The following is a 72089-nucleotide window of genomic DNA, read 5'->3' as shown; positions in this document are numbered from 1 at the left end:
AATTATACTTAAGACATTTTAATGGCGTACAGATACTTTATTGAGTATTTACTAACATGTAGTGCGGACGTGCAGTAGTCTATTGTTAGCGGCATCCGTCAAACTGGTTACGTATGCTTTTGAATCGACAATAAGTACTAAAAGTTATAGAAATAATATTGCATAGTTAGATTATAAATTATATAATTGTAGGTTTGTTTGTATTTGCCTCCATCAGAAAGCCTAACTTCAAACAGAAGTACAATGAGAAAATGACCTTGACGTTTTCGAGAGCGTTTGCTCGTATGCAAGTACGAGCAAACGTTATATATTATAATAGGTACCTACACCTCTAGACTTTTTTCTAATTGTTATAAAATTAATTTCAATTCCGAGACGATATTTTTTTAGCGAGAACATTTCCAGTAGAGTTATTATGCTCATACCAAGTTCAATATAATATTCTTAACTAAGTAAGTTTTTATTTTGGATACATACTGATCGACCACCATCACCGCACGTGACTGTAGATGACCTATAAGATCGCTGCTAACTAACCGACTGCACCGCTTATAGAACCGTGTAAAAACAGAACTTCACAGCAATTAAACTTCGGTAACAAATTAGGCTCTCATTCGCCTATCTCCAATCACTCACAAACTCACAACTACCCCAATAACTTCCAGGAAGCTATAAATTAATTTTTAATAGACATTTTTAAATATATTTGTATTATCATCATCCTGTGATAATAATATGGTCTTAAACGTTTCTATATTTTTATTGAAATCATTTACGTACTTGAGTTATTTTAGATTTTGAGCTGAACGATAAGCATATTGATTTTACAATGATACGTATATGTGTGTATGTGTGTGTATTTTTCTGTTATCACTTTTTTATTTTTGGCAGCAAAAATGATTCGATTCTCAACTATGAGGAAAATTTCTGGTAGTAAATTATTTCTAGTTGGTACTTTAGAGGTTAAAATTAAAAAATTACAGTTATTTATAGTTATCTAAAAAAAAAACAAAAAAAAAACGCAAATCCAGTTTTTGATAAAATCAATTTTGTTTGTTGGTTAAACTTATAAACAAATTGTTACTGTAGACACTTACAACTTTTAAAAAATGTTAATAGTATGATTTTCAAAGATTTCGATTACTGTTTTAGCTATATTAAACAATAAAAATAATAAACAACCTTTGTATGGTTTTTTTCTTATTATCAGTAAAAATATTTTTACTTTGTCAAATTATTTGAAAATTAAGTACGAGGTTTCTAATAAGCTACTATTAATAGAAATGAAAAAATATAAGATTAATTAATACTTGGTGATATAGGCTAATAAACTGTCTCCGCTCTGAATCGTTTTTCATATACAATGATATATCAGTAAATTTAAATTTAACACATCCATTACAGTGACCCACTTGACACATACTGTACAGCAGAGTGATATCCACTTGACCACTGTTTTTTCCATATATGTGTACTAATCGTTAATATTTTAAAGTTTATAACTATGTATTTAATTATGTAGTATGCTTATCCCAATTTGATTCTTAAATTATGTATTTATTCAAATACTGACTTCTGAAATGATTGCGTATGTTCAGTAACCATCATAGCTACTAAAATATGCATAATATTTTCAAATTCTTAGATTTTAATGACAATATAATAAGCTTATTTTCAAAAGAATACCTCTCTATTTTTTCTACTAATTATCAATCATTTGAATATTTAGAAAATATCGATATAAAAAATCAAATTTTGAACCTGCAATAATTTCTTATCTATTCTTTGCTTTTGTAAGAATCAAAAATAGCAAATAATAAATATTATTCACATTCAAAATGATGTTATAAATATGTATAATTTTAAAACATGTGTACTAATGTTTTACATAAAACATAATTAGAGTAGTATCATTTATTATATGTTTTATGTATAATACATTACTAATAACTCAAAAGTAATTGATTTTAAATTATAATTTCAATAAATGCATAAACGAAGAACTAAAATGGATTGAGCATGATTAAAAAATCACAAAAATTGAAAATCCCATACCAATATAATTTTTAATTCATAACTATTCAATTAAAATTTGTATAATAAAATTACTCAATAAAAATAAATTAAAAAAATACCATAATATATCATTAAATTACCAAAAATAATTTACATTCGTATATAGTTATATAAAACTAAAAATATTAAACTGTAACAGTTATAACTTGATAAAATTTGAATTAAATTAATAACATTGAAGGTTATGTTAAATAATTCAATTAATTATAATCGCGATTAGATGAAAACATTATGTGGGTGTATTGTTTACTTTTATCGATGACTGTGCACCCGAAAAAATCCTGAATATAACTATAATGAATAACAACCTTGTAGTAAAACATCAAATCTTAAACAAATATAAATAGCTGGCAGTTCCTGAGGTTGCAAAGTGGGTTTAAAATACTTATTAACAAAAATTAAATGTACGAACAACAATTAAAGAGACTTCAACTATATTACTCGTATAATTAGTAAATGAGAATAATATATCACCAAAATAATTAAATTAAATACTTAAATCTTAGTATAAAAATTGTACAAACTTAAAAAGCCAATAACAACGTAACAAAATTATGTATCAATTATAAAACAAATTTCAAAATGTCGATTTAATACGTTCTTAATTAAGATATATTTTACATATTATTATTACAAAATAGGTAACCAAAATCGATTTTATTAAAAATATCAAATTTTTGATATTCATCAATACTCACTTTTCTTTACGCAAGGGAATTTCTACTCTAATATAATCCCAATCTTGAGGTCTCTTTAATATACCAATGTATTTATCTTTAACCACTTTAATATGTATTTAAATATATATTTATAAATTTCAGATAATAAAATTATTATTAATATGACAATTTGTATTTATTTTTTTTAGTCATGTGATACGTTTTTCAACTATTTCCTATTTATGATAAAAACATGTGTAATAACGTAAAACTAAAATAAAATGTTAGGGAGTAAATATTAAAGTTCTTGAAAAAAAAATGGAAGTTAAGTAAAAACGAACATGTGTGTATATTAAATTTAAAGTGAGACAAATACAAGGGACACAAACCTTGAATAAATGTCCGGCATCTGTGAAACTTCCGTTATTTATTTTATGGAATAATTAAACAATATACAATCATGATATGTAAGCATACATATGTTAGGTTATACACATGTGTAATAACAATATAATATTGTGTATAAAAAATGTATATATACATATACATGTGTCTGTGTCTGTGTATGTGTAATAGCATTATAAATGTTTCCAAAAAAATTATACCTAACTTTTGTATTTAGAAAAACATTTTTTATAGTGTAAAAGCTGTAAAATTTCAAAATCACAAAAATATTATACGTTTCAGCCCTGTGAACAATACATTAACCAAGTATGCCCAAATGAACAATACTATAAGTATGGTTGTAATTAATTTATTTTATATCAACTGCCGTCAATATGCACACAATAACACTATTTTCAATGTACAATTTTAAATTGTAAAAGGTACCTAATATAAAGGTAGTGCGAGGTCATCTGCAACTTACAATACATATGCTCATAAGCTATTTTGACTATATACTTCCTTTCTCTTTGTAGAAACATTTTACTGATCCACTTATGCTCTCCGAGACGATTAATATCCAATGTACATATAAAAGATCTCTATTCATAAACAAAACTATTTACATTTTTATTTTTTTTATTTTATTTTTTAATATCAAAATAATTTTTTTTTAATAATTAAAACAATAAACTCTTGATATATCTATAAGTAATATTTTTATCAGTGATATAATATGATATTTTTGTAGATCCACGAATACATCTTCTATGCAGCAGTGGCATTGCCATAGTTAATAATAGTAACCAATTGCTCCGATCCAACAGCCGGCTGACAGTATTGCAAACTGGTACAATTATAAAATTCAGAATTATTAATAAACGGTTATATTTCATTTTTATTATTCATAGTGTAATGTTGTAAACAAATTCATTTTTATTATTCATTGTCATCACATTGCTTTTTACCATTACAAAATCAATATTGACCACCACTATCTTATCGACACCACTTTAACTCAATTCCATTTACCCTTGAAGCTGACATAGTTCATTTTTCGTTTGAATATAAAATACATTATTCACCTGATATTTTAAACATAAATATCAATATTATTTTAAGAAAATGATTTAATATCAGAATTTTAAAATGAAAGTAAAAATAAATGAAAAACAAGCAAATAAAAGGCTAGATAAAATGTTTACAACATTATTTAAAATATAGTAGGTACTTATCATATTTTACCAGCTTCTTTACTCAAGGAAGTAATATTAAGGAAACGTAACGCTTTAACACTCAATAGCTAGAAATTAACACTCATACACTGTACACACTTTTTAATCCAAACAGTATTTTATTCTCCTGTTAAGTTTTGTCAGAACGATTAACGTGTCTATATAATATATACACACACACACACACACATACATATAATATATATACATTGTATACTATTCATCATAGTTACTCGTGGACCATGGTTGACATTGTACTGCGAACAAAATATCGAAGATTAAAATTTAACCTTAAGTGTAAAAAAATAAATACACATTAATGTACAATGTGAAATGTAGCCGATTTGTTATGCGGTGACTTTTCAAACTGTAATAGAATAAAAGTTTAAATAGAATGAAAAATGCACAATCGACAGTTGAGACGGCCAATTATTTTCTTCGTATTTGTATTACACTTCAATAAATTTAGTGACGAATTATTGTTATCAACATAGAATATATAATATAATTTTTCTCTTTACATCACACAAACCATATGTCAATATGTATATTGACAGATGATCACAGGGACATGATCAATACAACTTTGTAAAACATTGTCCGTGTCAGTGATGGTAAAATATGAAAGTAATTATAATCCTTTTATAAAATAAGTTTAAAAAATGCTGAAGTTTTTAATTTAATGATAATATTTTTTCATCAAGATATCGGCTAACTAAAGAACGCCATTAATAACAAAATGTTTGGTAATGACCACAAGTCAATCTTAATAGTTTTTCCCATTTTGTTATTGATGCTCACTGCAATTGGATAATTATCGAAATGACTGTGGGAATACTAACTATTTAATACATCATATGTACAATAAGTATAGGTGTATTGCCTAGTGATACGTGTCCTTGAGTAATTTGAGTTATCATTGATGGTATAACCTATATATTTTTGTGAATTGTGCACGTTAACGTAATGTATTTATTTTATTTTAGTAGTATAAACGAACATGATGGATTTTTGAAAAACAAATTCATACTTTTACTTCAAATTAACAAATCATAATGTATACAATATTATATAATAATAATTTAAATAGTTAAACAGCTGAAAAGGGTGAAGTAAGAGATAATTATCAAAAGTCTATCTAGTTTTTTTAGATTTTTAGCGGAACAATAAATGTAAGCATTAATTTTACAATGATGTAAGGGTTTATTTATTATTTTTTTTTTGTGTGTTATCAGTCATCTCCTTTTAAAAAAGTAAAAATGCTTTGATTTTTCACTTCAATATATTTTCTGTTATGCATAGACAAAAGGTGATAAAAAATATTAGGAGAGGATCTAAAACTCCGATATACATTATAAAATAAAATAATACCGTTATCTAAATGAAAAATAAGACATTTATCTATTTAAAACTATAATTACAAACGTATATTATTTTTAGAGTGTATATTTAAGATATCATTTAAATTAATATATTGTCTGAAGTATGTTTTTGAATATTTAATATTGCCAGGGATAAAAAACGGTCTTGTGTCATAAAGTATATGAAGGGACTTAGTAACAGGTATTGCACTGGAAAACTTTTAAATTAATAACATAAAGTAAGGTAAATAATTTCATTTTACTATATAATAAACTATTTAAAAACTTAACACTTAACACACGTCTACGCTCAGTCAACGATCAATCATAAGCCTCTCAGTTACAAAACTATTATTGTTGAGTGATACATAAGAATATTTAGTGTGAATCTAGCGAATCATAAAAATGTACGTTGCTCAAGTATAGTGTCTCGTTATGTAAGCAATGAGGATCTCATTCGACAGAACCATACCTATTCAATAATACGAAACACTTTGACACTAATGTACAATATAGAACGCTGAGAGTAAATCAGCTTTTCTTTTTCAAATTCATATAACCGCAAGGCTAGATCATTGGACTTTGTAGTCGGATGGCGTGACTATTGGGGTTACTGTAATATTATATCCACAAGAGTTCTCACATCGATTTAATTATATTATGTGTCGTTCAATAATATAATAATTATTATAATCATAAATTATTTTACTAATAAAATTTTGATTGAACGACAATAAAATGCATAAAATATATAAATATATTTTAAGTATTCATACAATTTGTATAAGCAAGTACCTATGATTCTATGTGAAATTCTATCGTCGACAACAACGTTTATTGTCGAGACTTGAGTTATTCCAAGGAAAGATTATAATTTTGAAGTTCCACTAATGGTTTCCCAATAAATCCTTCTGCAATATAAATCTTTTGCACTAGTATTCGAATTGATAGCGGTACTTGGTAACACTTTAATACTGCGTATCGGAAACGCTGAATGTATTAAAAATGCTGTAATATTAAATTTTTTAAATAGACATTGTTTATTCGCGGGGTTCAGGTACAATTTGCTAAACTGTTTTTCTTTCTATTTTTTTTTTTTACAACTACTCAATATTTAATACCTATAAAGTTTGATGAGGTTTAACGTTAATACTGGTTTTGATCGGCATTGGAATTTATTGTATTCGAGCTCATCATTGCGGGATCCTTTTTATCTCTTTCATTAAAATTTCGTGTAAATATAGCAAAAATATTACGAACACGATATCGTGTTGACGTGCCGGAGAGCACGCGTCCGTGTTTCAAATGGTTTTTTTTTATTCTACTTCTGTCCGCCTATACTATGTCAGGGAAACCAGTTATAAAAATAACAGTAAACACAGACAGCAGATAAAACTACAATTCACCAAACGTCACTGACTATCAATATCAAAAACAATAAATCAATATTATATTAATATCATACATACAAACATAAACTATAATATAATAATATAGCCAAAAGGCCTATAACTGTCATCACACAAGTGAAAATTCTACTACATATTGATCGATAAAATATTTAATACGATTATAAGAAATAATTATCAACTATGTTTTGTATATTAATTTGCTATTAAAAATCAATATTGAACATCGAAAATAACTGTTCAGTCTATGAGCATTGTATCTAGATAATTTATAACTATAGTTATTACTGCATAATATATATCAGTGACGGATTAAGCAATTTTCCACTTACAAGCAGGACATATTATAAATACATTTTATTTTTCAAGTGCAGAAAATTTGCCGCTCCAATCAGGTGATTATTTTATCAATAGAGTAACCCGACGCTAATAAATATATAATTTTAAAAGACGTTAATGCACTCACGTGTTGATCCTCTCCCTCCATAAAGAGAGAGGATCGACGAGCTCCAAGCTTACTCCTGGTTTTCTTTTGATAATACATTTATTTAAATTCTAGTTCTTAATTTTATTATTTTTTTTTTTTTGCATACTTAAGGATTATAATTAGATTTTTTATACCATTTAACTATTTAAGGAGTGTCCTGTTGCAATGCAAACTTAATTTTTTCTTAACATAGACATTTCTCATAATCTCACTATTTGGAATGGTGTTAACCATTCATCATAATCGATAATATTACGTACCTAATTAAGAACTAAAAAAATAAAATTAAAGTTAATTCTCGAGCTCAAATTGGGTTAAATAAGGAGTATCTCTTATATTATATTCTCCATTTTGTCTTATTTCGAATAATTTTGTATTAATGACATCACTGTTGAATTAAATTTAAAAGAAGCAAAAATTGTGATATTAAAAATGTTAGTATACAAAGTGTATCAAAAGTATTCATCCGATGACAAATTTATATAGCTCGGCAATCGTTAGCCGCAGGTAAACGACCCATATGCTAATGGATAGATAAGAATTATTATATTGCATAGTATTATAGTATACAAAATATAATACCACCCATACCAACTGGTTAATGGTGTATAATATAATGACTGGAATGAACATTTGAAATATGCTCTAGAAATATACCAGACGTGTATTACGTGTTGCGGCACACGTACATTATACGTTAGTACGTCACATAACTATAAATCAGAATATATAAATATCAATTAGAGGATTTAATTATTTAAAAACCAGTTTACACCACATGTTAATCACATTAACATTTTCCAGGGTTCATATGTTTGTATAGATTTTTGATATAAACCCAGAATAATGGTAGACTAGTGGTTTTAAGAAAGAAAAACTCCATTTACAAGAACAATTTAACTTATAGAAAATACGTATTTAAAAAAGATCTTCTTTAAACCGTGAGAAATCTAATTTTTAGATAAATATTTAGAGGAAGATCTCCCCCCCTCTTTAGAATCATTCCTGTTCGAAGCTGTTCCGTCGTTTTTGTTCGGCCAGATTTATCGTGTTGATTTTATAATTCAACTGCGGTAAAAACAGCGATCACAATCTGTCAATCAAACAAATTTTACCAGTAAAACTTGAAAAAAATATATCCGTGGTAATTTTAAATATTGCTATATAGGTACAAAAAAGCTGTTAGTAAACTTTTAAAAGCAATACATTATATAAATCAGCTTGTATAATAGGTTAATTTTTAACAAGTGTTATAAACAAACATATTTTTATGCAAATTAAATAACTATTTATAAATCATAAACCCTTTAACCTTAACCCTATTTGTAGACCACAATTAAATTTTAAAACTATAATATTGAGACTCAAAATCATTTCAATCAAACATTTCAAAATATTTCACTCAACAAAATTGCTAATTCTCCAATTTGTATTTCTTATATTTTACTTTCCATATTAAAACAACTGAAAATGTAACACTAAAACGTTTTCTTTTTATAATAAATTTCATGACCAATTTGGAATTATTAAAAGCTACCAAAATCCACCTTAAAAAAAAAAAATGTAAAATTTCATACCACAGCTATTTCGGGAAAACACTGTCGTAAGATTAAGAGGAGATGGTGTCGCGACCTCCTTCATTGTTGTATATATGCGTAATTATGTTCATTTTGTAAATAACTATAAGATGACATCTTAAACCGTGCAAATTAGACCTGTTAAAAACAAATGACAGATAAATTATTATAATTAATGTGTATTGTATGTATAATATATGGTTTGTGCCTTAATTTAAAATTAAAAAATAAATGTCCAAACATAAACAAATATTTATGAATGTTGGATACGAAGTGTGTTTTCTAAAATGGCTGTTGTATAATATATGAGCCAATAATTCACGTAGTCCAACTGCAGATGAAAACATTGATGATTCTGATAATTTAGTATAATTATTTATAAAACCTATTATATCTATACATTGTACAGCGGTGTAGTCGTAAATATATATTATGCTAAATTATTAACTGTATGTGATATGGAGGCTCTGTCTCCCAGTCTCCACCGCCCATTCAAATCAACTAAAGATAAACAACAACTAAAAACTTATTATTTTGTTACAAGTTTTGAAATTTGTTATTTTTCTTGTTTATATAAAAATAATTTTTTATTTTTATTTCCAAAACAATGTTATTATAATACGTAACTATCAATGTATAATATTTTACAGTATTTTCCATAAACTCTATTTCTTCTTTTTTTCGGTCTGACGGTATTGACTCAGCTCTTCTAGATCTTGCATAATCATTTGATCTGTGGTTATTTGCTAACCAGCCTTTCATGTACGATTCAGAGTTCTGTTTATCAAGCGTTGGTCCATTTATATTTATGTTCGTTATATTATTTATAAAATTTTATTATTTACATCAAACTTTAAAATACTGTGATAAATTATTTATAACCATATATTTGAAAACTAATAAACTGGTAAATTATTTTTAGTTGTAGAAGCTAAAAGGAGGAGAGGATAAATTTATTTATTTTTTTTTGGATTTTTCGTTGATTTTTCGGGCCATCAATTATTGATTAGATTATCAAACTAGACAATTGATTATCCATATGGCTAGGGACTATACGACCGTTTTACCTCGTATTTACTTTTATTTTATCCCCATACGCAATATTATTTTATTTGGGGAGTTAGAATGCACCGTATACATACGTCTACTACCCTCTACTACACCACTGGTTATGTATAAATTCATAGACACTGGTACTATGTCGTCTATAAACGCATCATGTTTAGAGCACAATTAATATTCTCGTCAATGTTATGTACACTATTTTGTTACGATATGAAAAATCGATGTCCGTTTAAAAAGATAAATTATTGATTATACCTATTATACGATTACATTACATAATTACCTGTTTAATTAAAACTGTTTTTACTATACGTCTACAACTCGCGTTGACCACTAAAGCTAAAAATCGTATAATATGCTATAGTAAAATATAATGTCAAACAATAATCCATCACAATATATTTAGAGTGGTGGCCTAATATTTTTATTTTATTTTTATATTTTTTAATATTATTTTAAAAACGCCGTCTTATTATGCTAACATCGATAGTCTTCGGAATATTTTACTCTTCATAAAAAAATGCTTCACGTGAAAAATTGCATTTTTTATTCGTTTGGATTCGAACAGTTAGAGAACTATGATCTTTAAAGGCGCATAATATTAAATATATGAATAAGACATTAACAGTTTGACTAAAACTTTCGAATCTTTTGAAATATCCTTTTGAAAAATTTAATTTATGTAAACGATGCGAGACTTGCGGGATGCAGTTGCTTCGCGATACAATTATGTTTCCGCGTTCGGGGAGGCGCGAATCAGACTGTTTTGAAACGGCTGTGGTCTATAGTCTATACGGTAGTAAAATATCGACCATACGTCCATGCGTTATAATATCGCATACACATCTGTCCGCTTACCGACACCACATCATAATTTTATTATTACACTGTGCCCACAGCGGCCGAGCACAATGGTTTTTGGACTCCACGGGCAACCATACGCGTTACCTACTATATATACACTACATACCTCATCGTTCATTATGACGTATGTTATAGTAATATACCTATACATTATTATCAAGCGTATTTCGAGTGCGTTAAAATCGTGTGACGTGCTGTTTGTTATTCGTGTAATATACCGATCGTAAATGAGCAAACACCGTGTTTTCTCATAGTCATCGCCATCATCACAGTCCGCACATACGTTTTTCTATCAATATTGACAGATCACGTCGGCAAACGAAACGGCATTTCGATTTGTCTCGGGCCAAGGCCGAAACACAGTCCTCTAACGTGCTCGCATATGAAAATAATATAATGCTTTATACCAACACCCTCGTATTAAATGTATATCCCTCGTATAGTGATATAATAAACAATATGCCATCAAATATATATTATTTTTATTATTAGCTGCTGTAATACTTGTATTAAATATATTTTATGTTATTTGCTTTCGTTATTCTATTATTATGTAGTTTATATATTCATAAGTATATGAACATGTAATCATCTTTGTAACACCATATACTGATATACAGCATTCTACTAAAACTTAAAAGTATAAATTATGTTCAGTTCTCGAGCCACACGGGCGTTTAAATAAATAAATAAATATATATATGCATGATTATCGAATTGGTGGGGAGGGAGGCAAGTAGCTCATTGTGTATTCCGTGATCATATTATGACCAACTGAAAAACAGTACACTTCAGTTTTTTCAACATATTATTATACAATATATACTTTGTAGTTGTAGTTAATATAGCGTAGGTACGCCATACAGAAACATAGTTGACACGGTTCGAGAGCAAACATCATCACAGGCGTGATTTTTCGTTGACGACGTTTACGATTATGATTTTACCGTACCCAAAATAATATAATACATAGTTTTAGATTTTTATGATTGTGTAATTAATATTACGATTAAACATGTCTATGTACGAGTATATCGTATAGTGTTATGTTCTATAAATCGGAATAACGGTCGTTCGGCTAAAACGCCTAAGACAAACGATCCTGCAAACATCTTGACGATCTATCTATATATTATACTAAAATCGTGAGAGATTTTATGGCCACCGTGATCGATTGTCGATGTCAATCTATTACGGCTTTTTTTTTTTTTTTTTTGGTAGTCAATTCGTACAACCGTCAATTCTTATATGTCCGTGGTACGGTAAGAGATAGCTAGGCGCACAAAATATTAAATATTGCTATTGTTATAACTCAACGGTCGATAGCGAGTGGAACCAGGTGAATTTTTTTCTAACTATATGCTCGAAATATTTTAGTTATTACTAACACTTCAGCTCCTCTCGAGATGAACAGCATACTCTTAAATCTCAAATTGAAAAAGTTTTTTTTTAATACCTGCTTAAATGTAATGGATAATTCCACTTCAGAAAATTAAAATATACGCAGTTGTATTTTAAACCAAATTACGAATATATTATTATTTGAAGAGAAAAACACCTAAGCGTATTCTTACCTTCTTTTCTACCTTATTCAAACATCAGGTATAAATTTTAACCTAAACCGACAATCTGCATTCGTCTGTATAACCAATAACTAGGTAATAAGTAAAACAGAGTTTGACAAACGCTTTCTAACACAGCAAACAACAATGACGGTGCGTGACTTAAGTGTGGAGATCATCTACAATTATGTAATGATATTTTAAAAAACAAATTTTTATTGTTGTTAATATTTGTAAATCGGTAAAACTTAATACCAATACTTATTATACCAATATTCGAACAGAGAACTATAATGCCATTAAGACATCACACAACAGAATCCTTCGCACTGACCTTCCATTCAAATAGGATCTGTGATTTACATTAATTTGCTTAATGCCATAAATTATGTGTAAACATTGCTCCATTATACAAAAACGGTTATTTATTTTAGATAAATAGTTAAGTAACATTTTTAACCAGTTAAGTACCCTATGAATAAAATAAATGTTATTTATTTAAAAGCGAGTATGTGATAAAGGTACATGGATCAAATCATGATATATCGGTTTATAATAATATTGTGCTTACCAGTTTAAGACATTCTTTTTTTTAATATGCAGCACAGTTAGCTAATATTCATATTTTTGTAATTTTTTGAATATATTCAATCGCTTACTAATATTGACATTAGGTATTGAAAAATATATTGGCATAAGTAATTGAACAAATTCTAAAAAAGTATTTACTTAAACTATTGTTTCAAATGAGAATGAAATAAAAAGATTTTTCATCGCTCATTGGTAAAATCTTTTAGTATTACTCAATGTAAATATTATGTATGGCCGTATGGGTACATTTAAAATAAAATGATTCTACTGAAAAAAATAATTAATTTAAAAAGAACATGTAAGTACCTACTTAATTTAATTGTAACACTCTTCGATTTAATTAAAATTTGACAATGCAATATTATCAGAGAAGATGCATTACTGTAATAATTGAGTGTCATTGACATTAATTGACAAAATAAGGTAAGCAAAGTAAAAATTGACATTTTTATTGATTATTTTTGTAATAAGATGATAATAGTGAAAAATCATTCAAAAACGATAATTATAATAAGCTAGTAGATTATACTATTATACTTATGTATAATATTACTCTGTGATAATAACATAATATAGAATTATGGAGGAACAAGGGGTAAAACTGATATTGCTTGTCATTATTCGATGGATGAAAATTATGAATCTTAAATTTATATCGAGGTCCACCTTGATTTATATCATTCCTTATCACGAAACATGTTGTTAACATTGCTGACATCAACTGCAACGTTTTGGTTTGAATTATTATTTAATAACGAAAATGTTTGTGGTAATTAATAATTATTATTATGTTTATAAATTTAAGATTTAACTATTTAACTATACTACAGTCTACTCTACAAGTACCATACACGTCTAGTATGAATCTACAACTTGTAAAGATTGTTTTGCACTAACTAAACTGTCTAAACTATATTCATCTACAATATTGTGTCATCAATCAACAATCTCGTAAATAATATAATTTGGGGCAAAATCGATTGTTTATTATGTTAACAATGTCTTAAACTATATTATGGGCAATTTATAAAACCTTTTATACTATAATATTACAATACAATAATTATTTATAAATAGGTACTTGGCTTTGTAAGTTCTTTTGAAAAAAACTTGATATGTTTTTTTAATAATTATTTTTACAATTTCACCTAATCTATTATACGTTATGGCTTATACCGTGCATCAATAATTCCACATTACAAATCGATATTGCAAATAGATCGAGTACATCTTAAGATCCTGAATAATTGTAAAGATGTTCATTTTTCCAGTCGGTTTTGCTCCGTGTTTCTCAAACTACTATAACAATAATAATAAGAAATGCCAATTTAATAAATTATTTTCAAATATAATGATGATAGTTGGCAGTTGTATAACAGTTTATCTCGTAATTTCAGATTTCAATAACACTGAACTTGTTATTTATTTTTTTTTTTGATTACACAATAACTTCGGCATAGCTTATGTGGAAAATTATCCATTAGTAGCAAAAAAAATATTATTTCGCTTTAGTTATAAACTATCTACGCCAAAATAAGAAAGATACTATTTTGCAATCACACAATTGTACCAAATTTACACGTGTCGTACAGTAATTTTACATGATCATAAGAATAATAAATTAAATATTTATTTTTTAATGTATTATTTTTGATAATTATAGTAATATACAATTACATTACAGATTTTTAAAAAATTACAGTAAATTAATAGTTTTTTCTTTCTCGAACACATTTTTACTTTACACTATTTTTTTTTTCAAAAAGACCTAATCTTTATTAGTCTATATATAGTTAATTGTGACTAATTTTACATATTCATAATGTGTTAATTATTATTTTTATAGTTATCAATTGCTTTTAAAGTTTTTTTTAATATGATTTTAATTTGTGAATTTTTTGTTGACGCACTAAAATGAGCCTGAAAAGATTCACAGTTATTAGTGGTTCTAGATAAATTCGTATTATAACTATTATAATACTAATAATATATAAATTTAATTGATTATTATTATTACTATGAAAATTACTACACAACATATGTACATTTTGCATAAATGGGTGATCGAAAAAACGACCTTTCTTTGTTTTGGTGTAGATAGGTTATATCAAAACTAATTATTTTTTCTTTTTTGACGCAAATGGGCAATGCTCCTTATAAAACTAAATATTACATACGATTATATCACAGGTCAGATTAATTATGTGATTCCATTATTAACATATTTTGATTATATTACATTACATTATAGCACATTTAAATAAGTAAATTATGAACATAAATGTATTAAAGTATAACATATTAAAAAATATATGCATAATAGTATTTTCAAAAAAATCATTGAATTCCATTTATTGGGTGATCACCTTCTGACTGCTCTTTATAGTCCATTTGACTAAATTAATAACAATTTTTTAAACATGTAAGATCATTTCTTAAAAAAAAATATTATAAATAAAGCTAAATGATAATGATTTATTCTTAAATAATAAATACATTAATTTACAACATTTTTTTTTACAAATTAGCATATTTCGTCACGTTTTAATCCACATTTTAAGATTATTTCTGAATAATTTCAAAGCTCTTATTTAATATTCACATAAATCACGAGTAGATATTAATTTATAAGATAAGATATAATAATATTGTTATGAAATTCTTCAAAATGTCTGATAATTGAAATTCTGTTGTTGCAACGTAGTTTTAGAAAAGTCCAGAGATATTTTCATTTAATGATCTGGTACGACGATAGTGTCAAACACGTCCAATAATACACAAATAATTACAACGTCTGTGTATTTTTTTTATGTTATTCCTTGAATTTAAAAACTAAAAAAATGAAACAAACATATTACAAGGTAAATAAATAAATATTATAATTTTAAAATTATAAAAGCAATTATAAACAATAAAAGCATTAAATAGATTACAAATGAATATCAACAAAAATAATCATTTATTGGGTAGCCGGTAGGTATTTAATATAATTGTCGAACAGTTTTAATTTCCACAGTAATGTGTCTGAAAAATAAATGAATTGTAAGCTATCGTACTTCGTACAATCGTTTATAAAACGTTAAAATACCTAGGTTCTAAATGAAAATTCTAATCGATACTTCTACAATATAGCTATTCCTTATCAATTTTAGTGCTTAATCTATTTTACCGAGACTTTATACGTCACTACAACAAATCCATTTTTCTATTTTTTAATTATAGAATTCATAAAAAATACATTGTGCTGTCAAATCTATCAAATTATCAAAGCACAACATTCATACTATGCGTATGTGGTAAATGATTTTATAATAAAGTAATATAAAAATAGATATCACATATTTCATAAAAATAATGTGAGAATATACTTGAATAATAACTATAAAAATATCACAAATCACAAGTGTTTTTAATTATTTTTACTAACTCTATAATATACATTAGGTATATATTAGGAATAACTGATAAGTGCCGAATTACCTAGTGTTCAAATTCAAGAAAAAAGTCTGTGTATTTACATCTTAAGCTATTCCATAGCTAATATACCCATATTTTGGATTTTGAATTTAAAAAATTTATGATATCCAACATTATTACAGTATCGTGCATTAAACTATATTTTAAGATACGTATATGTCATGATTATTATGTACCTAATTTAATTTTGTATTTTATCGACTAAAACAACTGATAAGAATTAAACTTTATTTACTTTTTTTAAATTTATATTAGAAATTAGTTTTAAGGGCAGCTAATGAAGACTTTCTATTAACATTTACACAATCAATCGACTATCGTTGTCTAATTTCTGATTAAATAATAATTCACACTAATTCTATCACATATAATTTATTATTAATACATAATTTGGATTCCTAAAAAATAAAATAAAATAGGTTTGATTAATTATGATAGAAGTTACAACAAACATTTTGATAAGTCAATATTAACTGGTATATTTTAAAAGGAAAAAATCATGAAAATAAAATATTACGTTCAATTTGCCTGGAGTACACAACAGTCACAATTTTAAAGGGGTTACATATAGGCAATCTTTACAAAACTTTAAAGATAACGAAAAGGTTGAAAAACTAAAAAAAAAAACCGTTTTAGCATGTAAAAACTTTTAAGGAATCTTGTTCGAAAACGTGTTTTCGTTGACAAATATATATTTCATCGATTATAAATTTGTGGCATAAAAGGAAATATTACAGATCAATATATTTATAGATTTTTGTCCAAAAGTATAGAATAATCGTATATTGTAGTTTTCAAATGTATTTTTTTTTATGTGTAATATTCAATATCACATACTGTGGTACAAATAAAAATAGTTAATTTACGTTTAAAAAATCAAAACTATCTCGTTTTGTAAAATAATTGCCCGTTTCAACGTAATTATTTTGAAAAAATATTAATATACTTTTTACAAAACATGAGTTTAGTTAATTTATTTATATAATAAAAACCAAACAACATAATACTTCACGATCGTTGTATAAATCGCGATACGTTAGTTTAAGTACAACTCAATATCTGTGCACCACTGAAGAAGATCGATGAAGACGTGTATTAACACTATAATATATTATATTAAAAATATTATTATTATTATACTATTATACTGACTCGTTTACTAATGAGAAATTATTGTAATGACTGGTAACATTTATAACTAGTCAGCTCTGTGAACAAAACTCGCGAAGAGATAAGTATATAAGTGTTTCTTATTTTGAGTTATTTTTTTAATATTATGGTTTTATACTGTCTTTTGTGTTTCAGTAACTGTGAGATTATAAAAGCATAATAATATTATTATTAAAACAAACGCGTGTACGTTTTTGTATTTACAAAAAGATACGTTATAAAGAAAAACTAATTTAAAACACAACATAATACAATTATATACTAAAATATTATTTTTTCTCCTAACATAATGAATAGAGTACCTACACTAAATATTGTATTAGTTAACCTTGTAATAATATGCCCATAGACGGTATGAAAAACAAAATAATTTACCATAACATTACATTTTTGTTTATATATTATATTATAGACGAAACCAGACTGTGTGTAGTGAAATATCATACTGTTTTATTAATAGTATATCCTACCAACGTTAATGAGTACAAAAACAACATTTTTATACATCAACAATTATTTTATACCTATTTAATATTTTTGTTTTCAATCAAGGTCTTGAACACAATTCGTTAAATATGAGAATTTAACGGAGGACGTGCAAAATCGAACTGCATCTTAAATCGAAATAAATGATAGTACTGTTGACTCTGCAGCGCACATGTTAATACATATAAGTATAGTGGTATTTAATCACACTCGGCGACTATTGACAACTAATGAACAAAATAAACTATTAAATAATGATGTACCAAAATAGAAAACAAAATCGATTAGTGAACTAACACTAGTAACACTAATATTCAAACTAATGACTAATAATAGCATTATTAATACAAATACAACTCGAATAAAAAAATTGTGTAACAAATCATGGACAAATTTGTATATTAACGTCTTGAGTTTTTATTAAAAAGACCAACAAAAGTCCATGGAAACCATAACCATTTCTTGTTTATCGAACTTGAGTAACACTAAAATTTTAAATTATTTCTGATAAATTACACCACTATTTTCCAAAAAAAAAAAAAAATAATAATAATAATAATAAGCTAAACGACGGGAAACGATAGTTCAAAACTTTAAATATAATTTATGCCTTTCGAACACGCAGAGAAAGTAACTGTTGGCAAAAAGAACGCAAGCCAATGACGACTTTATAGTATTATACTCATTTAAAATAATTTCAAAAAATTAAGATTTAGTTTGTTATTTACTATTTATTATATACACGTACAATAATAATGACGTAGGTACATTAAATATTTATTTATTTATTTTGAACCATTTTCCCATCACTATATTGTATTTCCCATTATTTTAAAGTCTGTATTAACCATTGCCAGGGTGAATTGTTTATACTCTAACTTAAATTAATATTAATCATTTAATACTTACTTGAAATTATTTCGGAAATGACTTGATAAGATAGGTAGATAGGTTGATATTATGCTGATCAATAGTGACCCTAACTCTTTTAATAAAATCCAGTTTATTCCATCCCGTCATCCCATTTTCCCAAAGTAGGTCGTTATAAAATTGCATTAGCATTATTTTAATATTTTAAAATTTCACATAACAATAAATTCTCGTTGGATGTTACACGTACTTTTCGATTTTTGTTAAAATTTAAAATTGTTTAAGGCGTAATGCATACGGAACTTAACAAACACCAATGCATGATCATAAACGGCTATAATTTATATCTAACTATTCTTGTCGGAAATATAAAAATATTTTGTTCGATAGTATAATATATTAATATATTCTACAGAAATCATTGAAAAATAATAATAGTTGTATGAGATGTATAACATATTTATTGTACAACTGTACTTTTGTCAATTACTATTATTATATTTGTTTTTGCTAACGAGTAAAATATATGTCGATAAAATTTGCTACCTATGTGCCTATTTTAAAAACCAATACTGAATAACTGATTGTGACACAAAAATTTAAGATTTCTCTTGATGGATACGAAATTCCAATTTTATTCCTTTTTGTTGTTTTTAAGTCCCAAATTGATAGTATGTCTGTGGTGTTGTAGTCAATACTATGTAGGTATGTAGAACAAGACATCATAATGTTATGAAATACGAATACCACTATATTATAACAAGATCAGAATACATTCAAAATTATCGTGCAAATCTACATTATAATCCTCCAAATTAATAAACAATTTATTCTCTCCTGGTAAAAATGTCGTTTTGTAATGACTTCAAATGATATAAACATTAATTATAATTAGGGGACGGATTTAAATGCAAAATGAATTTTTCCGAAAACATGGCTTTTCAAGCACAAAGTTCATTTCATACATAATATATCAAGGAATTAAAAAATATAACTTTTATTTTGCATGTTTTGTCATTTTTAATACATTTATTATGTTTTTAAGTTATTTTTACGTAGGAATGGATAAAATTCGATAGAAATTAATCAGCACCTGATTATACAATGCTATTATGAAACACAAGGTAAAAGTAAAACGAATGAATCTACCTAAATTGTTAATTCATTTTTTAGAAAGTAAAAAGAAGATAGGAAAACTTACTAGAAGATGATGAAAATTATACGAATAATTAATACCTAAGAATAAAAAATTATATAATTAAACAAATTTTTTCAATGTTAAAAATAATTAAGAGCATATTTTAGTGCATTTTTTAAAAAAAAATTCTGTTACGAGCGCATCAAGTCGTGTTTTTCTCGTTTTTAAAGCATTTAAATCCGTTCCCTAATTATAAAATATATAGTTTTTCAAAATAACGATTTGAGATGGGCATCTTAATATCTTATATCGACAGAAGAAAAACCACTTTGTATAAACAGCGTATGTAGGTGCAATGTATAGCGATGAAATTATATCTATTCTCCATCGTAGATAGATGGGCTACTCTACCGAAAACTCTTTGGTGTACGATAAGCAATAATAATTGGTTTTACATCACAACGAGCGCGTTTCCCGGCTTTGTCCGTCAACTTGTTGTCAAGCGAACACGTGCGTGTATCGAATACGAAAAAAAAAAAAACCACCTACCTACCGTTGACCGCCGCTGTATGTTCAACACAATATGTTGGTCTGTGTACATATCGAGTATTAAAAATTTCACGGCGTGCACAGGCGGGCTATCCTAAAAACCGAAAACCCCTCGCGGCGTGACAATAGTGTTTAATAATAACGATGATGATATTATGGCAAATAGAAAAAAAAAAAACAAAAAAAAACGAAAATTCGACAACGTTTGTCACCTGTACCTACCTACGTGTGCGTCTACGGCGTAATATATATATATATATATATGCATACGTATTATACTACGCATTATAATATAATTCGCAAACAGATCATTGACCCCGACTCTATGTTATATAGTCACATACAGAGGCGCCTACATCATAATTCATAATATAAAATATGTGTTTCGCGCGCGCATTTGCGCACGTCGTCGGCTTTTTTTCGAATTTGAATCGTGTTTCGTTAATAGTTATACCGTATCGCTCAAAAACCTGATGCATAGTCTACTCGACCACCACCGCGGTGATCTGTACTGCACTATGATACATCATAGTTAATTTTTTCGTCGCTCAAAAATTTAATATACCCCAACTTTCAAAAAAATGTATCAATCTTGAAAATGTTTACGCTGTATACGACATTTATTTACCATCACGAGCAATGATTGCCTGCACTAGGAAAATTCATAATTCCTTGCGTGTCAGTCGTTTAAAAGAAAAACAACGTATTATGTGTACCTTAAATAACATTTACTGTAACGCACCAGTTGTCGAAATGAACAGTGTGCCAATTAATCGGAATATCTGTAAGCGTTATTAAAATATTTTTAAAACGTTGAATACGTTAGTCAAATACACACATTTTTTTGTAAATCCTACAATATAAAAAACGAGCCTTTGTCCTTTGAATAAAATTATTCATGTATTGCATTGAGAAAACTCCATATTAAAATATTCGCACGGAATCCCATGAATTATAGGGTTAATGACTTTCCAATCGATGAACAATATTATTATACAGTATACAATATCATATTATTATTAATTTCTACCATAAGTTTATACTCTATCGTTTAAGTCGATGTGCGGGTAACACAGTGTAATACCTTCAAACATTATACTGTAATACCTATTATTATGTTATAGTCGTAGTCGCACTGAAAAAAACATCATTGGTTGAATTTATTATGCGTATAGACAGAATGACCAAGGATACTCATCGTTGTTTTACTTCGATGATGTAATTATATAAATTCGAAAATTGGAATTTTTAAATATATGTACTTACTACCTAAACACCGTATTTTTAAATTTTTAGTTTTTTTTATTGATTGTTTTCTTTATTTTAAATAATTTTTCTGAAAATATTGACGTAACAAAATTAAAGTTCTAACGAGTAGTTTTTGAGTTATTTGACTTTGTATACTAAGTGTTATTATAGGATCATTTTAATGGTTTTAGACGACACGGAAGCTGAAATGAATTTAAAATATTATTATTTAATATTAATTCATCAAAATTTTTAATTTTTAAAAATTGTCCAAGTATAATAAAAACTAGATCCAATATTATATGGTATATTTTTTATTTTTGTAAAACTATTTATAAGGAATTAAGGACTGTTATCCCTAGTGTGAATATTTGAACAACTGAGAAACTTCGTTCAAGTCTCGAATTCGGTCGTATATCGACATTTTGAAAAAATATCAACTAAATGGGTAGTTTACAGTGAAAAAAGGCGTTCACAGATTAACGTATCACAGTAACCAACGTATAAAGTATCACAGATTCACAAGGGCTACAGGTCATTTCCATTAAATAGTACAAAAAATCTTAAGGATTTTAAAATATAGTCTTTAAAGTTATAAAATAATAAAAAATTCCAAAAATTAGAATTTAAATAAATCGGGGGTAAGCATGCTTGGTGAATCACCCTATATTCGTGTAAAGGACCACTCTAAGAGTAGACCTCACTACAGCGGCCCCGAACGCAAAATCTCGAATGACTAAACATGCAAAATGCATACTTATTATGGCGTGTTCTTATATTATTAAATATATTATTTATTATAATATGTATACACAGACCTAGTGTACATTTCACAAACAACAACAATCGTGATATTATGTGGTGAACATTTTTTTTGTTCTTGTCGTACCGGCACTTAAAAATGGTTTTTAATTTGTTGTTGACGGACGCGACGCGCAATGCGCATCACATAATATAATACATAACGGTAGTCTAAACGAAAACCAGCTAAATTTTATTTATCATATTCTTATATGTACGCGTTTATTGATAAATTGTTATATTCGAGTTTTTTTTTTTTTTTATTGTATACCTACTATGGTTTGGGATAGTGGTTATTTAACACCAAAAGGATGTCGCCGAGTTCACATTTTAAGACCGACTAAAATTCTTTTTTTCAGTTACATTAGTACTCCGTGCTGATTAAAAACCGTTCGTTTTGCGTTTGATCGTATGATATTCGTCCGGACGCCGTCTAGAGAATAATAATTACGTCAAATCACATGCTCACATAATATTGATAATGCATGCGACGTAATGTGATTAAACAACAATGTTATACTATGAGAAATTATAAAAACACATTTTCCGCGTATAAAAAAAGCAACGTCTGGTGCTATTTATATATTAATATTGTATTAACTATAGTCTATAAGTGCTTACAGGTACAATAGTCTGAAATGCGTTTATCGTGTAAACGTTTTCGTTGACGCATAGGTATTATTATACCTATGCAGTACAACAGATATTATTATGGTGTCGTGGTAATATAATATAATATGTAATCCATTAATATTGTATTAGTTTGTTATTTTACAGATTATAACTTAGAAAATAAAAGACTTGATAACAACCGGGTAAAATACGCATCATGGATATTAGGTGTGTTTTCATCCATTATTATTAATAAATAATAACAATATACATACATAATATATGATGTATGGTATCATTAGTATAACTCCTCGAGAGACTTATTACTTCAATGGCACTGGGTGCTCTTGCTTTACTGCGATTAAACACCACTGTAGGAGAATCCGCCGAGCCGTGACGTTCTTTTTTTCAAAACACTATAGTTTAAGACCGGGGGATCTTCTCTTTTTTCGTCATCTTCTTGAGCCGATGGAAACACCCGTCGCTGGCTTTCTGCGTTGAGTTGACATCGCGTTACCTTAATCGCCAAATTCCCTGATCAAAAAATACCCTAAAAACACATCTCTTGACCTCACAAATGCTCTTAAAAGGACATATCTATTTAAACGTTTGACGGTCGTCTTCGCGATTAGAGGACGCAAGCACTCGTCGACCTATTAAACAATAAAGTCCCTGCTAAAATTGCATTGTGTAGGAAGGAATTAAGTCAGTCAGGTCGATTGGCTCTTGCATTCGCATTAATTAATTATCTATAACTCATATTAATTACTATAATTATATCTTTCAAACCTATTATGCTCGACTTCTTATTATTTCTTAGTGCGCAAAGTTTAATAACTTATAAACTAGTCTTTGAATTTCGATTTGGGAATATCGTGTATCAAAAAATTCGTCTATTTAACAATTTACAATGAAAAAGGCGATTCTTTTTCGAAAAAAATAAGTTTGTCACATAATACGCCACTCTTTAGGCGATATAAAAATCTAAGTATATGAAAATATGGTCCTTATGAGTATAGGTTCTTAAAAAATTATAACTTGGATAAAGACATTATGACAGAGAGGTAATTGTAGAGATCGTGTATGCTTAGAAAGTCGCACTGCGTGTATCGTTATCATATTACATATTCAGGTACTACTATATAATGACTATTGAACTGTTTATATACATAATATGATGTACGTTTTAAAATAAAATATTTCTGTAGGTAACCTACCTAATTGGCTAATACATTATATTATGTACTAACATATAAATTATAGGTATCTACTATCTGGTATATCTATATAGTAACGTTTCCTTTTTTTTTTTCCGATCATGTGTAACGACTAACGAGTAAAAATATTTTTTGTTCAATACCATTGAATTCACGTTAAATAATTTCAATTATTATTATTGAGCATGATGGTTGTTATTGAAATTGCGTGATTTATTTTCTTTTACCTCTCATTAGTTATTTATTGCCGAGTAGGTTATATATTTATAGATTATGATATACCTGTAGACTGTAGAATTTCGTCGTATGCATACGGTAATACGGTAAACCTATATGCGTTATGCGAGGCCACGAAGACGAGTTTGAGGGAAAAACTGAATAAAATATTATCGATACATAATAATACTATCAATAGAACAACTCACAATTGCGCAATGTATAATTCATATCATTATATTGGTTCCGTTCTGATTACCCAGCCAATCGGTGTAAATTCAATAGTTGTTATGCCGTGTCACGATGCTTATTGCAATCAATTAAATTCGGTTTTGAGCGCAATACCACCCGACCGTGGGTCTGAAATATTATTTAGCGTAGCTACTTATTATTTTACTCAACACCGTGCCTATACTAAATCTAGCGTAAATTATTGCACGTTAATCGTGTTATATAGGAGTATAGGACATCCCTATAGCGCGTTGTCGCCCACTACGACGATTCAACCTACAAGGATATTTTCTAGGCCCACTTCGGCTCTCGTTAAACCGCAGGTGTTTGAGCATTCTTTACTATTATCTTACATTTATTTCTATCGTGCGTAGGCGTATATGGTTCGATGCATAAGAATCCTGAATAATAATTGATAGGCAATAGAAGCAGGGCCAGATTTGACGGAAAGCATTTAAGAACAACTCCTCTGTTCTTGTATAATTAGTTTAGGCGTTTCTTTACTGATGGATTTCAATAATTCAATATAGGTATTCAAATTATTTGAAAATATAGTATATTACGGTTGTAATGTAATAGAAAAAAAAACCAATAACTTTATTTATTTACAAATAAACAATATGAAGATGTGATTTTTAAAATATTTTATTATAACACGAAGACAATTTAAAGGTATATAAGGAAGAAATTACAGCGTAGTATTATGTGAATTATAAATAACAATCTTTAGCCACTATATAGTAAAAAATATATAGAGTTTATTAAGTCATAAATCAACGAAATCACTTTTATCGATATGGTTCACATTGAATTATTATTTCGGTCAAGTACAATAAAAATTAATAACACTACTCATTATAGCTCGTGAAAAACATTCATAGTTGAACATTATACTGATATAAATCAATACTATTTTATTTATTTTAGGGTCATAAAAATATAAACATTAACCCTTACATGTTTTTAAGTACCTTTATTCACCCATTCTACCTACTGAAGTTATTTATATTTACTAGAAAAGGAATACAATGTGCTTAAGTGTGTGCTTTACGTGACATATATGGTTATATTTTATAAATATGTATATTTTTGCATTTGTTCTTTTAAGTTTTGTGTAACACTCTGTATACTGAAATTACGCCATAGTTACAACTATAACTATACAATCGGTTTATAACGATTAATAACCTCATATTGTGTATGTGTTCAGCATTTTGAAATGAGCGGAAATGAATTTTGATATTGACGCGTAGATAAATATAATTTAATATATTTATCATTTAATGATTAAAATGACGTAAGAAAAAGCTAACGATTATAATGTAAATGTTACTGCGATTGATTTTTTTATCGTACGAGTAGGTATATGATACACACACACACATATAAATGATGATAAATAAAATATAATAACATAATGTTGTATACTTAGATATGGCTTTTGAAAAACTTTACTAGGTTGGTACATCGTACATGAGAGGTGTTGATTTCTTTAAAGAAAAACATGTATAATATTCGATGATCCATTGACTTGAATCATTAAAATTTAACCAATTACAACTAAAATATGTACTTTGACGTTTTACAAGAGAAACATAAATTAAGCATAGTTAAAAATCACTATATAAAAACAAAAATACGTACCTATTGTCAATAATAAAAATAATAGTAATAATTTAAATGAAATATTAGACGGTGCTTGGGGAAAATGTAGTGAAAAGGATTAAGTACTCAAGTAAAAAATGACTACTTACTTATATAGATATGTAGTGTTGTAGTAGTAGTATCTATAATTAAATGGTTAGATACATGCGTTAGGTGCAATCAAATTTTTAATCGGTTTACGCCGAGGAGGATGCAATCCATAGTGTGACTGCATAAATATTGTATTGAGATACATCGCACGATACGTGACTGCGCGAGAATGGCAATTATTGGTACCTAATCGATAAAATTATATTATTTTATAATATCATTGCAGAATCGCCCGAATAAAGCTATCGACCAAAACAGAATACACAAACATAAAAATGTATTTGGTTTTGCCGAGACGATTCGCGACTCTTACGGCGTAATCCACACGTTGCACCTTTTTGTTCCATATTCGTATTTTTTAAATAGTTTTATTATTTCTTAGAAAATTTTAAATCACCGTTTGTTCCGATGGAGGCCACCGGTCGTCCGTCACGCGACGTCATCATTATTAATTAGTTACGGAAATGCGAAGAGTTCAACGGTGTCCAAAGCGAAAACCTACTCCACGACCACCTTCCACTTGCAGAAGGTCATGCGTTTCCGCCGCTATGTCGCACGTGACTTTTTATATTGTAAGTTTAAAGTTCTATGTATATATATCGTATAGTAATTACTTGTATTTTGTGATATTTTAAAACACTATGGGCATGATGGTACAACTCGTATATAGTGATAAGGCTAAGAAGCCTGCAGAGATGCCAAATATTGGAATAGGTGGCAGGTACCTATACTTATATGAGAGATGGTTTCTGACTGTCTCGTAATAAGAAGTTATAGGGCTAGTTAGGTAAGGAAAGGAAAGGGGTTAAGACGCTTTAAGCCCTCATTCGTATACTAATAAAAATGAACCATGTTTCTAGAGTGAAACGCATTTAAGTGGCGTATTTACGGAGGGGGAACATTAGGGAAATATATCCCCCCCTTGACCCACCTTTTTTTAGCTATTTTTATATGATTACAATTTGTTTTTTCTATATTTATCACTATCAGTAAGCCATACAATTTTAACTGTATCTCCTCCCTTAAAGAAATCCTAAATACGCCACTGACGCACTTGTGTCAAATTTGTATATTACCTATGGTTTCCTAATGGGGTAGTTCATTTCGTTTCGTTAAAAAAAAAGTAAATTGTTATTCATTTCTGGCATTCAAGGCAACTATTAGTCATTGAATCAAAATCAAATGCGGCGTGTTTTCCGGTCTATTGTACTGGTTGTATACAAATATACAATATACATCATTTCCTCGATGGTTGTAATCCACAGCCTGCAAGAACATTTCTTTAGTAACATAATATACCTATGAGGTATTAAGGTATTAAGGTGGTACGCCTACTCGTGGATCAAATTAGGTGATTTGAAAAATAATAGACGAAACATATAAAATAAGTAGATAACTATTACGTTATAATATATATATATATATATATATATATATAAGTACCTAATAATATTAATATTTATATTGACGTGTTTAGAAAAAATATTTTTAATATAAATTCGCAAGTCACAGCCATGAGAATTCCACTCGGTGCGACGAATAATCGATCAGTCGGCATATTACATGTATAAATTTACTTATTCATTCGTCATACAAGACACATGCACTTTCGTATACTCGCATATATTATTTTTATTTTTTTGTGTACGATTAGTATGTATTTAAATTGTTTTGCAGAGAGTACATGTAAAAAGTAGGTACAAAAGCAGCTAGTGTATGCATGTACATTACCCGAGTAACGACATGAACACACTCGTGATTATACTGAATAAAGTAAAAATAGTATATTATTATAAAAAAACGTTTATTTTGTACATTAACCGCGTAATCAATACATTATCTACTGGCCAACTGCTGAGCGTGTAAACTAATTAGTGAAAATAATAAAAACTCAGTAATGTATTTAACGGGATCGAAATATCGTGATGTATTCGCAGAAATTAAAAATGTGATAATAACAAAGAAATCACATATTTCAAAGAGATCCGACGTTATTGCTAATGGTGAAAAAGACAATCAATTAATATTTCCAATGTCGGTGGGTACGTTTGTATAAATATTATTATGAACGACCACACTTATGACTTGCTATGATAATAATGATACAGTGTTTTATAACTCAAAATGTCACACAAATTCCAATCGTTTCGATAAGTGATTTAGCAACACTGCCAATACTATTAATTGTCTATTAGTTTTTTTTCGAATTTATACGATTTGGTTACTAGAATAACTGGCCAACTGGCTGTTATTTAATAAATAATATTTATTAACAGTCCATACACAATTAATCACATTAAAATTGTTTGGTTTATTTTTGATATCAATGACACTATCGGATTACGATTAGAGCAGGTGCCATCTGTATAGGTATTTACGACTTCGCGAGGAGCAAATGCCCGTACTCAGACTTCATGCTTTATCCACAACACACGGAGTAACGAGTACATAAGCTATAATGTGTACATTTTACTGCTTGTACAGATAAGGTTTACACTGTCCTAGTATATGATATGTACACACTACTACGCCGTCCCCTATTCGCCTGTCGCTACGACGGTTCGACGTGTTTCCTAAGGCGAAACCGTATGATGTTTATTCACGGGGACTCGGCCACCATCGCGCCGTGTGCAATATATCATCGCTAGAGATCAGAGTCACCTTATTAAAGTAAGTACTTAGGTGCTCGATTTTTGATATATTATGTCAACACACAGATACATCGTATACCCGTTGATAAAAAATAAATTCCGGAGACTGAGTATAATGTATATAAAGAATACGAGGGGGGTTGCCGGTCTCTGGGCGTGTCGTCGACGTGCCGTGTGAGCGTTTGACGATGGTCGTACCTACTGTTGGTTGGGGAGTCTTCTCCGCTGTCGTATTTTTGTTCGTGTCGCATACTTCCGTCATTGTACACACCACGATGACACGCGCTGGAAAACCTTAAGTCGGCAGTCGGCCCCGTTCGCCCATTCCTCAGACTTAGCACATTCAGTACATTAGTCGTACCCCACACCTGATGAGAGATGTAAGATGTCGATAGACGGCGAATCGTTGCTCTACCCGTAACACATTTATTGTACTATATCGGCGATTCTTAACGTTTTGTAGAACTCGGACCCCCGATGAAAGAGTTTCAGAAATCGCGGAACCCCTACCAATTTCTTATCGAATACATTTTTTTTTTTGGCAAAACATCTGATGTTATATCATAACCAAAATTATAATAATTATCTTATATTACAAATTATAGAAGTAGACATAACAAAACATAGACATTTATGATCATTTTTATTAAACTTAATTTTTCATAAGACTTTAATATAAATTATTTTATTTTTAATATTCTTAAAGCCCCTGTGGACCCCCGGGCGGCCGCGGACCACAGGTTAAGAACCGGTGTACCATATCTATTTGTATGGTTGTAAATATGGGTATACATATATAGATGTCTATAATTTTTTTATGAAATTTTAATATTTATTATAGGTACCGGTAGGTATACCATTCGATTAGTGTCCAATTAGTCAAATGCGTTTAACTTGTAAATGACACTAACACATCTGTACGTTGTTTGAATGTTAACTCCTTTCTGATTTTCCGCTAAATGTGACAATGAAATATAAGTAAGTGCATACTACGTACTACGCGAGTCACTCTTAAGGAATAATAAAGCAGTTTATTTATAAATACATATAGGTAGTTATACGGTATACTGTATACAGTGTAGGCACTATAGGCAATAGACATAAACGAAAATCGGGGTAGGTACTATTATTGAGCAAGAGGCTTGAACTGCTTAAAATTCAATATAAAAATACTTCTCGATTTGATCAAACCACCTTTATTTTAATTATACATCGTGAGATTACAGAATTCATTAGTTTTTTCTTATAGCGAGTGAAAATTCTGAAAATTTAAAACTATATTGTACTTAAAACTTCATTCCATTTCTAATTTTAACATCACATAAAGGTAAAGAAAAAATTGTGAATTTATATGATGTAATAAGCCCTTCCAAAATAGTACTTATAGCAATTTAAAAATATTATATCTTCACAATTTTATTTGATGAACGTTTTAAATTCAAATTGCCCGTCTCATTCACTTAGAATTATTTTTCATAAACCTAATAGAACGATCTATTAAATTTATTGTATTCAAACAAAACTAAACAGCAGAAGCAAACTCGTAGGTTTTTAATTTTTTATCATTTATCTTTAAATTAATGACAATCTGTTGCCGTTTGCACGAAGCACTTCAAAGAAAATAAACTATTTTCACTATCGTTTTGCTTTCGTCCAGCGAATAATTGTAACTTGACACAAGTACGTGTTGCGCCATCAATTACTATAGTATACTCTTTAAACGGCGTCGGCGTGCCTACGAATCAATAACTGGTATATACTAATGAAATGTACCTATCTACTGATAGCCTAATCAAGCTATTGTTTATTCATAGTACTCAAGTGATCTTTTTACCTTATTGGCTTTAGCCGATGTTTATAACATTTTTATTAGTTTATTACATTCTTTTGACTGAATGTTTAGATTTTATTCCAATAAACAAGTAGGTATACTCAAAAAAATATTTACAAATACGAATAACTAAGTCGTTCGACAAATAACAGTTGTACGCGTTATAAATAACGAACTGCCAGTCTGATGCACTTAATAGGCGAGGGGGAGGGGAGGCTTGCATTAAACGTTTTTACAGCAAATTATTTAACTTGTTTTCATATTAATGTAATTTTTTTTTTTCACAAGGTCACTTCAAGCAGGTAAGAGATAATTTTTCAATAACTTATTTATCGACCTGATTGAGTTTTTCAAAACAAAAACAAACGAAATGTAAAACACATTTTTAATGTTAACACTAATATTTTTATTAAGTAAATAAATATCAAAATAAATTGCACGTTTTGAACTTTTTAGGTAGGTGCAAATTCCCACCTTGTACTTGTAGGTTAGGTGGTCTATAGTTTTAGAGCTTAGTATTACAGACTAAAACTGATGATAGCATAAGATTATAAGATCAAATATGTTTACACTAAACTCTCAACAAAACATTTTAACTACTAAATTGACTATTTAATTCAACTATACAATCAATGAAGCTCAAACTACATTTTTATTTAATAGTATTTACTTTAGTATCGATTGAATCACTTAATTCCACTTCACTTTAATTATGATACTAAAAAATATCATGCCAATGTCAATAAAATATTAAAATGTATTAAAACTTTAATAATATGACTTTATGTACAATTCCAATAAGAAAAGGGTTAGAGCAATCGCATTTTTGGCCAATGTTTACGACTTACAAAAATATTAAGAACCAAATAGAATACCAAATGGTGATTTTATGGTCCACATTTCCAACCATTCATAAAATAATAAAAAATTTGATTTTATTATAATTTGAGAACAGTATAACAACATTGGTCATGCTAACCAATTTATTTAAATTTAATGTTCTATTGTAGTTTAAAATGTATAGCAGAATATTAGACAACTAAAAAGTGTTTCTTACTTAAAACATCATATATCTCATTCTTTAATAAAAATTAAATCTATCAGCCCTTTGTTTATTATATAATTAGATTACATTAAAAAGTCACTAGACCAGTATAGTATCGATTGAAAACTGTTATATTATATTATATTAAATATATTTGTACCAGCACTTGTTCATTATTAAACAATGTGTTTATTTATACTGTTATTATTTTAAATAGTTTTGTTTTCAGTTCTTCATTTTACTTCTAATACTATTAATAATATTCATAACCATGAGAAAATAATAGAAATCACAAATAAAATTTCCTACACCTACACTTATTAAGGACCTAACATCATCATGTGTACATGTATGTGCATGTATTAATGTGATAGCAATTATGGTAATCGGTACGTATGTGTGTATATATACACCATATACCAAAATATAGATTATTGAGTAGGACTAAAATATATTATATTATAATAGAATAATCCTCTAGCTATGTCTATTTTCCAAACATGTATTTGTCATTCTGTGCAAATGGCACGAAACCAATCAATAATGATATATCTAAAATAAGCAATCATCATATGATGGTAACCTGAACATTTTAATGAAAAAAAAGTGAACTCTCATAAATTTCCATGTATCTTTAGACATTACATTATCACATCTACACCTTTCATCCATACATATACACGCGCTTCTATTCATTGTAATATTACTTAATTTTGAATTCATAAGCTCATTAGGAATTAATCCATCATTAGACAGCTGCAACCGATTTACCAAATGTTTATAATAAATCATTTTATTCAATACTTATCTAAGTTTTGGACAATATAACACGATTGGGTACTAATATTTGAGCATTATTAGCACAATATGCTATTTTGTTTCAATGACCACCGTATACATATTTATTAAAATATTTTAAAATTTAATTATAATGGTTAATAATCTGTTTTTTTTTTATGTGCACGACGTAACAGAAATGTAGCCAAAATTGACTGTACTATATACACTAGTAGTATGTGTATGTATACATAAATATGTGTCAAGTACTCAAGTTATACTAATATGTTGTTACCCAATCGTATTTCTAAATATTCACAAAAAAAAAAATCTATAAAATTACACCAAAATTTAAAGTAAAACCAAAAACTATCGAAATACTGAATGCCATTGCAGTTATTATCATTTCAGGTGTACAACATAAATGTATTCTAGTCTTCATAATTTTAGATATTAAATAACATTCTATGAAGGCATTTAAAAGTTTATGAAGTCTTATATAATTATTTAGAAAAATGCATTAGTGTTGATAATAATCTATTTGCATTCAGCTGGTACTTCACTCCAACTTCCATCACCGTGCTTGTTAGCCACTTGTCTGACGAGATCTGCTGATGGTGTCTTGCAGTCATAAGCCCATCCAATTTTGGCAAACATATCCAACAAAATAGTAGTTGGATTAGTCATGTTTCCACCAGTATTCCTCTGCTCTATAGTCCCATGGGAATGCGTGGTGATAATTATGCCAGCCTTCACCAGTAGTTAATATAGCCAAAGCCATGTTCTGTACAGGTCTTATGCGCCTATAAAATACATTTTAATATAAAAGAAAAATATTAAAAACAATACAAAAATACAAGAGATAAATAAGTCAATTACGTGTCATATGGTTTTGTTCCCCAAAAGTGAGCCAAGCTATTGATTGAAAATGTCATATTGGTGAAAATCACAAATCGCAATACTCCACTAATTCCAATTGCTTCCATCCAGCTTTCATTCCAACAAAATATTGGTACAAGTACAGGCAATACAAAACAAAAGGTAATTTTGAAAAACCAATAATATCTACAAAAAAAAAAAAAAATAAGAATAAGAATAGAAAAGTAATCTATTTGTCTTAAAAAATTTAAAATTTAAAATGTACTTTGTATGAAACTGCACTAAGGGATCATTATTTATATCAGTCATATCAATGGTTTTGCTACGACGGAATACTTCTGGGTGTCCACGTTGCATCAACCAACCAATATGAGAGAAGAACAATCCTCGGTTAGCATTATGGGGATCACCATCGGTGTCACTAAATTTATGATGCAATCTGTGGTCATGAACCCAATCTGTTACTCTGTACTATAATACAAATAAAATAGTATAATGACATAGAATACGTATATATATATGTACATATGTATATATATATATATTGTTTATAATTAATATATTATTTAAATACCTGTCCTGCAACTGAATAGCAAGCCAGAAGGATGATTTGCAAAGGAACCTTGGCTTTGTACGATCTATGAGTGTAAAATCTGTGCACACCAGCTGTTACGCCAAATTGTCCAATGAATCCAACAAGGAGACCTAATAATAATAATAATAATAATAATAAAAAAATTATTTAAGAATAATATTAACAAAAAAAAAAAATTGTAATAATTTTTTTTCAAAGTATTAAGGAAATATTAGTTACATATGGAAATAAACGATACCACAGAATCTATCTTACTTGTATCCTACCTGATTCTATGTTTTTAGATTAGACGTGGTGGTCAATATTAAGACATTAACTAAATTATAGTAAACTATATATATATATATATATAAAAAAAAAATATCATCATAATATTGCACTTACTCCATAATATGGTAGCCATTTTGACATTCTTCCAGTAAAGTATCGTACAGATAACAGCTAACACGTGCCAAGTGGTTAAATATATAGCTGTGGCCCACAATATTTCACGTTTTTGTGGAGGTTGTGGCTTCAGGGGTTCTTCTACGCTTTCCTTGTTGTTATTTTCGATCAGAGGCTCAGCCGTCTCTTCGGTCTTAGTTCTCATTTGTACTCCCATTTTAATAATGTATGAGATTCAATATAGGACCTAAAAAATTAAAAAATATAAAAAATATTACAACAATTATAAAACTAATATCTTTCCATAAAAATATTATGTAAACTTTGTAAATGTAACATAATACTATATATCCAATATATTAGGTGCTATTTTTATAACTCACATACGGCATAATTAATTACGTAAACATGAATTCATAGTTCTTATAAGTAGATACATGGTTATATACTACATCCTAGTCTTACGAATTTATTTTAATCAAATAGTGAAAATTTATTTGTAATGGATGTTAATAGGGTTTTTTAACTGGAATGATAATAATTTGTGTTATTATTTTTGTTGTAGTACTAATTATTTTGTAAATAACAATGAGAGCAGTCACTTTTTTACACTAGAAATTATATATATATAACTGAATAAAAGTAGTCAAGAAAAAAACTGTTTTAACATAATAATAGGTACTATGAATAAAAATTTGAATTTATCTTTGTCTTGTAATCAACAGTTTGTTATTTCACGCTAAAGCGCGAATGTCACACGGACAAAGCAAAATGTTATACTAAATCATAGACACCAAATGTTCTGGATTTCAATTTTCAGGGTCGTTTTAGTAATAGTTCAATAGAGTTCATTTTATTATAAAAAATGTTTATGAATCTATTATATTATAGAATGTGCAGTTAAATGATGTATTCAATAAATTGCATAGACATTAATTGTTTAAAATACAATAATAATAAAATAGTTTGAAAAATTGTTGTTTGTCTAGAAATAAAAGATTAATCATTAAACAAAATGCCTGTTATAAATACTAAATATAACATATTTTGAATAATACGTTATTTTTTTATGAATGTTTCTTTATTTTTATTAGTATCAAATAACCATAATATGTTCATAAATATAAATTTAAAATGCAATTACTTAATTTAAGTTTTAGTATGATTCCATTTTACATAGTAAAAAAGATTTATTGAATTAGAGATTATGAATTTACAATGAAAAATATTTGTAGAAAATAAGCGAGAATTTATACTTTAAAAATGCACACAATGCAAAATATATAGATAGATAGATTAATCAATATACAAATTGAATGCAATATTCTTTTAATAAATATATCGGATGTTAATGTGTCTGCCATATACTGTCGTTCAGCAATATAATATTATGTGCTACCTGCTGAAATCTAACTGTTCTATCCTCAGAAGCATAGATAGAAATAGAACCTACTAGTTAAATGCACTTAAGTGTGCATACAATATGTTTATTAGTTAAACATTTTAGAATTGTATTTTATCATAACGATATTATTTAATATATAGCCAAATCGACTAAAACAGCTTTTATATTCTCATAAGAAATTAGCTAGATCTCATTTTTCTCGAATAACATAAAATGTTCTCATTATTGCTAAAATTTAAAACCTCTTGTTACATGAATGAAATAAAATCAGAAAAAATAAACCAGTAAGATGAGTTTATCCGCCAATGAACAAACACGTGTATATTTTCAAACCGCCTAATTATCACGCGTTTCGATATAGCTTAATATAGCTCGATATAACGCGTAAAATCATCAGAGCATCAATAAAATGTTTCATTTTATCAAACGACCTACGACCACAGTATAATATTACACCAAAAAGTCCAAATTACATATGTGGTAGAGATAAACCATCCAGGAAAATTAAATCATTAATACAATAAAAACAAAAAAATGAAACTGAAATAAAATATAAATCCAACATGAAACTAGATGATCATAAAACTATGAATATTACTCTCAAACCACTATCTACCTCACCTGAACATAAAGTAAAAAAATATTCATAACTTGGAAGAAATCTAAAATATTTGAATTAATTTAAGAAGTCCAAAACGAAACAAGCAGCAGAGCTATAGAAACAGCATTTCCCAAGAAGTTAAATATGTGATTATTGCAATATTGCGTATATTATTCCTATAAATTATACAAGATTTGATCCTATTATCCTAATTGTATGTGTGTGTATATATATATATTGTTCAATTGCTTATATATTTATGCAGTACGTTTACTTTTAATAGAAGCTAAATACATATTTTCTTATATTATGTTTTCTATTATACTTATTTGTTTGTACTTAGTACTGTACTTTTAAGGCGTTCAATATTTTCAAAGTTACGCTTCAACTAAGTTCCAAGTACGTACGTATTATTATAACACAAATAATCGCTATCAATAAAAATATTACTAATTAATAATCAGTTATCACATAACAAAAATATTTAATTTTATTACAATACGAATAGACAATTCATGTCATTAATTATTATTATTATATTTATCAATCTTTTCTAACACTTCACGAATCTGCAATGAACATAAATATTTTATGAGTAATTAACTTTTTTATACAAATATACCTATCACAAATCAGATTTTTATTAAAATTAAAATGTTGCATCGTGTTTTTTTTTTAGAGAAAAAAGTGTCCTTGTTATATAAGTTAATAATTAATAGATTCTTGTCCACCAACTAATTAACACCTCGATTTTATGCATGTGATTTGAATAAGAATTTATTAATATATCACAAAGTCGAATTGCACTTAAATCTTTTAATGTGAATATTAATCGATATTTATATTACAGCAAAAATTAATCACATAAATCAATTTGGGATTAGGAACTTTTTTCTTGAAGTTACACTACAAGATTGTTTTACAAAAAATTTCAATCAACAAACAAATAAAATTACAAAAAACAAATTTTAATTGTTTCGAAAACAAAAATTCCAATACATAATTATTAACAATTCAGCTATAAAACAATTCTCAAATACAAACATAATCACTATAAAATGTATTATATAAATAATAAATCAGTCATACCTTATAAGAATAATGCGGTCAAATTCTAAAAAAACTAATAGGCCGTTAATGAAATTTGTTAAGCACAGTAGTATAGTAATGGTAAATAGTAGTTAAATATGATGCCTATATTACTACTGTAAACATAAACAAGTCAAGGAACAAGTTAAAGATACCGAAGTAATACATGACCAATAACAAAAACGAACACCATGATATGAAAAGTCGACACATTCCTTTTCACTCAACAACAACCTCTAATAGTTGAAAATTGCAACTGCCAAACAATATGATTTAAGAAACTATATATATACTTTATTATAAACAATCTGAAGAATACATTCTCAATAGATATAGTAAATTCCAGGAATCTAAACAAAATGCAATCAGCTAACGCAATGATATACATTATACAATATATTCTATGAAATTATTATCAAAAAAAGCATATTTTTGAAACTTAATGTTATTAATTATTATACGTGTAGGTCGGTATACACAAGATAAAATACAAGTACGCATTATACTACCTATAAAATACGTACAACAATGGATGTTATGGCCAACGACCTATGATATCAGAAGCTTTTAATAGAAGATAAAATGATAAAAAAATAAAACCAGTTTATACACATTACATCACATGAGCACATACTGTATGTAAAAAATACAAATAACGGGTAAATAACGGGTGGCGATGACCAGCTATCGAACCTATATAACCTCTACGTATGCCGTAAATACGTGTCCGATTTTTTAATCATTGCCATAGAACAACCATTCAAACAAGTTTGTTATATCATGGTAGTTACAAACTTATGTATCTACGTGCTTCCTTTAGCTAGACGTTCATCGCCATTTATTGTCTCATAAATGGTAACTTATCCACGCAACAACGCACAATCATATCAATGGCACAACACACTGAGTGATCCATTTAAATGTGTTCAGATGGTTTTATTTTCAGTAAATTCAGAACATTTTTTTATTTCTAAGGCATGCACATAATTAAGAGCGATCTCTAAAATAATATGTTATATTTATGTAACCTTATATAAAAAAATTTAAATAATTATATATATATATCATAGTTTTTATGAAGCAATTTTGATGACTAGTAGACTATTTGAATTTTTAGTACAGAAGTATATTTGTAGCATAACAGAAAATAAAACTAATTGTATTTGCATTAGAATTAAAAATTATATTATAAACCACTTTCTCTTACACGATCTACATTTTTATGTAATAACGAAAAAAAAAATTTCTATTTTGGAATTCTATCTAATCAGCTTATAATTATCAATCACAACTTCTTGGCGCAATCATAATTTTTAAAATTATATTTAAATTTAAATTTATTTTATTGATATTCACTTTAATTCTACATGCATGACGATAAAATCTAAAAATTTAATAAAAAAAATAGTTATGTATTTAAATAGCACTAAATTTACATTTAAATAAAATGTTTCATGGCAGTATTATTTTAATACATTCAATAATATTTACTAATTACTAAAACTTAAATTAGTAATACACTAATACTAATACATAATAATAACTGTAACATTTTAAATAATAAAATTAATATTTGTATCATGTTTTTATTTTTTTTTTCGTATAAAGGTAGGTAACACCAATAAACGTCTACCTACTTATAAAAACGTCGACATTTTGTTGTCAATTTTTTTTTCGAGTATATTTATTCACTAATAATCTTGTTAAATTTGTGTATAGAATATAACATCATGATGAAAATGTGTGTAATTTTTCATTCATAAAATGATTGAATTCATAATAATACCCAGCAAAAAAATCTAGCTATACATTATTATTTAGTATGATTCACGCACAAAAAATATATTTAAAATATTATGAAATATGAAACACGCATATTAAAAATTAGGTTGACAGACATTGTAAGTCCCAATTTAAGCTTAAGTGAAGTTAATAGTTAATACATAAATATTGTACCTATATATACATTTTAGGTATAAATCATATTAAACCAACATTAGTTGGACATTTATTGGACCTAATTCATGCAATTTGAACAGAAGGTTCAAAACTGTGTTTGAACTTAAAATAATAGATTTAGCTACTTGTACCCAAGAATTAAAATCTTTAAACCAAAAATAAGTTTTATATTTTATTTCGAATTGATATGAAAAAAACAAATACTCACATACAAAATATCTCAATTGAAATAGAATTCTATGTAATATTATTATATAATTTCCACTGTTAAATTTTTTCCTCGGAACTTTAATTATTATCATTCTTTACAATCGGTAAATAATTCTGTATAACTAATTTTCAGTACAAAAATGCCAGTAATATAATATAATTACCTAATAATCAAATAGAATAAAAAACCAAACATAATTGTATTGACTAATATTGAAAAAATATATTATTGAGTAGAACTATTTGAAGAATTTTTGATATTGGGTGTGAAACTTGAACAATATTTTAAATGGGCAATCTCATTTGCCGTGTAAAAAATAATAATGTATTGTTAATTATTTTAGAGAATGTTACTGTCCTATATGATAAAAATGTACGGATAGCTATTGAACATTGGCTATTTTGCTATTTGAATGTAGTCCAGAGATTAGTCTAAAAATACCAACCACGATGTCAAAGGCAAGTAACATTCCTATGTCCTTGACAGGTAAATGAAGGAAGACAGCAGGGACTCATGTAACAATATTCAATACAAACAAAATGATAAATATATAACCAATAATCAAAACCTAAACCGTTAAACAAATTTATTTTATCTAGTCATCGCTATGAAACTTTGACGTTATGTTTATCATAAATGCATAACATAAAAATTTGTTTAATAATATTAATTAAAATTAGGTCTAGTCACGTGTTGGTTTTATAATTATATCAACGTACGAATTACATAATAAATAAATTCTAGTTGATAATGTAGCAAAAATCGTATTTAAACATTAAAACGATTAAAATATTTAAAATAACTAAGCAATTGTTAATAATAAAAATAACACATATAAAACAAAATTTTAAATTATAGGTATAAAAAAAACTAATTAACTTGTAAAGTAATGAATATATGTATATGCATATGATATTTTAAGAATAACTATAGTTAAATCGCCATGATTGCAACAACAGTTTTAAAAATAAATACAACCAGTTAAGGTTAAAACTTTAAGTGTCACTACTATATAGTCATAGTCATAATTTCATAAAATGTTCATGTTTTCAATACATTATCAATATTTTAAATACATGCATCGTTTTGATTAAATATGTGAAAATATTGTATTCACTTAAAGTACACAAAATACTATAGTATAAACTTTAATTTAAAATCATATAAAACTATAGATAAATTCGTATGTATTATGATAATGGATAAATATACAAGTATAATATTATGATGCGTTAACAAACTTAACATTCAAATAATTAATATTTAAAAAAGTCAGGTTAGGTAAAATAAATAATAATAAGTAATAACTTTCAAGTATCAAAATACTAAAACGATTTTAAGAAATCACAATTAAATTATTTTTTATTATTGTTATAGTAAATATAATGATACCTAAATGTCAATCACGTTATCACAAGAAGTTAAATACGGAGAGGTTTTTACTACATTCTATATGCGTAAAAAAAAAAATTTCGCTGATGCACTATTTTAATAAATTATATATTATTTATGAACATCCTACCAAGAAACAGACACCAAAAAAATATGACCCTGAAATTGTACCAAATTAAAATAACTTAACAACGATACAACTAAAGAATTAAAACGATACACGTAACTATTAAAATTTAAAAATATCATTTGTTTAAAACAATAAAAAATATACACAGTAGGTACATAATTAATACGTACCGTAAGTACGGAAATTATTTTTACACGATATATGATATTAAGTATGAATAATTAAATTATGTTATTGTTCAAACATGTATATTTTTGCATAGATACTTTGATAGATACAAATTAAAACTACATAACTTCTAACTACACTTCATTATGCACATGTACTTCAGCTTTTAAAATTTAATTTCTAAAAGACAGTAATATTATACTAAAACATTTTTTATGATGAATTTGCAACCATTAAATAATCTACTTCAAAACCTGACTTAGACCTTGGATGTTAATAAAAATTATATTCATATTCACTCAAAGTGAATACATACAAATGTAACAAACTTAACGAAGCTATAATTTTTATACTTACTTAAATTATTTACTGACTGAGCATTAATATATATTAGTATAAATATCAATTAGTTATTTAATATAGATATTTTAATAAAATTCAATAAACATACAAAAAATGTGAGTACTATTTTTTACATCTACGATATTTGCTCGATCATAATAGCTTATTAATATAAAAGAAGCTTATCAACTTGAAAGAAAATACCAAGAATGAATAAATAACAAGTTTTACGTAGATTATTATTTATTAACATTATATTATCAGGACAAAAATATGGATTTTAACTATTAATTATCACGCGCAAAAATAAAGTAAAATGAACATTAAACTGAATTAAATAAAACATTCATAGGTTATTGATATTAAAATATCCTTTATTGTTTTTATTTAATTAGATTATGGTAGGTAATTGAGTAAATTATTTATTTCTGGGCGGTAATCGACATCCAATTATCTTTAATAACATTTAATAATTAATCATAAATACATAACAATATATTTTATGTATTAATCTAATAAGACGATTCAAAATGACAAACAATCTAACCTACTTATATAATAGGTTAAATTTAAGCTCGTTAAGAATTTAAAAGATCAACTAAGTGCTAATCTCCGCTATTCAATATATTGATCATTTTTCTTTTTTTAGGTTTCAGCGGCTTTCAATGCCTTTGTGCCATCTTAAATTCTAAACGTTGTCGACAATTAATTTTCATTAGACTGTCTCACCTCAAATAGTTTATTTAATAAAATAATTATGAATTTATTTAATTCAGAATGGTATTAAAAGTATTGTACAGGATTGCATTAAATAGAAAGAAAATTACATTTTACAAATCAAACATTAATATTGATTAATTATTAACTTACAAACTTAATAATGACCTTTATAATCAATAAATAAAATATAACTGTTATTGAATATATTATATATTAATTAAGTTATACATAGGATTCTCATGATGTTTTAGTATTTAATTTAAAGCAATGTGGTAAAGGATATTGGATTTTTCAATCATAATCTAGCTAATATAAATAATATATAATATGAAATGCATGGAGAAATATTCATAAAAATGTAAAATATATACATTATACGTAGTATTATTAATTTGTGTGGTAGAAACTCTAGAAAGGTATAACAAGGGGAGTAAACACGAATTTACGAATAATTCAGGTAGAACGTCACCATCCACTTCTTGTTAGTCTTTGATTATTGACCCAAGACGACAACCTTATGTCGTGTTCAGCTACTGAAGATATTGCAAGAATATTTTACAGCGCCATAATATATTAATCAGTGTACGTCTTATTAAATAATTAATTGTTTATAAATAATACAGAAGTATATTATATTATACTATATATGTATTTATATATTATATAAATATTCAAGAAAAACCTTAATATTATATAATATAATATGTTTTGTTGTTTATATTAACGGTTTTGTACTTTCATGATAATACCGTGGATAAAATTGTTGGAATAAAGATTGAGATACTCAATAAAAATAATATTATGGGAATTATTTGTTAAAATTCTGAGTTTTAAGAAGTTTTACAGATTTAATCTTGTATTTTATTTTTTTTATTATTTGAGTGAATATAATTATGTACATAATTAAGAGGACGTAGAACCCGCAAGTGTTGTCTCCGTCTTATACATGTGCGAAATAGCAAATTTTCGTTCACCAGTTTCAATATTGTGCTGTTAGTTTTGATATTAGAGTAAACTGACCTATTATAAAATTTAAAGGCAAGATAATTATCCAGGACCCCGCGTTGCCTTTTTATGATATTATTATTTTTAAGTAAGTTATGATCATTTTAAAATGTAAAATTTCAAAAATATCATCTTGCTTAAAAATAATATCAATAAAAGGCTACGTGGGGACCTGGATAATTATCTTGCCTTTAAATTTTATAATAGGTCAGTTTACTCTAATATCAAAACTAACAGCACAATATTGAAACTGGTGAACGAAAATTTGCTATGTCGCACATGTAAAGACGGAGATAACACATGCGGGTTCTACGTCCTCTTAAAAGGTTTAAGATTTAAACATCTTGTTTTTAAATAAATATGTTGTGAATAAATCGTTCATAAATCAATAAATTAGAATGATTATATTGAAAATATAGGTTCATAAATGCTATATCTATCATTATGTAAATTTCATAATCAATTTTTAAATATTAAATAATTATAACAAATATCAATTTTTATGATGGTTTAGATTGTATATAAAACAAACAATGACAGCTCAAACGCCATTTAAAATTAACGACCTAAACTTTGCACACATATAATAATAAACTATCATATATTAAAACACCTATACATATACTATTAAATTATTTACATAGTTATAGGTACTATCGTACTGATTATTTTTTAGTAATATTATAAATCACTGCTCACTACATAAAAGTAAACATGCTTAAAAAAGAACATAACTATGAAGTGCTTAACACTTTGCACATAAATTTAGCTACAACAAATAATATGTACATACCTACGCAAACAGTTAATGCAATAATTAAAATGCATTTGTAATATAAATGACAATATAGCAATAACAACACATAAAAACGATTCTAAAATATAAATTATATAATGAGGAATTTATAATATAGAATTCTTTATAACATTATAAGTATACCTACATTATTAAGTAATTTAAACAAAATTGTTCGCACATTTAATTAAAATTTAATAAAATTCGCAAATCGCCTGAAGTTACAACAGTATTTATAACGTAAATATAAAATGATATAATATATATTTGATACTTATTTATTAATTAATTTTTAAATGTAATATCTTTATCGCTAAATAAACAATATTAGTTATTCATTATTTTGTAATTTATTTTATATATGGAATATTGATTACAAAAACCGTATAAAACTGATAAAGAAGAACAATAACTATATTAATCATTTTATTTCTAGTAACAAATTGATTTCTAATTCACATAATATGCATCACAAACCAGAGTTTTATTACAACATCATGTAAAAATAAAATACGTTATAATAAATAAATAGCGAAAAATTAAATAAATTTATTCATTTAAAAAACATCGATAGTCGATAGAACAAGGAAGCTATTGATTAGTTATTGTATTATTTATTAGTAGTATATTGATAGTTATAAAACAAATTATTAAAAAAAATAATGCAAGTTACGACAAGTTTTAAACTAAGTTAAACGATTTTTTTTGTAATAGTAATAATGTAATTTAGAAATTTTTCAAAATATTAATTGAGAATGATCCATGAGCCACGATGTTTTTCAAAGTGTAACCATGTTATTATCATAAAATAAGAAAAATACATACTTTTTTCGGGTTTTATTTATTAAAAAAAATCAAATTTAAAACTGAAAATATACTACCTAATATCTACATGTCTAAAGTATATACCTACAATTTGTTTTATATATTTTACATATTATTTTATTTTAAATTCTTTAATTTATTATTATTATTTATTAAAAATTACTAGGAAATTCTAAAAACAAATATGACCTCTGAGAATATAATATTATATGCCACAACTTAATTTTACTAGGATGCGTCTGTAACCTACAACACATTAGTGTAAAGCTAATGACTTTCTACGTTTCGCTCAAAATCCAGATTAAAATAATATATCTAAAAATATATATAATGTGTACTCTTATAGTTATCTATTACTAATTCAAAAGAATTTGTACTAAGACCATTATTTATTTCGCTAGTTATACATTTTTAAAATAAAACTTAAAAAGGTTCAATCGATTTTTTTTCTTTCCTTGAATATAAGATACTTATAATGACCAGAAATATAACACAAATTATGACCTATAATATATACAATAACACGTTATTATTATTCAATACTTCAATAGGATCCTCATAAATAAAAAAATTAAATCTCTAACACATCAATTCTTTAATTTTATATTTTTATGCACGATAAGTAATAATGCACTATTGCAATTTATAACAATATGAATATGAAATTAACAAATTAATTTTCATTATTCTTGTATAATACATTATTCATCATTAAGCAAAAAGTATATTATCTCGTTTATTATACTATATATCCCATTAAGAGTGATCTATCCAGGAGGTGGATAATCCAACATAGAATTTCGATATTATATTATCCTAAGTGTGACAACGTTTTAATTACAGTAAACAATACATTTATAATTAATTTAAAAAATTAAAATTATAAGCTTCTCAAATACACCTATTGCCACTTAATCGCTTCAGAAATAACTAATAAGTTACGGATTTGCTTTAAGAGATAATTTTAATTACAGTAAGGCATTTCTCATTATTGTAGTGGTAATGAAAATGTATCATTTGTAATTTTGTACCAGTATAGAACACATTTTAGGTTGGGAGAACATTTTTAAATTTATAAATACAATTATTATCTGTATAATTATGAAATATAAGGTAACTACTATAAAGAAATTAATTTAAAAAAAAATGAGGATAACATAAAAAAGACTACACGGTAACAGATTAACTTCATAATATTTCTATTTACACAAATTCGATTTAATAAATTATATTAATAATAAATACATAGTTAATACGTTTTTAAACATTTACCCCGAAACCATATACTACCTAATCATAAATGTATATAAAAAAGAAACAATAATTATTTTAATGCTAGATATTAGATATAATAATATATATAAATATAAAAGTAGATATTTTATTTAATTAATCTTTGTTACAAGATCCTTTTTTTTTGTTTAATACTTATAAATTTATAATTAGTATGAAATCCCGTATGTATATTATGTGGATTTTATTTTACCAAATTATAGGTATTGAAAAATTTCCATTCTCATTAAAACAATAGAAAAAATATCACTGCACTACCGAAATTACACCCATCATGTGACATATTACGGTATATTGGTAAATGTACCAAAGTTATCGGTCTGAGAAATTTGATAAAATAAACCATATTAAATTATTAAAACCTAACATGAAAAATATGATTTCCCGGTCAGTGATAGAAAATTTGAAATACATAACGTTTTGAATATTATAAAATTTATATTATATTAAACGCGTGTAATTTAAGAGTTCATTCATGACCGGTACTTACCGAAATGTACCGAAGTTTTATCGTATCATAATTTTATAATTAGACGTATGTTCAAACCAAATAATAAAAGCACTATTCGTGAATTAATAAAAATAAAGCATATCAAGTAAACGATTACCGGTCGTTGAGAAATATCATTAGGTCAAGCCTAACTTGTTGTAAGTTTTAACCAAGATTTTGTTATACGTTGAGTTTTAATTATATTCAACAGAGTTGTGGCAATTCCACAGGGCAACTGATTATTGCCCCCAGTCCGGCCGTATATCAGATTAACATGGTTTCACAGTGCAAAGGCCGTGCCGTTGCGTATTGAGTTACATTTCGCAGTATGCCAATTAACACATTTCCGTGTCCGACAGCGTTTGACCAACCTAAAATACCTAACCTAAAGGTCACACGCACACACACACACACACACACGTTACACGTTATATAGTAGTGGTCGGCTAAGGTATGCGTGCGTGCGTGCGTGCGTTCTCGTACAGTTGCAATGCAAAACGGGGGGGGGGGATTGATTGAAAGTGGAAATAATGCGATAAAATTACATTAAAAATACTAGAAAAAACAAAATTACGCGTAAAGACGGGAAAAAACCGCTAGGACCCGCTGCTATTAACGCGTCGACGATATTTCGATTGTATCATAAAAAATTATAACCTATCTTCGCATCGTGATCATCGCGTGTTGAATTATCCCGCACGTCCGAACGGGACGCAAATCGTCCGGGTCTCACTTCGTCGGCGTGTGGTTGGTGGGAGCGGGGAAATACGTTAAATACGTTACGGCTGCCGAAACCCGTTCCGACCGATTTAAACGTGTAACATCATCATAGCGGTACGCTACAATTATTATGGTCGCATGACAATAGCGTACGGAGACGACGACGATAGATAGAAATATTGTATCGGCGCGCAGAGGTCACCGGCACGGGAGAGTTAGACGACGCGGTACAACGTCGGCGGCTCAGCTGTGGGGGGACGGGTGGTGGTAGTGACGGCGGCCACAGGAAACAAAGATTTGGACGTGAGCGGCGGGAGGGGAGCGAGACGGAGGAATAAAAAACCCGTAGAGACGAGCGCGTACATAATAAAATAATATCGTTATGCCATTGTGTTCTACGCGAAATAAATTCGCGTTGGACCGTCGACGACATGCGTGGTTGGGCCGTGGGCGTGTAAAACAAATTCGATGCCGAAACCCGTTGAAAGACAGCGCGAGATCGGACTCGACCGACGGACCTCCTCCACCCGTCATTAACACGGCGGCATTGCGGTGGTCTGCCTAACCTAACCGTCTAGGACCCCACGACCGCAAGACGTTTGCAATTGCAATACCGTCGTCGTTTTCGGCCGTGAAATGCGTATCGTTCGTGAATATCAGAACGCTACCCCGCGCGATGGTCGGAGGGGCGGGCGGGCGCGCGCGTGAAGGGGCGGGGGCGGCAAGGGCTGCTATCGATTCACGACGTTTTCGCGTGCACGAGGGGCAAGCGCTAAGCGGTTTTCTCGGCGGCGGCGGCGGCGACGGGACCCGAACCCGACTTCCGGCCGAAATGTGCTTTTGACGCGGTTGCATGGAAATGGACGAAAATAATAATAACGAAAAAACCTGCCCGCCGCGGTGGTAGCGCATGTAATAATGACATTGTGCTAGGACGGCGTCAGTATTACGAATTCTTACATTATATAAATGACATTATGTAGGCATACTATTATTATAGGCAGTACTCACTTGAAATGGAATTCTTCGACGTTGCGCGAGCACGCGAGAGGAAAATATAACCTTATTTTTTATTAATAAACTAACTTATCCGAGTACGATATGACGTTTTTCATATACAATAATACAGTTACCTTATTATAAGATCTAATGTGATATCCACACGGAGTGTGTACGGTGTACACGTACACGGTGGTGGTGCGCGTTCGGTTGACTGGGCCCGGTGCCTGCCGGTTTTCACTATTTAAGGCGGCGACGACTCTAGCGGCGCACTGTACAAGTCGCGCATACAGGGTGATGCGTAAAGCTAGTGTACCGGTCGCCGCGTCGGTGTTCTGACGAAATTATTGTACCGCTAGTCGCTGCTACATAATATTTATATTATTATATTATAAGTAGGTGCCTACTTAAAATGTATAAATTACAATACAAATTTTTTTGCGTGTCGGTGTCGCATAATATCATGGTTGTTGCGTGTATAACATTGTTGTTATTGCTAATATTGCGTTCGAGACCGGCGTCATTTCCCGTGACGACGAATACATTCCGGCAACCAACTTGTAATCGGCTCGCGTTCGATAATATTGTATACTATACATCGAAACGTAACCACTAATCTGTCTAGCGCATTATGAATTACTAGCTCGGTGTAATCTATACAGATTTCCTATGAATCCCAATAGTTCTTCAATTATTTGATTTATTATATTCGTTCAAATTCAACGCGCAGATAAGATACCTTCTAGCTCCTATTAGTACCCAAGCGATCAACCACAAACGTGTCACATACACCGCCCGCGATTAACGTATTAATTATGTATCGAGTATTCGTGACTCGTATAGCTATGTTAATACCGCTAAAACTGCTTGCGGCTTACGTAATACGGCGAAATATATACCTACCGACTACACGGCATATTAATAGAAAACGATTAAACGATTTCGTAATAATATTAAAAATGATAAAACTATAGGTACGCGCAACAGTCGTTTTATAAGATTCGTTTAATTTCCGTGTAATTTGTTCGTGGCCGTCGCAGTGTATCGATTTATACGCAGCCGATGACGAGTAAAAACTGCGTAATATAACGGCAAATTACCAGAGAAATATTGAACATAACAAACTTTTCTGATCGGTGCGCTTTGTGGGTGTGCTCGGTGAGCAGCCTCGTTTCACTAGTCGTTTGAAAAACTTAACCGGCGATTGCCGCGTGCGCGAGACACACAATATGACCACCCTGTAAAAGCCAATATATAATCCGTTAACGCCGTTTGTACTTCGCACGCACAGCCGCCCCTTTTCGCCATACGATACGCCGGCTGTTCGACCGGCGAGTAGCGGCGGCGGCGGCACGTTAATCAAATTCCAGACGACTGTGAACAATCTAACCTCCTTGGACCCGTTTAGGTGCCTACACTGTTCGCCGTGTGTTCACGACGTACCAGTCTTCTCCACATCACGATTGTCGGGTCGATCGTCAGCCGCGACTGAATAATGACGTCACAACTGACATGATTGAAGTTTCGTGGCGGGAAACGGCAACAAACAACTGAATACTGAACAACTACTACAGCCCACAACCATTAATTTATTCTGTGCCACGACTAAACACAATAAATTTATTAATATTACTTTATGTTACAACCAGTGGCGTTGCAGGGGTATGTCGAAGAGTGCTTACGCCAAGGTTGCAAAATTTTGCGTTGAAAGAAGTATTTTTATACTACCTTCAAAAACCACAATTTTTTTCATTATATATTTTGAAATGTGTATGATTTTGATTATTTATACACACTACATGTGAATTTAATGATGAACATATGAAAATAGCATAAGGAAAATCTTAAACTGTTCCATCAGTGTTCCATTAATTATTGTTATTAACGCAGTATATTGCGTATCTATATTTGTAAATTTTTTTAATTGGTTAAAGGGCGCTTTTTTCTAAGATTGCCAGGGGTGCTAACGAGTCTTCCTACGCTACTCATTACAACTTACAATCATTGTGTACGATACTTAGATACCTATCCATAATAATATCGATATCCGTGTGAATATATTATAAATCGTTATGAACTTAAAATATTAATATAGTATTGCTTATATAATATATTAGTCGTAATGTTTTATTTATTTCTCTCTTAAAAATAAAATATGCAGTCTGTTGTCATAGGCCATAATTAAGTAAAATATTACTAGTCAATAGACTAATAAGTTCGAATATTTATGAGGCTATATTATGAAAAAGCCAAGAAAAGGTATGGAACACCTATATAAATATATATGTATATATTATAGTATAATGTCTATGGTTATAAGTTATGACTATAAATTATTAAAAGTTGGATGTGAATAAATTATGATATGTTAGGGATTAAGGAAGGGGGAAATTCCTAGTCTTAATTATATTTGTTATATACCTAAAGCCTATAATTATTTAGTGTATATAATTTATTTATTTAGTGCACACTAACACACCACCAACTAATTAGCTTTTTTTTAACTGAAACTGTGGCCTGAGAGAGACAATAAACTTTTAATATTACAGATCCCTAATTCCTATGTAGTAGTACTATATAAATTTATAATAATATATGTAAACGTCCGTCACACTTTTATAAATCATTAAATAATCGATGAGTCATCGAGTTACATAAAAAAATATATTAAATTGTATTAACCAAAACAATAAATAATTATAAACCATAAATCAAAGCAAAACTGCAAATAAGATTAAAGAATAATATTAAATTAAAAATTCGCTTAGCTAGAATAGCTAGATAATAAGTCAGTAGGTATATTTATTTGATTTAATAAATACAATTTTAAAAAAAATAGTATTATTAAGATTAACTACCTAGTAGGTATTACATTATTCATATATTTAAATAATAATTTTGCTCCTCAAGCAATATAGTAGCAGACAAAATTTGTAGCATAGATTATACAAAAATATGTATTAACTTTTAAGTATAGATATCTGTGACTAAATCATTAACATTTTCCTAAATATATAATAACACAATTTGAATTATATTTTATAAATTATATAATTTATTGGTTCATTTGGTTCTTACTTCAAATTGCACTATAATAAAAAAAGTTCATGTCTTTTTTTTATTAATAAATAATTAGTAATGAGTAATGACTATATGTCCTATATAGTATGTACAATGGTTGTTGATTATGGACAGTATAATACTGATGTTACTTACTACATTATTATACAGCCATGCAGGGTAATTCACTAATAGTGCTCACCCCTATTTTTTCCTTCAATAACGAATACATTCAAATTCTATTATTTTCTGATTACCTAACACAAACTATAGAAATATTCATTCATATTACTTAAATATTAATTTGGGTATTTACGTGTTTTCTCGATTACCAAATTTTATTAAATAATAAAAAAAAAAGTATATATTTGTATCTATAAAAAGATATGTAATAATATACCATTATCTTCATTAATAATAAAAATAACAAATGTATAAATATTTATTTTTGTCCAATTGAAAAATTTAAAATTTAAATTTGGTCATTTATTATTTATAAGCGAAATTGAAACAAAAATATTATAAATATATCTAGAATTAAAATAATATGAAAACTAATTATGTGTTTAATTATGTAGTATTTGTCTACAACCATCTAATAATAAAATGCATATATGTTATTTCAATTTTTGAGTATATCAAGTTGAATATAGTTAAGATTACATTGAAAAAAAAAATATTTGTAAATATTTAATAAATTTATCAATTTTCTAAATTGAAAAAAAAATATTTAATAAAACTTACTCTATCAAAATTCAAAAATACTATTTAAAATTATATAATATCCATTGCAATTTTTATACGTGTTTAACTGAGTTATGTATTTTTTCAGCCCAATTATTATAAATTGATTAATTGTGTACAATAAAATATATTATTTTTTCCTGTATTTGAACCACAATATAAAGGAGAGTACTTTAGTATTACTTCCCCCAATAATGGAGATTTCTGTAATATTGTAAATTTTATTTAATTTATATAAAAAAAATTTTTTTTTCTTTATTATACATCTATAATTGCATTTTGTATGTATTAATACAATAAAAAATTAGTGATGTATTTTTTAACCATGTAAATCTGTAAAATAAATTCAAAATATCACTTAATTTTAGAAGATACATTAAAGCTTTGTGTAATAAATCTTAATTAGTAAGTAACACAACATTTAATGACAATTGTTCAAAATTAAATTTATTAGTCAACTGATGTTTTAAAAGGTAAAAATTAAGTTAAAAATTACTGTAGCAACTAGCAGATTATGGATGTTAGAAACCATTAAAAATTATTAAAATATGCAGATAATAAGTAATGTTTATTAGAAATGTTATAGACGTTATAGTTATCTGCATACACATTACACATATTTGTATATAATATACTTATGTTTAGATTACATAAGAAACACACAAACTGACAAACTTCAATAGTTCTGGGCTAATAGCCACCTACACACTAATATATTTCAATATTCTATAATATGAGTAGGTCTTTCATAATACTGCATTTAATATATAATTGAGATAATATACTTATAAAATACATCAACTGAAACTTATTATTTGAACTATCTTCTCTAGAGCTATACACCTACACTACAATTAAAATTAGAACTCAAAGAATATTGAAAACCCTCATTAAATTATCTATATCTATCAGGTTCCGCAACCTTGTTACACTACTAGTGAATAAATTTCATCGAGTTAAAAATAATCAAATAAACTATTATAATTCTTAAGTTCCAAGAGAAGATATTAACAAAATAATAAAATAATGAGTAAATTTAAATGCAATTATTTATTAATTATTTATTACTATATACCATGTAATATTTAACTTAACTTATAATTTGGTTTAATCTCGTTTAAAACCAGGTTTTCTGATTTCTGGTGGTATATATGTTAAATCATCTTTAAGGTTTTTGTCTTTAATAACTGTCTTTTTCATTCGTTTCAATTTTTCTTCTTTAACAAGGTCATGTTTATGTTCATTATCAAAGAAGAATAATAACTGTTCTTTTTCTTTGAGATCCAGTTTGGCTTGTTGGACCTTCTGTAAACGTTTCAACTTATTTAAATGATCAAGGTACCTAGACAGCTCTTCTCGTCTGAAGGATTCCCATTTTTTGTATATCTAAAATCAAATTATTATATACTGTAAATAATATTTTAAGTTTGTTTTACTTTTACATACCATTTTTTGATTTTGTATTTCTGTTTCTTCATTTTTAGTTACTGCCTCATTTACAAATTTTTTTGTTTCTTCAGTCAAACTTTTGTTTTCGATTTGCAATCTTTTAAGTGCATCTTTTAGCTTCTCAGCATTTTCAGGTGCACGTCTATCTATTGCAGTAATTGCCAAATCTACTGTTTCTAGGTAAATAGAACCATTAAGTTTTTCTAGTTGATTACTTAAATCATTCCATCGGTTATAATAAGCTAATCCAAGAGTCTTAAAACTGTTGCCCAATATAGCATTATCAATTTTACTGCTGATTGCCAACATAGTTTTTCCAACTAAGTGATCACCGTCTGCCAAATCAAAATGATCATCAAAATAAGGATTTCTTAAAAAGTCTACACGAACTCTTCTGTCTTCTTCATCGTCATCATCATTATTTGTTTCTTTTGTTTCTATTTTTGCTTCTTCCCATTCAATTGGATTAGTGATATATTTTAAACAGGAATATAACCCCATAGCTTTGGTAATATCATTGTCTAATTCTTCTTGTAACATTTGGTTGGAAATAACCACTGCAGCATTTCGAATATCATTGTCTTTAATGAAACGGTCCATTAGAAAGTTACAGAGATAGTAGTCAGGGAAAATTCCGTAATTTAACCGATCCTTCAATATCCTGATAAGGTCGTTAACACTATTAGATGCTACAAGCAATCGCACAACAGCATGATGTGTTGATGGGAGCATAGTGCCAGTCTGTGCTGACAAACGAAACTTATGAGTAAGTTCTTCCAACTCCTCCAAGTATGTACTATCCGTCAACGAGTTGGCAAACACGTCTAGATCCACGGCACTAATTTGCTTAGAACCGTGTTCCAGTGCGGTAGACAACTTGTGGTAGAGCACATCGGGTTCGACTTTTTTCAACAACGAACAGCCCAGCCGTTCTTGCCACACATCATCGCACCTGTATGCTTCAGTCAGAAACGACCTAGTCCAACGCAGTCGGCAGCCAGCTAACGTGGCCAGAGATTTCTTCAAAGCAAGCATTGTCAGTGACTTTGACCAACGTGTTTTATGTTTTTTATTTTTACCATAAAAACATGATTAATATTTATTTAGAAAGAAAAAAACGTTCAAGGTAACAAATTAGTTTCAAAAAATATTAATTATTACTTATTACTTATTAGTTCATAGTTGATAGTAATGCAAAAATATTTGCTCTTCGGTAAAAACACTAAAAACTAAAAAAACATGCCAATTTGTTATCAATTCCATTACAAGCAGCCTATTATCATATAATGATAACATCAGATATCACGTGTATCGACTGAATTTATTATGCATGATAAATGTAGAATCATAAAAATGATCTGCTAGATAGCAGAACATAATTCGTTTTGCCTATAGACATTTTAATATTAATTTAAAGACAAAAATGGCCCAATTCACAACGATACGATAATTGATTAGCCTACTTTGATTTTCAAAATTAACTCATTGATAATTAGTTAAGTTATTTACATTTTAATATTTTACCATATTAAAATATTTGACCTGAGAAATTTATTCAGCAAATACCTATTGAATACATATTTCTAATTTCTTTATTATTTAATTATTTTATAACATAAACATGTGAAACAGTGGCGCATACTAGAGGGTTCTAGGGTAACAGACTAGCAGCTGCTACTCCTGAATATTTTGGCTTAAAAATGTAATGGTACTTTCGTGTAAAAATGATACTCAAGTTGACACCGACATTGTGATTAATACATTTGCCAATAATATCAGCATATTAGAAAAAGCATTATTGTACTAATTTCCACTTATTTTTAGTATTTGAAAGCCATTTGATGAGTGGGTGGTATATTTTCCATTGAATGTGCAACCCCTATTTATATTTAAGTGTGCTCCACTGATATGAAATCAATTTATTGAATAATTTTGATTGTTTTTGTCATTCTATAGTTCAATGATGACGGAAAATCGTCTGAATCGTAAATTAAAATAGTTTTTTCATATTATTGCAAATTATATTAATTATATACAATGTAAATTTTAGGTCTCTGCTCGAGCGCGTCCGCAGGATAAAAGCTCACCTGGGGCAAGTTAAGATCGGCGCATCCCAAACGGCTCCCGTCCATTGTTTGCTTATTCCAAAACGGCTCCCGTCGAAAAAGGTTTTACGAACAAGTAAATTTCTAAACGGCTTCCATCGAAAAAAATTTACAAATAGGTAAATTCCCAAACTGCTAACGGTAATACCGGTATACTAATTTGAGCTTTTCTAAGTCTATGGTATAAGTAAACAAATTTTATGAAAAAAAAAACAGGAGGTCATTGTGCAAATAATTGGCGAGTTTTCATATAACAAAATAACACGCATTGAGTTTATCAAAAAAATTGTGCCAAAAAAATTTACCAATAATTTAAATTAAAAATTTTTTTAATATTTTTATATATAGGTACACAAGTTTTACATTTTTTTAACTTATTCTTAATTTAATTCACAATAACGCAATAATATAATATGTTTTTTTATATCATTTTTATACATTTTTTTTATAATTTACTTGGTATTCATCACCAATACATTTATAATCACACTTCTTTTGAGACAGTCCTAAGTCTGTATGAAATGGGAAAGAATTTGTTGTAAAAAACCGGAGCTGTTTGAGTAATTACCTGTTCGTAAAACCTTTTTTGACGGGAGCCGAATGGGCTACGTCCGTTAAAATTTACTTATCTATATACATATAGGAGACCGTCCCTATTCACTTATCATCGCCCTAACCGAACCGCTGGGTCTAGACTTGAAATTTTGTACAGAGGTTCCTTAAGCAATGTAGGGGCGCACTAAAAAAGGATTTTCAAAATTCGACCTCTAAGGGGGTAAAAGGGTTTTTTTATATAGCTATAGTTATATGTATTTTTTAATTGTTTAATAATTGTTTGTCATTTCTTCTAAGCGGTTGCTAGGATACTAAAAATATATAAAAAAACATATCTAAAATAATTAGACCTATTTTTAGTAGCCTAGCAACCGCTTAAATGAAATTATAAACAATAAAACAAATGCATATATCTATACATTGCTTAAGGAACCTCTATACAAAATTTCAAGTCTCTAAACCCAGCGGTTCGGTCTAGACGATGATGAGTGAATAGGCCATAGGAGCGGTCTTCTATATGGCTATATGTGTATAGAAGATTGTAACATCTTTATATACTAGACTTTTTCAATATCCTAATCTTTAATAAAACTTTGTGCATTTAAATATTATTAATCATTAAATACAAATTATACGTGACAATGACAAATATACATATAAAATCCCACCCCGAGCAATGGCTCCTTTAGCTCCCCTGCGGGCGCTCTTATCTCTGCATACTTGGTGTGCATAGAAATCAGCTAGATAAAAAAAAGGAAAAGTTGCACTGCAACAGAAAATTATAAGCAGATTTTGCGAAGACTAGACGATTGTCACAGTTATAAATTAAAAATAATAATATAAATAAATACTTTAAGTAGAAAAATTGAGTTTTAATTGCCCCTCCACTGATCGAAATCTTAACTACGCTCATGGAGCAAAACGATGAATGTATTAATTTTACAATGATGTATATATTTTTTTGTAACCGTGCCTGAAGGTAAGAAGGTTAGGCTTAGAAAAAATAAAAAATGTAAAATCAATAAATCATAAGCTAACCATAGGGTATTGCCGATATTGGATATTTGGATCAGATCTATTTAGTTATTAGTTAATAGTATTTAGTGTGTCTAATCGTCAATCGACACCGGGCATTGATCCGTGATTTCAACATTTTAAATTATTATTTATCAATACTTATAATCATAGACTATAGAGTACAGTTATCATAAAATTAAATTTATCATTTATCATTATTTTGTGTTGCGGCTTTACAGCGCTATCTATAATAACGGTTTAACATTTAACCAAATACTATAGCTGATGATCTCTAGTATTTGATTTAACGTTTTTTTTTTCATTATTCACAATATTCAGTACTCATTGATCATTGTCTGTTTTCAAATTTCAAGTTATAACTTTATAAGAAATTCATTAAAACTTTTAATATTATATTTTGTAGTCTAATAAGTTATTTTCTTTGTACACGAATTAACATCTAGTTGAGTAATGAGTTTACAATGTTCCTGTTCTGTAGAATGGTCAAACGCCCAAGGTGTTGTATTGAAACGTTTCAAATCATTGACAACAAAACTGGTATTGACTCGCAACGATTTTCGAGATATTTTCATTGATGTATCTGCTGACAAAGGCGTTGTTCACCGTTTAGCATTGAAAGACATTGCAGTACACAAACGTTTTGCTAGTGATGGCAAAGCAACAATCCATTTTAAAACTGATAAAGTTATGATGATGATTTCAAATGCTCCTGTTGCACAACTAGCCGAATTTCTAAAGACCCTTTTTGTCAAAGTGACAGGACGTAAAGAATCGCCTCAGGTATATCATAATATAATATAGTATTATCAGTGGACTGTTATGAAAGTAGTAAGTACAGTGTATTTTATTTATCGCTATTTGTGATTGTAGGTAAAAATTAGGGAACGACTTTTAGCTATTAAAAGTAGCTCCACTGAAGAAATCAGTCCCATTAATGTGAAGGATATTGGACGTATTGATCATAAACTAAATGGTCCTAGTATGAAAAAAAAAAAATTGAACGATGAATTGATAAACCACAATGTCAAAAAAAGTTATTTAGTTAATTTAAAAGACAAACTAACTGATGAACAGCAAGAGGTAGTTGAAGCTGTTAATACCAATAATAATATATTTTTTACTGGTAAGTAGTGTATTATAATTGTATACATTAAAATTCAAGTATTAATCAAATATTAAACTACATACTGGGAACAAATAATACCTAAGAAAATTACCTAGTTTAAATGGCACAGATTTCTTCTTTCCAATAATCTTACCTACACACAGTAGAACACGTTTAAGACGCTCTCCAAGGGACCTGTTAAAAATAGCGTCCCAAGAGGAAAATTGTTTTATGTGGGTACAAACATATTTTATTATATTTTACAATACATCCATGTTATATACATACAAATTATATTTTTTACTTTGCAGAGTGAATTATTACATATAAAAATATAAATATTAAATTAAAATATTACAATTATATTACATATATTATTTTATATTATCTATTTAAAAAAATCATCTTTCTTTCTTTGTTTCACATTTTTGATGTTTTTTAAATACAAGAAGTTTTCAATTTTATTAAGATGATGTTATCGACGATAGTTATCGTCTGATAACCAGTACAAGTACACTGTACACATTATTTGTTATTGTTATTATTAGTGAAGTATTTCTTTAAATTTTGTACAATGTACATATATGTATATACAATGTATTTTTATATTAACATCATTGACAAGACAAGCATCTTATCCGGGAACATAGAGCGTATTATCCAGTGTTAATTACATGTTAAATGTTGTCAAAATCAAGGGACTCGTAAAAATGAGTTTATTAGCCGGAAAATCATTTTAAGCGAGAGGTTAACCTAACGAGTTCTACTGTAAATATAATTATTTTTAAAGCCAAATTTTTTTATTATTATATTAAAAAATATATAGATTAGGTTTTTAAAAACTAAAAAACTTTATACGATAAGCATGCAGTAAAAAATAAATAAATTCAAGTTCTAAAAAATTTAACATATTCTCATAGTTTAGAAATAAGTCATTATTTATTTATATTTATAGTTTATAAAATGTTTTAGTATATTATAAAAATTATTTTTAAATCTTTGATTCTATTTAAAAATAAAAAACCAGGATTCAAATTTGCTTTATATTTTCAGGTAGTGCAGGAACAGGCAAATCTTTTTTACTACGTTACATTGTGAATACTTTACCACCTGATGTAACAATGGTAACTGCTAGTACTGGTGCATCAGCTTGTCTTATTGGAGGGGTTACGTTACATTCCTTCGCTGGTATTGGTAATGGTGAATGCACTATTGAACGAGGTATTGAAATGGCTTCTAAATCTTCTACTGCACAAGTTTGGCGTAAATGTAAAATACTTATTATTGATGAAATATCAATGGTAGATGGGGAATATTTTGAAGTGATTATTACATTATTTTTCATTACATTTTAAATTGTAATTTCAATTAATTTTATAAACAATTTTTAATATTTTTTTAGAAACTTGACAAAATAGCAAAAGCTGTACGTAAACGAGATGAGCCATTTGGTGGTATAAAATTAGTTTTATGTGGCGATTTTTTGCAATTACCTCCTGTTAAACAAGGAAAATCTAGATTCTGTTTTCAAACTAAAACTTGGGCAGAGTGTCGTTTTCGTTGTTTCAACTTAAAGTTTGTTCATAGACAGTCAGATAATGAATTTATAAAAATATTAAATGAACTACGCTTAGGAAAGTAAGTAAAATAATATCTTGAAATGCTAAATAAACAGATAAGTTGATAAATTTAATAACTGGACATTTTCAGCATAGATCCAGTTACAGCAATAAAATTAAAAGCCACAGCATCTAATTTATTAGAACAAAATGGAATTGTACCTACACGTCTTTGTTGTCGAACAGCTGATGCTCAGATGATAAATCAAAAAAAAATATTTGATTTACCAGGCAAAGTATATAAATTTGAAGCTTTTGATAGTGGCCCAACTAAAACATTAGATGATCATACTCCTGTAGCAAAATCATTTGTTCTCAAGTCTGGTGCTCAAGTCATGTTATTAAAAAATATAAGTGTATCATCAGGGCTAGTAAATGGTGCTAGAGGAGTGGTCAAAGATTTTGATAAAAATGGTTAGTTGAAAGTCTATTAATTATTACTATATTTGTATAGTATTTTAGTTTATATAATAATATGCATAATTATATTACAGAAAGACATTATTTAATATTATAATCTAGAATATTTTATTATAAGCTTAATATTAGGTTTTTAAAATATTTCTCTGTGTACAGAGCAACACAAGTACTTGAGTAATAAACTCAGATGTTTAGTATTAATTGTTGTGTAACTGACCCAGCCCCTGTTATATATTATTTTTGTTATGGCAATAAGATACAAAATTCAAAAAAATATTAATATTTAACATAATAACATTTTAGGTTCTCCTTGTGTCCAATTCAAATGTGGTAATACAGTAACTATTAAACCTGAAAAGTGGATTGTTAAAACTCCCACTGGACAATTTATTTCAAGACAACAGGTACCTTTGAAACTAGCTTGGGCATTTTCTATTCATAAGTCACAGGTTATTATTTAATATAATTAGTTATAACTTAAATATAAATGATTATAATATATAATTATTTTTTTTTTAGGGTTTAACACTGGATTGTGTTGAAATATCTTTAGGGCGAGTATTTGAAGCAGGACAAGCTTATGTTGCATTATCTAGAGCTAAAAGTTTGTTATCTTTAAGAATTTTGGATTTTGATAAGAAACATGTTTGGGCAAATCCTGATGTGATAGCGTTTTATAATAAATTAGATAGAATTATTCAATCTGATAAAATGTATACTTTAGGTAAAAAAAATATATGAAAAATTAAAATGTATCATTCAATTATATTGTAATTTAAAATGGTCAAAGATATCAATATGACTGTTATAGCTAAACTGTATATCTGTTAATATTTTAATAACCTGAAGTAATAGAATTATATTTAATGATGTTTAGCTAATTTGATCTCAAACATTTTTTTCTTTTTGAAAATGTATTTATATATTTAACTACGTAATTTATGCAATTAATTTTTTTAGATTTATATATGTTTGTTATACCTACAAGTAAAATGGATTTTTGATTTTGGTTTTATGTTATTTTCTAATAATTATATAAGAATACATCAATTATTAATTATACTATAAATATATCATTAATATTTAGTTTGTCTTAAAAATTATATATACTTATTATTGTAGTTGATTTAATTTAATGCTACAATATAAAAAAAAAAAATGTGATTGAATAAAATGAATACTAATGTTTTACGTGTTATTTTATAAAATAAAACTAATTTGTAATTTAATATGCTTTGAATAAATAAATGTATTACATAATATTATTTATTGTAATTTATAATTTAATTTATGCAAGCTGTAGAGTAATTATTGTGCTCTAGAAAATATTCCTTTTCCACAAGAATTGTGTACTGGTGATATTTAACAACCATACAAATTTCGTCCCAAACATATTTAATGACTACATGAGTTGCGTCTCAATGTAAAAACATTATTTTCCTTCCATTTTAAACACTTAGGGCTGTCAATAGAAAATTATGACTATCGGTAGGTTATAAATATTGATTGTTGTCGTTGTTGACAATTAGAAGTAAGCAAAATGAAAATATAAAAGTTTAAATTATAGAAGTCTAATATATTAATTAAAATTAAAAATAATATAAAATTAAAAAACTGGTAAATACTTGAATGGAAAACCTAACCTTTTATTCTACCTATTCTTTATTCAAACTAACCATTTAAACTGATAGCCACATGATTAATAAGTAGCATATAAGAGTGCATTGCTTTTTAAGTGAAGAATTGATAATTTTAGGAATAATTCAGATTTGAGATGTCTAAATGTTTTATCATAAGTTTACTAGGAAGTAAAAAAAATATTAGTCACCAATGGATATATAAATTACATAATGATTACTTTTCAAGTCTGAATTGTAAACAATTTTGGCTACTTTTAAAAGTTTCATCCACAAATATTGAATTAAGTTCAATTAAACGTTTAAAAAATCGAACGCAATTCGTGTGTAGTCTATCATACTCGTACAGTCGTACACATCAAACGAATACAATTTGTTAAACAACTTAACATGCACGAGCGAGTTTTGAGTTTGAGAGTCACCCTCTTTAATTATAATTGTATTCCATTATTTTAATTCTGAATACAATTGTTGATACAAATTTTTGACAATCACAGTGATGGTTTATTAGTGGTTGAATTATTAATAGTCAATAACTAATAAGATATTCAAATTTTTTCGGAAATAGTAATGAAACTTATTATATCGTACATATTTTGTACGATCGCAAAATACCATTTGCGATTCGGATCGGCAGATCGGCTGCTTTATCGGTCGCCGTATTATTTTTAAGCGTATACTCAATTGAGTTTGTCAACCTCCGCCCGTTTTGCGACGCGTAAACGCCGTACACCGGGGCGTTTTTATTTTGATGTGCGTCCGATTGTGCTACCACTTCATGGCAACCTACTCGACATCAAATGCTTTAGTACGTTTTTAATATTTTTATCATTGTTGTCCGGCTATTTCACCGACTGTTCCATTCTGCCGTTTGTCGACTTGTCGTCGTACCTTTGTACGTGTAATGCAGTACAGTCTCGCTCTAACTTTACCGTTAACCATGACGTTTCGCGTCCATCAAGCAGTCGGTCGCATTGTTACGTGACGATTAATTTTCGAGCTTTCGTAAATTAGTGACGATTGCCATAACTGCTATTGGTGTCGTCGAGGCAGCACCGTTGTCCGTTGTCCACTCCGGTACCGCTAACCACCGTGTACAGTCGCCGCCGTCGTCGGGCCGCGCGATTGTAAAAGGCGAGTGCCGTTCGACTGGCCGCCACGCAGAGGTGGGTCGATCGCGTCTACAACCGAGCGCGCGACACTCGCAAACTCGTCACACCATGGGGTGCCGGAGAACGTGAGTTGGCGAGTTATCGCCACCGTGCCTCCTCGTTCTCGTACCCCCGATCCTGCATAGCTGACGTCCTATCCGACGGCTTCAGCTATAAGAACCACGATTTTACGTACGTTGCAATATTAATATTATTGTCGATGACTTCATTAATAATAATAACAGTGAGTCAGTGAATCCGATTTCATTGATGTTGGCTGCTCGTTCGTATAATCTGCAGACATTTTATAATAAATGCCGGGTACTCGGGTGCTATATCAGTCATCATTTATCCTGATATACCAACTGATTATTGTGTGTGTACGTCTCCGATTGCTTATGTAGCATTATCTATACACATAACCAATGGCGTATTACGCATTTTTTCGCCAAGGGGTAGTTTTTTTGGCACCCTTCCACCACTTCTTAACTAGTCTGTATAAAATATTTCAATTTTAACCGAACAAATCGCCAAACTTTTGACTGCAACTGTGACCTATATGGATACTTTTTCTAAAACATTTTTTTTTTTAAAATGACTATCGGTAACTTATAATCAACGATAAAAATATTATACGTTTATAAATTTATATATACACAAATATTTTATTATAAGTTATAACCTTATACTGGATGCATAGTTTTCTGGCATTTGTTGAGCAAACTTGTCAATAATTTCATCAAACTCGATGGTTTTAACAAGCTCTGCTTCACTATGTTTTCTTTTTGATAATCAATCGGTACAATACGAGTATGTAATTAGACAAGTTTGTTACTTGTTCAGTATTAGTAGTATTACGCTTTACAAATTCGTACACACATAGGTATATCCAATGCTGCATGTGATTCATGCCTATCTACACAGTACACGTATCTATTATATTTTGATTATTTTATCAATTATTTTGATACCGCCTGCCACAGTGGCACAGCCAACGTTTAACTTTACACTTTTTTTACACCAGCCACAGACTAGTCTACACTTAAATTTCGTTTGATAATAGAGTCAACCCGTTGGTCCATTGGGCGCCCTTTTAGACCTGGCGCCCTGGGGCAGCTGCCCCAAGTTGCCCTGTGTGTAGATCCACCACTGCATGTATCATATATGCGACAAGTCCGTCACCAAAAACGTTGTGATACCTATTGGCTATTGTCGAACACCTGGACGACAAGCCGTTTTTGTGCGTCCGTGTGCAAACCGAATATCGACTCGTCTAGGCGTTTCTTTTGTATGCATGCAATGTTTCTATGGTCTCGTATTCATTACACAGTCATCCAGAGCCGTTGTAATAATTTTTGTATTCAGTTGTTAGCGATTACCTGCTCACCATTTGAATGAGATTACTATTGGTATTATTAAGAACATTTACAATGAACTTATTATTTTATGATTATAATTTAACATATTAATAAAATATTAAAACGTTATAAGGGTCTTAGATTTTGAATGAAGCTATAAGAAAAGTTTTTAAATTTAAAATTGAAATAATATTCAGGTTGGCTATAATTATTATCGTGACCAATGAGTAAGTTATAAATTAATTTTGCACGTGATTTTTGTTTAGTTTACTGTTTTACAGATTTTCAAAATAAAATGATATAAAGTAGAAAAGTAGATGAGGTAGGTTTTGAACTTGAATTTGTAATATTAGGTATAAAATAAAAATTGTTTGAATTTAAAAGTTAAAAAAAAATTCTCTAGCCTCATTTATAAGAAATAATTATCTCAAAGATCTTAATACTTAGAAATATATTTTAGGTACATAAAATTAGTTATTATCTTCATATTTGACAAAAGTAAAGTATAAAATAGTCGATATTGATTTGATTGGACCTGTACATTATTATGAGATGATAATAATATTGTTTCGTCCAATCTAATTATTAGAGTTTAATATATTGAATGAGTCTTTCAAAATCATTTGTTTGCAATTGTGTGTTTTGTATGAGTTATTGTGTGTAGTTGATTATGATTAGTTAACCTTTCTAGTTGAATAAAGATAAAATAATGTAAAGATTAAAAATCAAATCGTTTATAAAAAAAACTAAGTCTTAATTAAAAACGTTAGGTTAGGTTATTTATTGTAGTGTAACTGTGCGAATGTCATATTTATTCTGGGTGCAATACACCAGAGTATGATCCATTATTTTAAAAAACATAGATACATTAAAAAGTACAAAAATGTAAATCTTGTAATTGTATTATATGTTACCTGTATGCAAATATGTTCGATATTTAAATAAAACAGGAATTATAAAGTAAATTGTTTTGTAGTTACATAAATAGTGCTGAAATCACCAATTGATTAGTCTGTACTCTGTATCTACACAAATACAATATACAATACCTATATGCCAGTATGCAACTAATAAAGATTGTAAATGTGCACTTAATACACTTGCACAGAGTATCTAATTATTCTTATCTAATAAATTAAATGATGCTATTCTAAAAACAATTGGATATTTCAATATTTGTATTATTAGTGATTGATCTATATTTAATCGATCATGCATCCGGATTGATTAATATAGTATAATTAATTAATTAATTTAACGTATAATAGCTCTTTCACACATCATTGAGTTTTGAAATAAAACTACTATGACTTATTTATGTATATTTTATATATTTATTCGTGCATCGATCTCGTCTAGTCGTGTAGTGTTGTCTGTGGCGCATCAGTTTCGTTGTGAATACCTACTTTTCACTATTTCCAGACGACGCATAACACCGAAATCGGCGCAAACACCAGCCGATCGCTTCGTGACTGTCACATTGTCCCGTTCGTTGTGCCGTACTGTCTTTAATATCACATATTACACAGTATTGTCAGTCTGTGGCCGGTATATATTTGCAGGCCATCGACAACACACGTATATATACGCACACTACACACACAACATTCCGAGCGCACGCCGATGTCGATGCTCCGTTTAGTCCGCGACACGATGTCTGCGGTGCGATGTCACCGCAGTATTCTGATATATATATATATATATATATATATCGTCACCACGGCCACGGCCAGGACGTATGATATTTACATACTTATCGTCCAGTACCACCGTGCCACCGCAACTAGACCGCGACGTCACTGCATTCAAAGACACGCTGACCATTGGTTGTGCGTTCCCGTGAGATCCCATATCACACGATATTTTTTTATTTTTATATGTTTTTACTTTTAAAATATCTCGCCGACAAGTCTCCGACGTCGACATTATATTTTTGTACGATCGAAAAATACCATTTGCGATTTGGGTCTGCTACAGTGTCGGTAGTCGTATAACTTTAATGCGTCCCCGATTCCGGTTGACCGTTCGCCGAGCCCCGCCCGCGTTGCGACGCGTAAACGCGAACCGCGTATAAGGTGTAAAGCACTACACTGAGACGTTTTTATTTTGACGTGCGTGGTGCGTCCGGGTGTGCCACCACTTCATGGCAACCTACTCGACACTGAACGCTTTAGTACGTTTTCACAATATAATATTATTATACTTTTATATCATTGTTATCCGGCATCTACGCAGGCTGTTCCATTTCCGCCCGTCAACTTTTCTACCGTTTGTCGTTATACTTTTGTACGTGTAATGCAGCACAATTTCGCTTTTATCCATGACGTTTCGTGTCCTTTCGAGCAGTCAGTCGCATTGTTACGTAACGATTAATTTTCGAGCTTTCGTGAATTAGTAACGACCAACGGTTGCCATAATTGCGCTATTGGTGCCACAATTTTACGTACGTCGTTGGTTCGTCAACTATTCTATCTTAATACATGTATATATATATTAAAATTTGCGTGTTTCTATGATGAATTTATACTAAATTTTATTATTTTAATTTTTATAGTCGTTTATACTGTCTACAGTACACGGTAGTAATATTATTTGAACAATGTGTAAGTAATTGCGCGCAAGACATTATGTAACAAAAATGTTTAGGTAAATGTGCTTTTTTCCAGAACTGATCCAGTGAATAAAACGTAAACAAAATTATACAGCCAATAAAACTTTGTTGATAGATATGATTGATATAAATAGAAATCAAATACTCGTCGGTACTGTGTAATCGCTACACTCTAGGTTTCTAGCATCATTATATAGATCTATAATATAATAGTTCAACAAATTATTATTAAATTTAAATATATTATTATTCACAATTAATTAATTTAGTTTAGTGGGTAATTTATTCAGACAACTAGACAACAGTTCTATATTTGATTTGAAAACTACACGCTGACTTAGTAAGTACACAATACTTGGACAGCGAAAATTGTATATGTTACAGGATAATTGGGAAGTTAGACATTGTGCACAGTGTCTGATTTTTTAAGGCAAAGTTTAAATTAGGTTAAATTGTTCGGGCATTGTATCAGTATTTGCCCGACAATCATGGTATAGCGAATGTGAAGTTTGAAATTTAAAACCTACTCCTTCACTCAGATAATACATATTTTTCGTAGTAAATTTTTAGATTATCGGATGTATTATAGTTTTAAAAGATTAAGCGACGGTCCTTTGAACATTCTAGCATATTTTTAAAAATCTAACAAATACTCTACACTCGTAAAAAGACATGGATGTAGTTTGTTTTTTTTTTTTTTGAAAAAACCGTCCACAGTTGATCGTGACCCATATGAAAAATTAAATTAACTTTTTTATGTGCGTAGGTATATTGTTTTGGCGACACATCTAATCATGGATGTGACATTTCGAATTTGAAAACTTACTCTTTCACCTAGAGAGTTCATACAATTTAGTTTTTTTTAACGACATTGTATCTTTGTATAATTCAACGCTGTTTGCACTTCGGCTGCTATAATTCCTATATACTGGTACTATAGTAATACTAACTTATTATTGTGTGCATACGTCTCCGATTGCTTATGTAGAATTACGATTACCTATACAATATACATTTATGCGACAAATCCGTCACACAAAACGTCGAGATACCTATTGTCGTCTTGCCGAACTCCTGGACGACAAATTGTTTTTGTGCGTCCACGTGTGCCACCGCACAGTAGATTTTTTTGTTGTCCGCAAGTTGTTTCGTCGCTTCTCGCAAACCAAATATCGACGGACGTCTAGAGCTAGACGTTACCTGCTTTGTATATACGTGCAATGTGTCTACGGTCTTGTATTCGTTACATTGTCATCAACTAGACTCTAGATCCTAGAGGACTAGAAACGTCGTGACGTTTTTTCATTAGCTTTACCGGCTCACCATTTGATTGAGATTACTGTTGGCCGCCGTCCCTGAGCGTTAGTACACGAACCATCGCCAAAAAATGTGCGGAAGTGACTTATTGCCATCCTATCCTGTTCCTGTTGTTTCTCATGTCCACGGTGACACGGTTCTACGTCGATTTCGTCTTATAATATTTATATAATAACGCATTCAGCTAAAGTATAAAAGAAAAAGTAGTCGACTTGGTCGGGGCTGCCAACGCCACTCGTATCGGGCATAAATCTGCAAAACTACAGTATATACCATACGCAGAGCCGGCGAGAGGATGGGGTAGAAGGGGCCAGAGCCCCGGGGCCCGGATCTCTAGGGGGGCCCGGTTAGGTTAGGTATAAAATAAGTATATATAAGTAAAAGGGCCCGGAATTAATCAGCCCTGGGGCCCACCAAAGTTCTCGCCGGCCCTGACCATACGTTTGACGCACTTTCAAGCCGCGGAAAATCGCAATCATTGTCTTGGGGCGCGTGGTTCGGGGGTTGGCCATGGATAAAACTAATCAACTAGATCTTGGAAACTGATCGTTAATTTTTGACTATCCACGATGATCGATACACCGATACTTATCGTGTTTTCGTCGCGTGGCCGTACGTCGGTAGCTATATTAGCTTACCAGTTTAGTTATGGTTCATGAAAATCTTTGTTTATAAAAGTACCTACTTAAAATAAATAATATAAAAAAATGGCTAACAACAGATGATCTTTTCAGCATATATCTTTACTCGAATTTAATTTAGTAGGAAGTCTATTTTTTTCTTTACATTAATGTATACAATATGAAAATCTGTTGCTAGTTCCACACTGTCGCGAGGTCGACTTATCTTGACTTGAATGAGGTTCGCAAGAGTGCTGTTGGCAATTGGTGCTGTAATATCGTAAAAAGTTGATATATAATAAAGATATTAGATTAATTCTTACTTTAAATATATGATATATGTATGTGATTTAATCATTTATTAATATCATTCCTTACGTTATTACATATATTATCAACATGCACCTTATCTGGTTCACTGGAATATCCGAATATGTGTATATTGTATACATATACGTGCTATGATGATGTAGGTAATGAGGTGATACAGGTAAAATAAAATTACTGGACGTATATATCCAAATAAAAAGACAACACTGACTTATTTATGTACACATGAACGAGTTACTTATCGCACAACGGAAACGGACTTCAGAGATGTTGGTGTAAAGATGGGTGCACATGCACTGGCGAGGGAGACGACTTGGTCAAGCCAGCCAGAGACGTCCTTGGTTGCAGAGACTCTCATTGGGACATCCCCTGTCTTTGTTGGCATACGAGAAAAGTCACACGTCCTGCGTTTTATTGTTACAGACACGTATGGCGTTTCTGTGTGACCTTGTAATATAAATTGTCCCCTTGATCACCGATAAAAGATTTAATTAAAGTTTACCGTTATCCGCGTGGCGCAACTCGACCGTTACTAATTTATTGTATTTAACTCTTTCTGAAATTATTACATTTATATGATATGAGCGCATATAATTACAGTGCCTTGAGTCCTTAGATTCGTGACCAAAATACCGACTTGGAGTGGAGTCTGGATTTTTATTTTACCATATTAGTTGACAGTAGGTCAGTTGTAACATTGTAGTAATATTTAAGTAAGTTAATATTCTAATAAAAAAACTCTAATTATCAACAAAACACCTACGTATATCATTATTGTTATTTACTTAATATTATTTTGACTTCAATCTTAATATATAATAGTTATACACTTATATTTATTACTCACACACAATTAAATAATTTTTTTATATATTTTTTCTTTTTATTAATAGAAAAATATATTAATAATGAGTAGGCATCGGATTTGGAAGCAAAATCCTTTCTTTATTAATAAGAATATAGAAAAATAATTTTTATATAAAAATGTGTTTCATTTAATATCTAATTAGATATCTGAAGATGATGGATGTATTTTTTGTTATTTTCACTCATAAATACCTTTTATTTCTAAATGCCTTTTTGTGTTTAATTTTTAATTGATCTGATACCTAGGTAGTTATTTACAAGATATACGTAATAACGATACAAATTGATAAGGGCTTATGAAGAATGTTTATTGTCGATGTTTTGTTTAAAATTATTGTTATCGGTTCTATTCGATATCACTAAATACTTTTTCTAGTATTTGGTATGGCCAGTTAATGTAACGTTGATAAAAGTACAAAGGATGGGAAAACATAAAAAAAGTCAACCAAGTATTTGGAAAAACAATAAACTATGATGATTTAATAAATACGTAATAATAATCTTAATTTAAATATACCTTGATAGTCAATAACTTCGGTGGACATAGAAAGATCATTTTCTATGATTAAAAATATTTCAAGTTCAAACTGTCAACGTTTTATTGAAGACAGTACAGTACACGGTAGTACATATTTTTTTCTAATATACGAGTACAAACTTATTAAACCAACTAAAAATTGAAATCTATTAATTTTTTTTAGCAAATGTAATTGATTTTTTTATATAAATTAAATGCTTTTTTGTCTTTTTTTCACA

The 72089-nt window shown here is 28.7% G+C and overlaps 3 protein-coding genes across 3 annotated transcripts; 1 reads left to right on the top strand and 2 right to left on the bottom strand.

Moving 5' to 3' along the window:
- Nucleotides 1–33179: 33179 nt before the first annotated feature.
- LOC113551417 (acyl-CoA Delta(11) desaturase-like) lies at nucleotides 33180–49622 on the bottom strand. Its single transcript, XM_026953652.1, is given in 7 exon segments — nucleotides 33180–34043; nucleotides 34045–34147; nucleotides 34224–34409; nucleotides 34489–34694; nucleotides 34798–34928; nucleotides 35203–35449; nucleotides 49482–49622. Coding segments are annotated over 6 exon segments (1005 nt in total). The 5' UTR covers nucleotides 35420–35449; nucleotides 49482–49622; the 3' UTR covers nucleotides 33180–33881.
- Nucleotides 49623–54182: 4560 nt separating this feature from the next.
- LOC113552201 (28S ribosomal protein S27, mitochondrial) lies at nucleotides 54183–55779 on the bottom strand. Its single transcript, XM_026954948.1, has 2 exons — nucleotides 54598–55779; nucleotides 54183–54537 (listed from the first exon to the last, which is right to left on the bottom strand). Exons 1-2 carry the CDS (start codon nucleotides 55633–55635, stop codon nucleotides 54259–54261), a joined length of 1317 nt encoding a protein of 438 aa, XP_026810749.1. The 5' UTR covers nucleotides 55636–55779; the 3' UTR covers nucleotides 54183–54258.
- Nucleotides 55780–58748: 2969 nt separating this feature from the next.
- Nucleotides 58749–62392, top strand: LOC113553264 (ATP-dependent DNA helicase PIF1). Its single transcript, XM_026956494.1, has 7 exons — nucleotides 58749–59078; nucleotides 59169–59421; nucleotides 60457–60725; nucleotides 60806–61041; nucleotides 61114–61436; nucleotides 61746–61891; nucleotides 61962–62392. Exons 1-7 carry the CDS (start codon nucleotides 58749–58751, stop codon nucleotides 62181–62183), a joined length of 1779 nt encoding a protein of 592 aa, XP_026812295.1. The 3' UTR covers nucleotides 62184–62392.
- Nucleotides 62393–72089: the final 9697 nt, after the last annotated feature.

This window comes from Rhopalosiphum maidis, chromosome 2, assembly GCF_003676215.2.
Source record: "Rhopalosiphum maidis isolate BTI-1 chromosome 2, ASM367621v3, whole genome shotgun sequence".
In the NCBI taxonomy this organism is placed as follows: Eukaryota; Metazoa; Arthropoda; class Insecta; order Hemiptera; family Aphididae; genus Rhopalosiphum; species Rhopalosiphum maidis.
This window is presented reverse-complemented; position numbering and strand designations above follow the sequence as displayed.

What these genes read in the sequence shown, in the direction of transcription:
- LOC113552201 (XM_026954948.1), bottom strand. Translation starts at nt 55,635, where the DNA reads ATGCTTGCTTTGAAGAAATCTCTGGCCACGTTAGCTGGCTGCCGACTG. An exon ending in AAATACAAAATCAAAAAATG is followed by an intron (nt 54,538 to 54,597) that starts GTATGTAAAAGT and finishes ATTTGATTTTAG; the next exon opens with ATATACAAAAAATGGGAATC.
- LOC113553264 (XM_026956494.1), top strand. Translation starts at nt 58,749, where the DNA reads ATGAGTTTACAATGTTCCTGTTCTGTAGAATGGTCAAACGCCCAAGGT. An exon ending in TAATAATATATTTTTTACTG is followed by an intron (nt 59,422 to 60,456) that starts GTAAGTAGTGTA and finishes TTATATTTTCAG; the next exon opens with GTAGTGCAGGAACAGGCAAA. An exon ending in CAAAGATTTTGATAAAAATG is followed by an intron (nt 61,437 to 61,745) that starts GTTAGTTGAAAG and finishes ATAACATTTTAG; the next exon opens with GTTCTCCTTGTGTCCAATTC.